Source organism: Cervus canadensis, chromosome 6 (genome assembly GCF_019320065.1).
Source record: "Cervus canadensis isolate Bull #8, Minnesota chromosome 6, ASM1932006v1, whole genome shotgun sequence".
NCBI classification, from domain to species: domain Eukaryota; kingdom Metazoa; phylum Chordata; class Mammalia; order Artiodactyla; family Cervidae; genus Cervus; species Cervus canadensis.
The window spans coordinates 630,403-696,205 of NC_057391.1; the positions used below are offsets into that span (position 1 = coordinate 630,403).

The 65,803-nt window shown below is 39.6% G+C and overlaps 2 protein-coding genes across 10 annotated transcripts in view; one reads left to right on the forward strand and one right to left on the reverse strand.

The window, feature by feature from the left end:
* MCC (MCC regulator of WNT signaling pathway) overlaps positions 1–1,200 on the forward strand; it is a 500,790-nt gene extending 499,590 nt beyond the window's left edge. For all 7 annotated transcript variants that reach the window (XM_043470593.1, XM_043470597.1, XM_043470599.1 and 4 more), the window contains one exon: positions 1–1,200. This exon is cut by the window's left edge and continues 962 nt beyond it. The gene's annotated coding sequence lies outside the window, so the exon portion shown is untranslated.
* A 5,576-nt stretch (positions 1,201–6,776) lies between these two features.
* DCP2 (decapping mRNA 2) lies at positions 6,777–60,531 on the reverse strand. 3 transcript variants are annotated; one of them, XM_043470601.1, is made up of 11 exons: positions 60,283–60,528; positions 47,287–47,438; positions 40,647–40,774; positions 40,137–40,235; positions 24,303–24,455; positions 24,082–24,194; positions 23,880–23,987; positions 20,939–21,077; positions 18,337–18,447; positions 13,922–13,973; positions 6,777–12,295 (listed from the first exon to the last, which is right to left on the reverse strand). In XM_043470601.1, the coding sequence occupies exons 1-11, from the start codon at positions 60,333–60,335 to the stop codon at positions 12,132–12,134; spliced, it is 1,272 nt and encodes a 423-aa protein (XP_043326536.1). In that variant the 5' UTR covers positions 60,336–60,528; the 3' UTR covers positions 6,777–12,131. The 3 variants fall into 3 exon arrangements, with proteins under 3 accessions (XP_043326536.1, XP_043326537.1, XP_043326538.1); XM_043470602.1 differs by lacking the exon at positions 24,303–24,455 and having other exon boundaries at positions 60,283–60,501; XM_043470603.1 differs by lacking the exons at positions 40,647–40,774; positions 47,287–47,438 and having other exon boundaries at positions 60,283–60,531.
* Between the last annotated feature and the right edge of the window lie 5,272 nt (positions 60,532–65,803).

Below are 65,803 nucleotides of genomic sequence, written 5' to 3' on the forward strand. Positions count from 1 at the left end.
CGGGCACCGCAGAATTGCTGTTCTCCGTGTATCAAAGCTCCCTGACTGAACGTGCTGATGGCTCCGGACCTGCCTCTCTCCCGAGGGAAATGTTCTGCAGCTGACCCACCCATCTGAGAGACTGCCACCGTGGCACCAGCTCAGGAGTGCGCCCCTGCTGTTCCCAAGGGCAGAGGGGAGGGAAAGCTGAGGCCTCTTAGCCCCCAGAAACATGGCAGTGGGTGGCAGATGGTGATTCCACGGGTGTCAGTTCTAGCAAAATGGTGACAGGACTGGGCAGGACCAAAGTACCTGAATTCTTTCAGGAAGGTCTTCCATTTGAAAATCAACTCTTCACCCCTTTTCTACTGTAATGTTCCCCGTTGCAGTTTTTCAGTTGTCACCACCCTAGGCTCACATAACATTTTAAAGGACCACTTGCCATTTTTTCTGAAGACCCACCCGAAGTCACTTAGAAGAAAGATGCCCAACGCTACAGTTCAAAGATCTGCTTACGACCAGATCACTGCATTCATGTCTTGGTGTCAGTGAGCTGTTCTCAGAGGCAGGACGCAGATTCCACAGCTTTCAGTCTGACAGGGAAGGACACCCCAGCCACCGTCTGCAAAGACAGAGCACGTCCATCCCCCAAGGACGCTCTGTCCTGTCTCAGGCCAGCAGCGAGGCCGCCCCATCTTCAAACAGTCATCGTCAGCTGGTCTCAGGCCCAGCTCTAGGGTGCTCTGGTCACTGCAAAGGCCCCCACCGGCTTCTGTTTCTGTTATATAAGGTAAACTTCGTCCTTGTGACAGTAAGTCAGTTTTTACTCTTTGGATAGGAAGATGTAATGACCCAAAAGTGTGTTTTTAGAAAAAAAAGTGTAGCAGATGAAACTATTTTTCCCACTTGCCCAGGGGAAACATATTCCCGAAGCAAAGCAGGCTGTGAAGGGCAGGGACCGGGCGTCATGTCACACAGGTGGAGGCTTTCATCCCCACCACCACTGCAAGGGAGAACAGAGCCTGCCTTCTAGACACATGGAGCTCATCCCAGACCTGGGTAGTCTCAGTTCCCACGTGACGAGCCCCTGGCATTACTGATCCTACTTAGCTCATTTTGAATTTATATTTCCACATAATACTGGTTGGGTGAACACTTTCCCTGGCAAAACTGTTACTTTTATAAATGTGTAGAATAAAAACTATTAAATAGTTGATTACCTTTCCTTGTATTCTTCACATACTCCCCAAGACTCTTGTTGAAGGTGAACTGACGGGCACTTGGTTATTATGCTAATTGCAAGGCTAACTAAAATCGCACTGATGAAATAAATGACTGCAGGTGCCTGGATCATTTTCTTTTTTTTTTACAACCTGAATTCTTCTTTCTAAATAGGAACAGGTTTATATTAACATCTCCATCAGAGGTAAACAATGATCCTCATTATCTAACTTGAACAAGGCTAAAAATGTTCAGACTTTCATTTTTAGTTGTTTGAATCCAGTTTCCTCAGTGGTTACCCCTTTTAGGCAGTCACCCTCGCTGTTCAGTTTGATCTCTGGCTCTTAAGAGAAATGGGCGTGAGAAGAAAAAACTCATTTCCCAGTTCCGCTGGAGTGTAACTTCCCACTACTACACTGAGGCAGAATCTCCAGTGAGAGAGCTCTGTCTGGAGCTGTACTGCCATCCACACGTGCGCCAACCAGATGGACCTGATGTTCTGTAAACCCCTCGTGTACCAGCTTCCTAGGCTGCCATGGGCTGGTAGGCAGTAAGACCCCCTTTTGAGATGATACCCAAAGTGACACGATTGTATCTTAAGCGATCAGACGGTTGGGATTTCTCATGCTCGCCCTGCCTCACAGATATATTTTATCATGGCCCATGCAGGTAATTAACTGTTGTGTATTCACTCCCATCTGCTGGCATGCCAGGTTTCTGAGGTTAATACCCATGCTGCCAGAAATTGGAATGTTAGAATAAAAAAAAAAAAACCCAAGTGCCACTTAAAACATGGTTGGCTAATTCTCTTGTGAGGTGATGTGTAACTTGGGAAGTTTTCCTGAGCCTCTGCAGCCAAGCTTTACAGGGACCCCGGAGAACTGGACGCTCTCCTATTCTGGGAGCCAGTGCGCGTTAAGAGGAGACTTTCTTTTTAGGATGAGGACAGCAAAGAGTCTACTGTTCTAAGAAAATCTTGAAATCACCGGTAAGTGGCCTAGTTCCCACCTGCATACAGATTACTATTTTAAGTGAAAAACATGCCTCATAGTTCCCATGGCATGAATTGTTTCCTATGGCCCATAGAAATTATCCTGCAGTTATTTTAAAATTCTATTAAATATCTTAAAGCTCTCATGAGTTGGGGGTGCCATGCTTGTGTTTTGAGTGAAGTAAAGACTATAGAAGTTACCCACTTGTGTTATTAATGACTTCTAATTTAAAGTCGTAAGCTTTTTCCATAAATTATTTGCAAATGTATAGCTGGAAATGTGTCTCATCCATGAAAGTATGAAGTAAAAAGATCATGTTTCCTAAGTTTACAGTCGCACCTATTTCTAAGTACAGCAAACAGCTTTTAATTAGACAGTTTTTAGAGGTCAAAAGGGGAAAGAATTCTGATGACTGCAATTTCTGAACTGAATTTAATTAGGATGCATCCCATAGGGCTGCCAAAGATTTTGTGGGAGGGAAAGAAGCATGAGAAACATTATTTTTTCTGCACCAAGGGGCCGCTTGGTAACACTATAAAAAATTCTGAAAAAAAAATCACATTAACAATTATTTTTCTATTTCTCCAATGGGATGGCCTACTTGACAGCAAAGATACTATTATAACCTTTCACTGAGGCTTGCTGGGCACTACTCTGTAGAGGCATCACTTGTTACAAAACACAAATTATGTCTTCTTAAGTCTACCCAAATCCTATTCTAGTTAACTCAGATCTCATGTTCACACAGGCCAGACTGTAGTTAGCGATTATTGTCACCTTCTAAGTTCCTGTTTCTCTTACCTGAAGTTAAATTTCTGAAGTTTGTATTCACTAGTGAATGAATGCCTTAGGCTGCCATACGGTAATTTTCCACAACTGGCACCAAAATTATCAATTAATGTAATGCTGGCTGTAGCTACCACAGCATCAAGGAGCACTCAGTGGCTGTTAAAATATTAAGGAAGTGGAAAAGGATACAAGTTGAATAGCAGCTGTTCACACATTCTTGTTTTCCTAATTCTTATGTAGAGAAAGATACATTTGCATACAGACAGCTATTTTTGGTGAAGGGTTACACTGCATAAACTCTCACACTGCATCTGAGTGAGATTTTGCACATGACCAAGAAATCCTTCCATCCCAGTAACAGCAACTGCTACTGGATAATCACACCCTTGGCCCAGTAGCATTGATTTTTTTCCAGTCAAGGTTGGTACAAAAATCACTCATCCGCTAATCATCTGAAACATCAGCTCAGCAGTACAGAGCAAGCTAGAGACAAAACCCCTCATATTCATGACCTGCTGATTCATTCTGGCTCTACTGCTCACTTCCGCACCATTCGGCAAATCTAGTCCACGGAGAACATGTTCTCTCTGTGGTCCTCACTCACAGTGCCCATGGACGGCCAGGTGAACGGGAGCCCCAATATTATCCATCTGCTTCTGTTTGAACCCAATGCAAAGAGGATGAGACATGTTCACTTTTCTACTTCTAATCAGTTTTTAGACATTGTCAAGACTGACTGACTTTGCATGTGATTTTAGTTTCCTATTATTTGAAAATGTGCTTTTAAGCCGCTTGAATGTACTGTCAGTTATTGAAGCACATGTGACTAAGTCTGCATTTGTCAGTATTGTTCTACTGTATTAAAATCTCACTTTAAGGTTGACACTTAACACTGTACCATACCTTGTAATTTTTTAGATTCTTCACTTGTATGCTTTAAATGTTTCCAGATGCCTTTAGGTTTAGCTGCTGTAAAGTAGCTTTGTGTTATTTGATATAGAATTGTTTTTTAAATAAAAACTCCATTTATTTATACAGAGACATTTATAATATTTTACAAACATTCTTATATTCTGAATAAATATTTCTAATTCCATAATGTGCTTTTTACCTGTATTCATTGAAGGATATGACTCTCCTTCTGCAATACCAACATTTAATGTCAAACATCACAGGTTCGGTAGTTACATCACGAGCTCTTATCAAAGTGGGAAACTAGACAGACTATTGGTCAAGATGGCCACGAGCCAAAGAAATCATCACCATCTGTCACCGATCTCCATGGGCTACCTTTCCAAATTTGGATTGAATGGGGAGTTAGTTATCTATCGAAGGATCTAGATCTTTTTTCCTTTTTAAAATATGACTGAAAGAAGAAATGTAACTGTGAGCTGGAAGGTCATCCATGACTATAAAGAAGGATGGTGAGCAGCTCTGCATGGTGTCTGTCAGATGTCAGTTCTCATCATCAAAGCAAAGTACCTTTGACAATAAGAGTATGACACAACTTTCCTCTTTTATTTTTTTGGCTGCAGCATGCAGAACGTCCCTGACCAGGGATAGAATCTGCACCCCCTGCACAACAGGGAAGTCCTTTCTTAAAATTTTTTTTAAAAACTGCTATCATATATCTGAGGTCTTCAGCAAAGAAGAATGGTGTTTCTTTGACCCGAGATCCGAGGACTGGAAAGCATTACATTCAGAAAACTCGACTCTAATACAAATTTAAGAAATGCTGGATTTATGTATTTAACTCACAATACAACTTTGCTTTGAAAGTCAACAGCCAAACTGTAAATTGAGATGGAGAATACATACCAGTTACTTTCATTTTTTGCAGAGACATTCTACCTTTTAATATTTCTTCCTATCATATAAACATACCTTTATCTCACATTTGTCATTTTTTTATTGGTCCAAAGAGATGCAGCCAAAATATTAGCAACTTGCAACCTACAAGTATCAGTAGCAAAAGCCAGGTTAAGGTAGTAATTAAAACTGCCCAAGTAGGCAAAATTTATTGATATTGCACTACAAAGGCTCTAAATTTAACATGTTTTTACAGAAAGCCAATATTTGAACAATCAACTGTAAAAATGTTTTAAAATACAAAGAAAGGAAACCTTCCATCATTCAAACTGCATTTTTTAAGATAAAAGGTTTCTCACTTCTCAACTGGTGTTATTTACATCAAAAGCTTTCAAAAGAGCACAAGTGTAAAGACAGAGAACTTAGTTCATTTTCTCAGTGGAGGGTATAGCTGGCATTTCTAGTCGATTCTGAAAGTGCAGTCATCCTGCAAACATTTAAACTTCTGATTCATAAACATGAGTCACTGGAAATCCTTTACTTATGATAGATACACTCAAGGTGAATGAAAATCAGTCCTTATCCTTTCACTGAAACTGAGGGGGGAAAAGGAAAACTACTATTCAGTCAGAAAGTAAAACTACAAGGTGTACCAACAGTGTTTTGGGGTTCCTTTTCCTAAATGTTCAACAATTAATCAAACCAAGCACCAGGAACTTCATTACTACCAATAGAATTACTCCAATGGTTTACCTACACAGCCTATCTAAACAGTAAAATGCCCTAGCAGCTAAAGTAATAAAACACAGTTTTAATTAAGGTAAAAATTAAGCGTTTCATCAATTTTTTCCTACCAAATTTTGTAGCTTTCAATTTAACATAACTTAGCATAAATACCTTCACCTTTTTCAGACTAAAACCGACTCCCAAAGGAACTGTTTGAAGACTCCACATCTTCCATGAACATTACCTAGTCTCCACAGCACCAAAGACACTTCAAACCTTGCTTTGGAACTAGACAGGGAACATGAAGAAATCAATTCTTATCCCCTTTCCCATCCAAGCTAATGCTGATGATCACTTAAGTTAGTTAATACATGAACCACAATTTCATTTGATTCATCATTTTATTCTCAAAGAAGACTCTTAAATTTTCAATGACAACAGATAAAATTAAAACACCAAGTTGTATGAATCAATACTCAGAAAAGACGAATTTTTAAGTATAAGCTAATAAGCAAACTTTAAAAACAATTAGAAAAAATATGTATATTGTGTGTATATATATACACACAAATATATGTATATGCAAAATAGTTCATTCTCCTTCCCTCTTACTGAAGAAAAAATATGACTGACTCAGACAACAGCAGCAAACTCTGGGAGATGGTGAAGGACACGGACGCCTGGGGTGCTGCAGTCCATGGGGTAGCAAAGAGTTAGACACGACTGAGTGACTGAACAACAACGTTTACAAAACGGGAGTCAGGTTAGCAGTCTCCTGTCCTAAATTTGAAATAAAATGAACAAAAAAGTAAAAAGAATCAGTTCTTTGGGATCTTGCATTTGAAATTAAAAGGTAAGATCCAAACTCAAACCTAGAATGGACCAGCAGAGACAGCAGTGCCCTGGGACAGCAGCAGAATGCATAGAGCAACTCTACAGGTGCGTTTCTGTGCTTCTGTATCAGTGCGTGTCGTACGTGTGAGACATGAGGGGTCCAAGTCCACTGCTAATCGTTTGTTGCCAAGGTATCAGAACTAACCCAACTGCTGAGGAGTTACTACCTCTCAATTTCAATCACAACCGATTGTGCTTTCATTTCCTGTCACCCAGTCTATTCCTAAATATCACAAAAAACAAACTAAGCAATCATTGTACAAAGATCCAGCTAATCCCGTCAAGTGTGAGAAATGACTAACAATGAAGATTTGTGCCCCAAATGTTCCATACCATAGCTATAGACTGTTTTAGAACGTCAGATTCAATGAATTGTAAGCACATTGAATGAAAATGTTACATCTTACCTCAAAAAGTCCGCAACTGAAGACTGTTGATTTTTTTTTTTTTTTTAAGACTGTTAACTAAGACCTCTCAGAGACCAGAACACTGCTCAGTGCCCTAGAACAACACAGAAGTTTCCCCTGTTCCCAAACCAATGTAACAGCTATGAAACTAAAATCAACAAGCCCAGGTGGCCACAGCCCCTCCTGACTGCTCATGGCCCAAGGGTCAAAGTTAAGATGCAATTATTACCTGTAAATTCCCACAGTGGTAGACTGACGAGAGAGATGCATCACAAAGAAAAAAAATTGTTACAGAAAGAAAAAAATGACACAAAGGGACAGACTCAATGGCCTCTTTCTGACCAGTCACCCCCAGAAAAGGATTCAGGAACAACAGGTCTTCAAAGAATACTCACCAGATAGAGGCCAATCACAAGAACACCCAAACACCAAATAAGCAGCAAGTGAGTGTTCAGAGCCGCCTTCTTCAACTGGACGAATGGATTAAAGGCTACTAACAACAAGGGTCCACAGGAAACAAAACACACAGGCAACTGCCCTCTGCATCCCATGTCTTTCCCCAGAAGACAATGACCAGCAACTACAGAGCCAACACGAGCACCTTGTTAATAAGGCCAATTCCTCTCAGGCTGTGCTGCCAAGCTGCCACCGTAACTAGACCACCCCCGCTGCTAACCACAGGAGACCCAAGACAAATGAGATTTCTTTGCTGGTGATTTCCTAAGGAACCCAGATTAAAGAGTCAGTTATGAACATTTTCTCAAGATAAAACTTGAATACTTCATCATAGTTTTTTATTTACACTTCTCTGTACTTTTATGGTAAAAGTCTGAGCGACAAAACTGATGGAAGCCAGCCCTTCACGTCCACTCCCAGGCAGGGGAGGTAGCTTTACTCTGGCTCCCTAGCTACAGACCGCCATTTCAGTAATGAACACTGTCATGGGAAACCAGGACCCCTGTCTGGGACAAGTGTACGTTCTGTCCTGCGGGTTACCGTGAGCAGCGACCGTGACACATGGCCAAGGGTGGCTGGGTATGCTCCGGGCTGTGGCAGAAAGCAGCGTGTCAGCACTTCAGTGTGGTTGGAGTCCTAAAGCAGCGTCAGCAAGGGAAGGGCCAGAGTCTCAAACACTGACTATTAAAGGGAGAAAAATCACTTCAGATTTGCTGGACCCCTTGGCAACCATACTGAGAAAATAATTAAACCTGGAGCCAGAAAACGCTTGGTAATGGCCACACATGAGACTCTGCTTGGGTGAGGCAATGGTCACATTTCTGGCCTCATGCATCATACAGCACTTGAGAACTGATTTTATCTTCTAAAATCTCTGCCTTCTGTTTTCCTTGCCCAGTAACTATAGCTATCTTCCTCCTTCGGGGCACTTTTTACCCTATAACAATAAACCTTTCATATTTTTTGAAACTGATATCCAGAATTTGCTTCAAAAGCACGAGACAGAGCCTATACTGTCCATCTGTAATCTGCCTTCTTCATGACAGAGGTGGAGAAACTTCAAAAACAACTCAATTCTAAGAAGAAAAAGATGCTGAGAAAGCCCATCATAATCTCATTTTTACAATTTTCGGCAACTGTACAAACTGATTTTAAAGTCTAGTACATAATGAGGAACTCAAGGCTTCACCAAACTACCAGGAATAAAGTTTAACAAAACTTACTTTACTAACACCCATTTACCTAGAGACAGGTACTTAAAACATAAAGTAGACTGACACCTTCAGACAGAATGAGTTTGTCTTCTTTACCTGTAACATTACAGGAATACACGCGAGTCCCTTCCCCAGGCCAGAAAACACCTAACTCAAAACTGCCAGGTGACACCTAACTTTTCTTCAATCAGAAAACGTTAATGAGTCTGACCTTTTAACTATGATTAACATGCAAAGAAAAGACTGTACTGCCTCAGAGAATACAAAGACACAATGGATGTCAATCAAAACAAAAACCTCCGAGCACACAGCTCAGAGGGCCACTGGTACAAAGATAAAGATAAAAAGCCAAGAGATATTATCAAAGTAAGAAAAATAACTGTAAAAAGTCTAATTTTTTAACTGATTTTGCTCCTTACTGTTCAAGTTAACTGTTGGAAACAAACAAAAAAAAGCAAGGGAAAAGGTAATGAAATGTTTTTAATTTTTTTTAATGCATACATGCACTCAGACCTGAAATTTTCTAAGACTACCACAATGTATTAAGTTTTATAGAAGAATTTAATCCTCCTTATGGAAGGATGCCATTCACTTAGACTTGAGGAGTTATTTTTATATTAACACACAAATCACTAAAGACTTAAAAGACAATACCAACCCAATCTCATAGCATAAAATTAATATTGCTATACATCTTCATTTGTACTTACTAATTGATAATTAATGGAAAAATAATCCAAGTTCAAAGCAGCAAGCAGTGACCACCATTCCTTTACAGCATAGGAAACTCACCTTTTCATAACCATGAAAATCCAACTTCACTTTCAAACATCTTCAACCAAATTTCACCCATGCTACAAAAGCTCTAGTAGGATCTCACATGTCTCCAAATGCTCATGTCTCAGAACACCACTTTGAAATCTTAAAACCATTCATTTGCTAGTTCTGAACAAAAATTTGTGAAAGCATATAAACCATACTCCTATCTTCTAGATTATAATGGTTAAGTACAAAAACAATTCATTGAACATCTTACAAATCATTACAGTTATACATAGAAGCACCTAGGAAATTTAAAAAAATAAAAAGATTCACAGTACACTGAACCTTGGAACTAAGAATACTGAAAAAGTGGATTCAAAAGACCTATTTCTCTCAAAGACATAATCTGTAATTGAAGCCAACACAACTGCTATTCTCATCTAGCTTCTTAAAATGCAGCACACAGAAGTAAAGTATTGCATATTCAGCACACTCCCTTATCTATCACTTGATTTCTTCAAACCATGCTAAAATTTCTCAATCAAGAAATCTAGTTCTGTGCTAAGCATGGCCCTTTTCAAGGTAAGCTGAACACTGAGAATCTAATACACAGGTTCGAGGGAAGAAGTATAGCAGATGTACATAAAATAGGTACATCCAACTTATACATTTTCTGCATAGTTAAGTCACATCACACAAATAAATTTTAACTCATCTTTTAACATTTTTTAAATCTCAAACTGTCAAGAGAGCTAAAAGTCTCAATACCAAAATTACCATCCCAACAACACCCTTATTTTGTCCCACCCACAGTGCATTAAATGAAGCAGCCCAATAGCAATATTTAACCAAACTACCATAATCGAAAAGAAATAATCTGTTGGTTCTTGAAAAGGCTCAACACCATTAGAGGCCATAATTCTGGTAACTAATCTCTTCTGCTTTAGTGTCAAGAGCTGAAACTTTCAACTCAAGGAACCAGAAAGACTGACCAAAGCAATCACTTAAACAGAAAAAAACACATTCAAAATCACAAAAAATTAAATGGTTTCCAGACGGCAGTAAGTGAGTGAAAACGACTCACCTGCCAGACAAACTAAATTTCACTCCATTAAGAACAGAAACCTGGAATGCTGGGACCAACTATAAATATGGCTCAAGGAGACCAAAGCAAAGCTGCTGTATTCTCAGAACAGTTAAGAGCTTCCAAAGCAATCTTAAAATGCATTTTTAAAAGGTCACAGAAGGATTCACCAATTTGTCACATTAAAAGATGCAGGACAGTGGATAACCTAGTTCTAACACACTGCTAAAACTGAATTATCCTGCTTAATTAGCACCAAGATGGTGACACTTTTATTCATAAATAGACTTTCTCCTTTAAAATCAAGCCATTGAAAATCTAAAGCAAAGAAATACCAAGTGAACTCCTTACAACAGCACTTCTTTTGAAAGTCCCACAGGGTTAAATAGAAACCCTATTAAATAGACTATCTATACAGAATCAAGATTTCCACAATAAAATTTACAAGCAGAGATATATTTTGTGGATACCACATGTAAAATAGATTTTTAAAACCCATATGACAGACGCGTATGCACGCATATGCTAATACTCTCCCCCCACCCCCAAAGAAACACCTTCAATGAGGTCAGAAGCAGCCCAAACACTAAAGCCCCCTTAAAGCCCTGGTGATTGTCCATAGCTTTACATAGCTAAACTCCTTCTCTAAATGGGCACTGCCATCCTTATTTGGATTTAAGAATCCTAAAGGAGCACAATACATTCCTAGGAGTGAATCACACATGTTGCTGCCCTGTTCTGCTCCTCCCCTAGTGCGATGCTTTATCAGTATTTGAGTAAACTGCACACCCTTCCCTTTTCACTCCATCGTCCAGAGGCTTCAGTACGCTACCAAGTATGTCAGTCTCTGCTACTATGGCAAATGGGAACCTAGAATAGCATCAGTTTCCAGAGATCAACACTGAGATGCAATGTGGAACCTAGTAATGTCGGTATTCCATACGTATTTACACAGCTGTAACACAGAGTCGAGCTGCACGGGAACAAAGCCACACGGCCCCAAGGGGCTGGCGGTGGGATGCTGAGCTGCGACAGCACAGTCTCGGGGCCCCGGCCCCGTGCTCTCCCCCAGCTGTCCTCTCCCCACAACCTCCGAGCACACTGCGCGATTCAGAACCAGAGCCGCAGCTCTCCACCACCAGCTCAAGCCCCTCTCCAGGCTGAGGACTCTGTCCTTTAACGAAGTGCCATGAGTTCATCTTGAACATGAACATTATATAGCAGATTCTGACTCTAAGTAAAACCTTTCAACAAAACTCCCAGCAAGGAAGGTTAGCGAACCTAAGCTATTAGAAGCATAGAAATGTGCAAAATGCCACCAAAGCAGATGACCAGCAATCTTGACTTCTGTGACATTTCGGGTCTTGTATTCATGTAATAACTGTGTATTTTAAGGTTCTTTTAAAATTTTCAGTATAAGGAAACTAGTATTACAATCGCTGCAGTGGGAAGATGGAGCATTCCCATTAACCCGGCTACTTAATGATGACTCAAACACTATTTTTGTGACCAGAATACAAGATAAAAACCACAATCACAGAAAAAAATGCCCTCATAAAAAGCAACTTAAATTCATTAGCCAAACACTGAAAAGGTACATGTGTATAAAAAGTTATAACCACATTTACAGTGCAAATTCATGTTTCTTTCTACTCTCTCTTCTGCACAGAGAACATCTCTTCAGAAACATCATCGTCTCCCTGCATTTCTTTAAAACACCTGAGAAAGGTAAGGCTCAAAGAGACACCCACTCAAATGCAACAAGTCTCTGATTTGGGGACTTCCATATTTGCTGCTATCAAAGGTCCAAGATTTTCATTATAGCATTATGGTCAAACTTGAAACTCAAAAAAGCTCGGGATGAAAAGGGGAACTTGCAGTGTCCATTACATGCCACAGACTGGCCCTCGGCATGTTCGAGCAACTGGTCTTCACCGGAGTAAGGTGAGTCATACACAGCATCTGCTTAGAAAGCAAAACAAATAAGCTCAGTTAAGAAATCAAATCCTGCCCTTCACCTTTTGTTTTGAAGGAATTCACATGCAGCATATATTCACCTCCCCACACTCTAAATCTAACCTAGGTAGAATCACCAAAGTGTTTTCCTTTCCCTAAACTGATATTCAAAGTGAATTTCCAATCTATTCTTATTCCAATAAACATTCAAGATCTTAATCTGTCTTTAAGATCCTTAATATTCACCTGCTTTCAAAAATGGGCATACCTTGTGCTTCCTTTGTGGCTCAGCTGGTAAAAAAAAAATGGGCATACCTTTATTCACCACCTATATTTATATTTTGTCAACATGGGAGCTTCTTGACAGAGACCAAAATGTAAACATTATAAAGATTATAATTACAATGTAAGATGTGTACAGATTTCAATTCCAGAAAAATAAAGCTGATGGTTACCACATCTTCAGAGAAAAAAATCAACCTAAAGAAAAATCCAGATTTTTCAAACTCACTGTGCAACAAAACTCCAACTTATCAGGGCTTGCCCCCACCCCCACCTAAGTAGAACAGGACCCTGATGAGGAAAGCAAGGTTTGGAATAGACACCAAGAGGCTGAGGTAGAAATAAAGTCTGATGTGAGGTTTCCCAAGACAATAACTCCTTTTATACTTCTTTCTCAAGACAACTCAAAATTTTTGTATCATGCCCAACTGAGCTGGGTATACATTACTAGAGTGTGCCTTCTTTAATGTTCCTAAACATATGGCTTTTTAAAGATTTTGTGAAATAAGTGGTTTCTGAAGTTATATTAATTCAACTATCAGCCTATCACGTCCACACCACCTACGGTGGCCAGAGATTTCCCAAAACAGGGTTAAAGCATCTCTTTTTTAAATAGCTTCCATCTTGCTTAAATCATAAACAGTAATGCAAGGAAGAGAGTATGATTATAATGCTTCTCAATTATTAAGGAGCATTCTAGATGAAAGCCTTAAATCTAGATGGTAAATAAATGCTTATCTAATGCATGGGGAATTTCATACCATACAAAATAGCACCTAAGAAAAACAACAGCCTACTGTACTTCCGAATGACACCTATGAAATCAGAATTTACAAAGAACTTTCTACATTCCTCACCATTACTTTCCGAATCAAATCATACACCTCCTTTTCATAACTGAGCATGGAGAAGAGCCAACCGTCATCTTAGTGAAGACTATCCTTGGTGCCACCTTAACACGTGGGTCATTACCTCCAATGAGCGGGAAACAATTCCCTTCTGAAGTGAGCTCTCTCCTCACTATTACTTGGGTCTACTCACCGTCTAACCATTAAGCAACTATTTGTTTGTTTACAATATTCACACAGAGCATCAACGTCTGACACTCACTAAAGTAACAGGATATTGAAAGGACAAATCATTTCATCTTGATCATTTAAATAAATTTATTTTTATTTTTAGCCAGTTTCCTATTTAGAGAACATGACCGCATATATGAACTTTCTACAGATCGTGTGCAACTCTTTCAGCTTATCTATCACAGTTCATCACACACTACTTAAATCAAGTTTACTTCAAAACCAAGCTGAATCCCAACTGGAGGAAATTAAAAAAAAAAAAATGACTTGCCTGTTTCAAAAGTATCCTGAAGTTTTCGTGGATGAAGTTTTTTTTCACATTTCTATTAAAAAACACAAACATACAACATACCATATCCAGTTATTTCACTTATTATTGATATAAATAAAGAGATACGTTATCAAATTTCTCAGGAAGAAAATTAAACCAGGAATATAATCACCGTCCCCACTCAGCATTGGCATTTTTAAGTAATTTTTTTTAAGCCTAAAACTGTTTTCAGTTCTTGATTATATGTACAATATAGAAACACCAGGGGAAAAAAAGAAAATTATTTATTAAATTTTTCAACTTGGAGATAATTAACATTACAGTACATCTTTCCAGCTTTCTTCCATGAAGATATGTGTGAATATACTTTCATATAATTATGTAACAGAATTATCCATAGTATACGCTATTCTATAACTCACTTTTTAAATGTAATACACTATGAACATATCCCTTTTTCAATAAACACAAATCAAAAAATTAATACAAATCTACACCAACACTTTTAATGACTACATGGTAGTCTATGGCACATATCTATGATATTAGAGTTAATATCTTCTTAGATTTTTAGATGGTTTCCATGTTTTCATAATTTAGAGAATGGGATGAACACTCTATCTTCTAGGGAAACATGGTAAGGAAATCACTTTCAATACAGACAAACTACTCTCTAGAAGGTTGTACCAATTATTAACTTTTGAGCATTCTCAATATATTCAGCAATACATAACTGGATATCTTTTCATCTTTGCCAATCTAATGGGGAAAAGTGGCATCCCATTTTAATTTACTTTCTTGAACTACATATTTATATGTTAATCAATCACTTTTAGCTTTTTCTTTTAAGTTCTTCATATACTTGTCCTCATCATTAACTTTAAGAACTTTTTAAAAACTTATTCAAGTTCTCCCAGACAAACACTAGTCATTTGTGAAGCTCCCCCCAAAAAACCCAAAAGGATTTTGACTGGTACTGAATTAAATCTATATATTAATTTGAGGAGAATTAACATTTATACAATACTATCATTTTTTTTTCATTTATTTTTATTAGTTGGAGACTAATTACTTTACAATATTGTAGTGGTTTTTGCCATACATTGACATGAATCAGCCATGGAGTTACACGTGTTCCCCATCCCAATCCCCCCTCCCACCTCCCTCTCCACCCCATCTCTCTGGGTCTTCCCAGTGCACCAGCCCTGAGCACTTGTCTCATGCATCCAACCTGGGCTGGTGATCTGTTTCACCCTTGATAGTATACTTGTTTCAATGCTGTTCTCTCAGAACATCCCATCCTCGCCTTCTCCCAGAAGTCTAAAAGTCTGTTCTGTACATCTGTGTCTCTTTTTCTGTTTTGCATATAGGGTTATCGTTACCATCTTTTTGAATTCCATATATACGCGTTAGTATACTGGATTGGTCTTTATCTTTCTGGCTTACTTCACTCTGTATAATGGGCTCCAGTTTCATCCATCTCATTAGAACTGATTCAAATGAATTCTTTTTAACGGCTGAGTAATATTCCATGGTGTATATGTACCACAGCTTCCTTATCCATTCATCTGCTGATGGGCATCTAGGTTGCTTCCATGTCCTGGCTATTATAAACAGTGCTGCGATGAACATTGGGGTGCACGTGTCTCTTTCAGATCTGGTTTCCTCGGTGTGTATGCCCAGGAGTGGGATTGCTGGGTCATATGGCAGTTCTATTTCCAGTTTTTTAAGGAATCTCCACACTCTTCTCCATAGTGGCTGTACTAGTTTGCATTCCCACCAACAGTGTAAGAGGGTTCCCTTTTCTCCACACCCTCTCCAGCATTTATTGCTTGTAGACTTTTGGATAGCAGCCATCCTGACTGGCGTGTAATGGTACCTCATTGTGGTTTGATTTGCATTTCTCTGATAATGAGTGATGTTGAGCATCTTTTTATGTATTTGTTAGCCATTTGTATGTCTTCTTCGGAGAAATGTCTGTTTAGATCTTTGGCCCATTTTTTGATTGGGTCATTTATTTTTCTGGAATTGAGCTGCAGCAGTTGCTTGTATATTTTTGAGATTAAGCCTTTGTCTGTTTCTTCATTTGCTATTATTTTCTCCCATTCTGAAGGCTGTCTTTTCACCTTGCTTATAATTTCCTTTGTTGTGCAAAAGCTTTTAAGTTTCATTAGGTTCCATTTGTTTATTTTTGCTTTTATTTCCAATATTCTGGGAGGTGGGTCATAGAGGATCCTGCTGTGATTTATGTCGGAGAGTGTTTTTCCTATGTTCTCCTCTAGGAGTTTTATAGTTTCTGGTCTTACATTTAGATCTTTAATCCATTTTGAGTTTATTTTTGTGTATGGTGTTAGAAAGTGTTCTAGTTTCATTCTTTTGCAAGTGGTTGACCAGTTTTCCCAGCACCACTTGTTAAAGAGGTTGTCTTTTTTCCATTATATATTCTTGCCTCCTTTGTCGAAGACAAGGTGTCCGTAGGTACGTGGATTTATCTCTGGGCTTTCTATTTTGTTCCATTGATCTATATTTCTGTCTTTGTGCCAGTACCATACTGTCTTGATGATGTGGCTTTGTAGTAGAGCCTGAAGTCAGGCAGGTTGATTCCTCCAGTTCCATTCTTCCTTCTCAAGATTGCTTTGGCTATTCGAGGTTTTTTCTATTTCCATACAAATTGCGAAATTATTTGTTCTAGTTCCGTGAAGAATACCGTTGGTAGCTTGATAGGGATTGCATTGAATCTATAGATTGCTTTGGGTAGTATACTCATTTTCACAATATTGATTCTTCCAATCCACGAACACAGTATATTTCTCCATCTATTTGTGTCCTCTTTGATTTCTTTCATCAGTGTTTTATAGCTTTCTATGTATAGGTCTTTTGTTTCTTTAGGTAGATATACTCCTAAGTATTTTATTCTTTTTGTTGCAATGGTGAATGGTATTGTTTCCTTAATTTCTCTTTCTGTTTTCTCATTGTTAGTGTATAGGAATGCAAGGGATTTCTGTGTGTTAATTTTATATCCTGCAAGTTTACTATATTCATTGATTAGCTCTAGTAATTTTCTGGTAGAGTCTTTAGGGTTTTCTATGTAGAGGATCATGTCATCTGCAAACAGCGAGAGTTTCACTTCTTCTTTTCCTATCTGGATTCCTATTCTTTTTCTGCTCTGATTGCTGGGGCCAACACTTCCAAAACTATGTTGACTAGAAGTGGTGAGAGTGGGCACCCTTGTCTTGTTCCTGATTTTAGGGGAAATGCTTTCAATTTTTCACCATTGAGGATAATGTTTGCTGTGGGTTTGTCATATATAGCTTTTATTATATTGAGGCACAATACTATCATTTTAATCTGTTCAGCTTTTGTTAGAGACAGATGCTGAATTAGATTAAAAGCTTTCTGACCATCTATTAAGACTGTCTTCTTTGTACTTGTCACTATTTCTACCAGAGTGGCGTGCAGTAACAGCAAGTAGTCCAGCATTAAACATTTAACTTGTGCTTGCTTGTGGAATCAAAACACTCCAGGTTAAGACAACAGCACCCAGGAATTCAGGGAAAATACTCTTGCTAAGTATCTGAAATTACTATTATTACCCACTGTTAAAGAAGGAAAAACAGGTAAAGCTACAATATTAAAAAATTCAACATAGAAATACCAGGACTTATGGAAAAGTTAAGCAAGGAAGCTTATTAGTTATGAATTACTTTCTGAAACACAGACTAAAAGAATGAAAATAAATGTCTTAAAACGCTCACAGGTTTCTGTCCATCAGCCCAGTCTAATGACTATGGCATTGGCTGTGAGTGTTTTGGTTTTCATTTTCTGAATTCTATCAATTTGAAGAAAAATAAAATACACTGTGAAGCTATTCCAAACTTTTAACTTCATTAAAATAATACAGACACTGTTTAGAAAAATAGAGAGAATACCTAGGACTTATCTGGAAAGCACAGCTGACTAACACTGTTTCCAAAGTATTAAAATAAGTCTAAATACCCACATATGGATAATTAGTAAGAATCTACAGAACAGCACAGGGAACTCTCCTCAGTGCTCTGTTTTTTGACCTATACAAAAAGAGAATCTAGAGTGGATATATGTATAACTGATCCACTTTTTCACCTGAAACTAACACAACTTTGTAAATCAACTATACTCGAATAAAAATTAATGTTAAAAATCATAAATAAACAGATAAACAAATACCCACATAAAAAAGTAAAGATCAGATGCACAACAGAATCAATACAACAAATCTATAATCGAGAGTAGGCAGAGATTTCTTAGTGGGTGAACAGCACACACACAGATTCATAAAAATCCTGTCAATAAAGCAATTCAAAATGCCTTGACAATGCCCTTGCCCCATCCTAAAAAGCATGAACTGCCTTAGCATGAGCATTGTCAACTCTTACCACCAGGGGATTCTGTTGCTTCGCTGGCTGGCTGTGGATCCCATTTGTTCTTTTCTTTTGATTAGGTGAATCTTGATACTGTTTTCTGCCATTTCCCCTTATACTTTGATTCTGTTTTTCCAATAAGAAATAAAATGTAAACGTACAGCACAATGTAACAGGATAAAACAATATACCCCGTGAATATATTTAGCTGGTTCAATCAGAGTTCAGCAAAGCCCCCCAAAATCTTCCTAAAACATCAAAGAACCACTATCAACATCTTTCATTATAGAGAGCTTAACAGAACAAGAATCCTCAAAAGATATGAAATAGCAAATACAATGTTCCCTAGGAACAACTTTGAAAACCTTATCAAAGAAAATCTCTCTGTGAAGGAACACTGAGGCACGCTGACTTCAGTCCTTAGAGCAGGAAACAAATACCAGATGTGATCACTGTTACCCTAAAACCTGCTGTAAACTATTAATTAATAGGAATTTTTAAATTAATAATCTTTTTATATAAAATAATAAATAAGACTGGTTTGGCTCAGATGGTGAAGAATCTGCCTGCAATGTGGGAGACCTGGGTTCAATCTCTGGGTTGGGAAGATTGCCTGGAGAAGGGAACAGCTACCCACTCTGGGATTCTGGCCTGGAGAATCCCCATGGACAGTCCAAGCAGTCACAAACAGTTGGATACAACTGAGAGAATTTCACTTTCACTTTTAATCCCTAAATTTAGACCTAAAATCTAAACATGCAGTAGCTGACATCTTGCTATTATATTGCTTAAACATGAGTTAATTTAATCTTCTTGCAAATAATTCTAAGTTTAACTTAAAACAGTTTTTAAACATTAATTTGGCCTTAAAGATCTTAAAAACAGTTATTTAAGAAAACTAGCTAAAACAGTGAAAAGAATAATTTTATTATTATTTTACAATAAATACATTATGTACATCCTATCTACCTACAGAAAAAATTAAATAGTTCCTAAAATAGCTTGAAAACAATAACTTTAAGAAAGGAAGGGAAATAGCTTTCAGAGGCTCATGTTAGCACATACCTTTAACTCCATTTCACTCCATTCTTTTCCATATTTACTTTTTTACTGTGTACCATATACATAAAACTTACCACCTGAACCACTTTTAAACAGACAGTTCAGTGACAGTTAAGTACAGCTTCAGTGACAGTAAGTACAGTCAAAAAGTTGTACAACCACCACCAGTATCCATCTCCAGAACTTTTCCATCACTGAAGCAGAACTTTGTCTACTAAATATTTCCGTTTTTTCCTGTCTCTCAGCTCTGGTAATCTCAAATTAATTAGTGGAATCATATAGTATTTGTCCTTTTGTGTGTGAGGTTCATCCATGTTGTAGCACATATGTGTAATTTCATTCCTTTTAAAGGCCAAATGATATTCACTGTATGTTTACTTGTTTATCGATTAACCTTTTGACACACATGTAGGTTGCTTCCACCTTCTGGCTATCATGAACAACACTACTGTGAACATTGGTATGTAAGCTCTCTGAGTCCCTGCTTTCAATTCTTTTGAATATGAACCGAGGAGTAGAACCGCTAGGTCACATGGTAATTCTATGTGTACCTTTTTGAGGAACCACCAAGCTGTCCAATGGCAGCTATACCATTTTACATTCCCACCTGCAATACACAAGGGTTCCAACTTTTTTACATTCTTGTCAACTAATTATTTTCCGTTTTTTACTACATTTTTATTACTTCACAACTGAGCATCTTTTCATGTGCTAACTGACCATGTAAATGTCTTCTTTCAATAAATGTCTATTCAAGTTGTTGTGTACTCATTTTTTTCTTAATTGTTTCTTCTTTGCTGTTGTTGAGGTATAGGAAGTATCCATATATCCTGGATATAAACCCATTAGCTATGTGATTTACAAACTCTCCCATTCCATGGGTGTTTTTTCTCTTTTGACAGTGACCATTCAAGCACAGAAGTTTTAAATTCTGATGAACCCAGTATATTTGTAAAAGAAGAAAAGTAAAGAGTGGTACCCAAATAGATGGTTAAAGTAACAGACAGGTAATACCAAAGATCAGTAAGGATATGGAACAAATGGAACTCTCAAATATTTTGCAGAGGATACAAAGTACTTTAGAACATTGTTTGCAGTATATACTTAAGAACATAGGCATATGCACTGCTCCAACAATTCTATCTACTCAAAAGAACTGTGTATGTTCATCAAAATACATGTACAGAAATATTCCTAGCAGTATGATTTGTAGAAGCCCCAAGTGGAAACAACATGTCCACTAAGTAGAATGGATAAATAAACTATGATATAATCAAACACTGAAGAATGACACAGAATGAACCTTTCACTGATAGCGTATTTACCAAAATCAGATGTTACTGGTAATTCATATTCCTTACTACACTGGATTAATACCAAAGCTATAAAGGTTAGGAGTCTCATCCCAGCTTCAAGTAACAACTCAGGAACACAGGCGCCTTGGATGAACAACTCAGAGCTCTACAACTGTTAATATGCAATGCCTCAACTCAGATGCATTTCAAAGTCAAATGATCTTAAGTTAATGAAAATCTTTAAATGCATTACCACTCACCTTTGCCTTTAAAAGATCAGACATTTCAGCGTGATGATTATTATATGGTTTATGCTGCAGTGGCTGCCGGTGCTTTATCCACTGGTCACCAGGAGAACCTTCAGGAAATAACTGCTGACTGTGGCGGAATTTGGTTCGACTATAACAAGATTTAAAAATAAAAATAATATCAGAAAATTTTTACTGATACTTCTTCCCAAACCTTGAGTTTATCTAACAGACTATAAATGTTACTTGATTCACTGTCTCCCCTCACTGGAGTTTAAATTCCACAAGGGCAGAGGATTCTTATAGACTTTGTCTACTGCTTTACTGCCAGAACCCAGAAGAATGCCTACCACTCCACATTTCTTGAATGGGGTGATAATCTGTTATTTTTAGTCCCAAACTTTTCTAAATTGTTGATACCACCTCCTCCTATAAATGACTGTACTTTTAAAAATCTAGCGAATTTGCTGGCAGCCCAGTGGTTAGAACTCTGCATTTCTGCTGCAGGGGACTCAGGTTCAAGCCATGGATGAAGAACTAAGATCCTGCAAGCCTTGCAGCCTGGCCGAACAACAACAAAAAAGAATCTGAAGGGAATAATTCTTTCACAAATTTAACAAATTTAGTAATGAAGCCAATAAATAAAGCTACTCTAAATAAACATGTGTCAGTGGATTTTTATAACAGGACCGACAATTCAATTCCTTACTAGGATGCTTAGGTATGGAATTTGACCCTGCACAGGTCAGTATGGACCCTCCATGATGGAAGATCTGAAAAACTGAGCTATGCTGTTGTTGTTGTTGTTCAGTTGCTAAGTCACGTCCAACTCAATGATGCCATCTAACCATCTCATCCTCTGTCAACCCCTTCTCCTCTTGCTCTCGATCTTTCCCAGCAGCAGGGTCTTTTCCAATGAGTCAGCTCCACACATCAGGTGGCCCAAGTATTGGAGCTTCAGCATCACTCCATCCAACGTATATTCCTGGTTGATTTCCTTTAAGACTGGCTGGATCTCCTTGCAGTCCAAGGGACTCTCAAGAGTCTTCTCCAACACCACAGTTCAAAAGCATCAATTCTTCAGCGCTCAGCCTTCTTTACAGTCCAACTCTTATATCCATACATGACTACTGGAAAAACCATAGCTCTGACTACACAGACCTTTGTCCTCAAAGTGATGTCTCTGCTTTTTAATACTCTGTTTAGATTTGTCACAGCTTTTCTTCCAAGGAAATTAAGGAGTTCAAAATGATAGATAAGCATATTAAATAAAGATGCAATCTCAAATACTTATACCAAAGAAATCAACTGTAATAGTTTGTGGTAAAGGTAAATTGTATTCTATAGTACCACTTACATATATTAATATGGTCCAGAGTCACTGATCCCAAGGTCCATATTATAGTAAGATTGTTTCTGAATATTTCAGAATCTGTCCCCTTTTCCATTTAAAAATTGTGATTAAATTGCAGGCTCTCTTTCTTTAGACAAATTCAAGTAATTCCTCCAACACACCATTAGAGTTAGTCTATATGCTAAAAAGAGACATCATCCTGCCTGAGAAACCTGAAATTTTTTTTTTTTTTTAGAAACCTGAAATTTGTTTGAGAAGTTGTTTCATTATTCCATTCTCTAGGATCACGAACCCTAATACCGGCTGAAAGATGTGGGAATCGTATCATATCACTATGGGTGACAGATTCTTAAACAGTGACACAATTTCTTTTCAAACACTATCACTATTTCATAACTTTATAATAGTGATTGGGTTTTTAAAATCATGACTACATTCCTGTTTTTTCTGCTTCAGTTATATCTAGTAGTAAATACTTTGGTGATTATAGTCACAGATTCTGAAAGGCACAGATGACTTTCAAGACATTTAATCCAATCTCCTGTCCTCATAAAATCCAACTAAAATGGAATATTACCTATGTATTTAAAAAATATTGACTGTAGGTATGATTTACTCCTATTGTTTACTTTTAAAGCTCTAGGATAAAAACAAAGCATCTAAATTAGGGAAAATTTAGAAAGCAACTCTCTCTGAACCTAACAAGGTAAAGGTTTACAAATACATATACTTATTTCAGAAAATTATATTGAAAGGACTGATGCTGACGATGAAACTCCAATACTTTGGCCACCTGACGCAAAGAGCTGACTCATTTGAAAAGACTCTGATGCTGAGAAAGATTGAAGGCGGGAGGAGAAGGGGATGACAGAGGATGAGATGGTTGGATGGCATCACTGACTCAATGGACATGGGTTTGAGTAAACTCCGGGAGTTGGTGGTGTACAGGGAAGCCTGGCATGCTGCAGTCCATGGGCGTCACAAAGAGTCAGATAGGACTGAGTGACTGAACTGAACTTCAGAAAATTACTGAGCCTGCTCTATAATTGTGACTTGGATACAATTAAGTCCCAAACAAGAAAATGCTCTTTGCAGTTCTTATCCATGTAATACTCACTCCTTATAATACACACTCTAGGCTATAGGGAAAGGAAAGGCGCAAGCCCAAGTCTTCACAGCGCTCTCTCTGAACGAGTTATACATCAGCACCCCTCCTCTCCTCCTCACAAAAACAGACGTGCAACCACACACAGAAACACAACTATTTCTAAAGTAAAGATGTGAGAACACAGAACAAGCACTATGAATACATACAGAGAGAGAGAAAATTACTTTCTTTTCCTCATACTCTAACTATACATCTAAAAAGCTGACACTCTCTTGTGTATACTATTTTAAAATATGCCTGAAGCTCCTCTGTAACTTCAATTAACCTCTCATCCAAAAACTACCCCTTTAAAACGTCTATTATCTGTGAGACTAGTAACAAAACAGTACCTATAAAAGGAAGCCAATACCTCTGCAGACTTTGTAAGCAAAATGCTACTAATGTATTAAAAAAGACCAAAAAGTCAGAACCCAACACATCTGTTTCTTTACCTCAATTTTTCCACAGTGGGTTTAGCTGGTGTGCTACCAGCTGAGGAAAATCCATTGTCACTATCTGAGGAATCTCCAAATCTTCGAGAAAGCCAGTCCCTTAGTGGTCTATGGAGACATTAAGAATTCACTTTTAAAACTTGGCTATGTAAAGAAACTATCAGAATTGTGAAGTTTCATATTTTAAAAAATACAAACATACCTGATAAAAGGAATGGCCATAAAAAATTTGTTTGGTGCCAAACCAAGTTTGGATTTTGGGGTCATATCATTTCTATGGCAAGGCAATTTCTCAATGGAGAACCACTCAATATTCTGAAACACAAGAAAATCAGTTATTATCAAGGAATTTCTAAAAGCAATTTCTAGCATCATTTAATTAGACACCATCAAGCAACCTGAAAATTCTTCTCAATTACATACCCGGATTTCTCTTCTGGTTTTTGGGTTAAATTTTGTATCTTTTGGAATTCCTGGAATGATGTACAAACGAGCAAGCTGATCATTGATCCGAAGTTCAATGTAATCATCCTTACAAATATAATCTTTAATATCAAAACCAGTTTCTTCAAAGACCTGGAAATAATAAATCTGGATGATGATTTTCAAGTTTGGCTGTTAGACCTTCAGTCCATTAATATTTGCTTATTTCAAAGTCAAAAATTCAGAAATATCCAGGCAATTAAAGACACAAAAACACTAGGTAAAAAAAAATCACAGTATTTTCAGGGTCTAGCTCTTGCTGTGTCTCTATGGAAAAACCTCCTCACACATCTAAGCCTAAGTCTTTTCAGCTGTTCAATAAAAGGAAACATGATACTGTGATTTACAATATATATTTGGTAACTGTCCCCTCTTCTGGTATAAGAGCTCCTGAAACGGTTGGAATGTCTTAAATGATAAAAGCAAAAGTATCTCTGCTTTTTATCTAGGTCTCCCTCATTGTGTGCAGATTCTTTACCAGCTGAGCCACAAGAGCAGCCCAAAAGTATCTTTACATCCTGTTAATTATGTGACTTCTGGAGTCCACTTCGGGAATTAACTTGGTTGCCCAGTGATCAAGAGCATTGAAACTTTCAATGGGCCCCTCCTCCCCCACCTCCAGGAAATAAACTCAGTCAACCCCATAAAAAGCAAAAAGGGGTGTTTCTGGTTTGAAAAACACATGAAGATTTGGGGATAGTGGTGCCAGAGAAGACAGCAAGAAAGTTCCTTGCTTTTTCTGTACCTTGCACCCTAAGTATTTATGTCTTCCATCTAGTTATTCCTGAGTTATATCCTTTTTTTGTAATAAACTGGAAAACTTAATAAGAAAAATGTTTCTGAATTCTATGAATCACTCTAGCAAAAACTAATCAAACCCAAAGAGGGGGCTCAAAAGCAGAAGTGACAACCTGGACTTTGCAACTGGCATCTGAAGCCAAGAACGGTCCTATGGAACTGAGTCCTTCACCTCTGGAATGTGACGCTACCTCCAGGCAGAAGGTGTCAGAATTGAGCTGAAATGTAAGTCATTCAGTTGATATCCAAAACCTGTTCACTGGTGTGGGGAAAACAATCCCCTGCGCAAGTGTGTACATGCACGCACGCGCGCGCACACACACACTCTATAATTGGGTCCAAAACCCTTAAGACGTTAGAATACATCAGTGGTTCCCACTCCATGGGAATAATATGAACCTCATATGGATTTGATTCACAGTAACCACAAAAGTACGTGTATAATCAAGCTACAGAATGAAAAATGTCTTATACAAAGAAAACTATTCTTCAAACACGAATGTTTAACTGGGATTAATACTAATATTTCAATGGACAGATTCCAAGAAAATAGCTACAACCACCTTTGTGCCCAGGGTGTAGTTAGCTGCAGTCACCATCTGCAGTGATTTTGGAGCCGCAAAAAATAAAGTCTGCCACTGTTTCCACTGTTTCTCCATCTATTTGCCATGAAGTGATGGGACTAGAAGCCATGATCTTTGTTTTTCTGAATGTTGAGCTTTAAGCCAACTTTTTCACTCTCCTCCTTCACTTTCATCAAGTGGCTCTTTAGTTCTTCTTCACTTTCTGCCTTAAGGGTGGTGTCATCTGCATATCGGAGGTTATTCATATTTCTCCCGGCAATCTTGATTCCAGCTTGTGCTTCATCCAGCCCAACATTTCTCATGAGGTACTCTGCATATAAGTTAAATAAGCAGGGTGACAATATACAACCTTTACGTACTCTTTTTCCTATTTGGAACCAGTCTGTTGTTCCATGTCCAGTTCTAACTGTTGCTTCCTGACCTGCATACAGGTTTCTCAAGAGGCAGGTCAGGTGGTCTGGTATTCCCACCTCTTTCAGAATTTTCCACAGTTTATTGTGATCCACACAGTCGAAGGCTTTGGCGTAGTCAATAAAGCAGAAATAGATGTTTCTCTGGAACTCTCTTGCTTTTTCAATGATCCAGCAGATGTTGGCAATTTGATCTCTGGTTCCTCTGCCTTTTCTAACACCAGCTTGAACATCTGGAAGTTCACGGTTCACATATTGCTGAAGACTGGCTTGGAGAATTTTGAGCATTACTTTACTAGCGTGTGAGATGAGTGCAATTGTGCAGTAGTTTGCGCATTCTTTGGTATTGCCTTTCTTAGGGACTGGAATGAAAACTGACTTTTTCAGTCCTGTGGCCACTGCTGAGTCTTCCAAATTTGCTGGCATATTGAGTGCAGCACTTTCACAGCATCATCTTTCAGGATTTGAAATAGCTCAACTGGAATTCTATCACCTCCACTAGCTTTGTTTGTAGTGATGCTTCCTAAGGCCCACTTGACTTCACATTGCAGGATGTCTGGCTCTAGGTGAGTGTGAGTGATCACACCATCGTGATTATCTGGGTCATGAAGATCTTTTTTGTGCAGTTCTTCTGTGTATTCTGGCCACCTCTTCTTAATATCTTCTGCTTCTGTTAGGTCCATACTATTTCTGTCCTTTATTGAGTCCATCTTTGCATGAAATGTTCCCTTGGTATGTCTAGTTTTCTTAAAGAGATCTCTAGTCTTTCCCATTCTATTATTTTCCTCCATTTCTTTGCATTGATCATGGTGGAAGGCTTTCTTATCTCTCCTTGCTATTCTTTGGAATTCTGTGTTCAAATAGGTATATCTTTCCTTTTCTCCTTTGCCCTTCGCTTCTCTTCTTTTCACAGCTATTTGTAAGACCTCCTCAGACAGCCATTTTGCTTTTTTGCATTTCTTTTTCTTGGGGATGGTCTTGATCCCTGTCTCCTGTACAATGTCACAAACCTCCGTCCATAGTTCATCAGGTACTCTGTCTATCAGATCTAGTCCCTTAAATCTATTTCTCACTTCCACTGTATAATCGTTAAGAGATTTGATTTAGGTCATACCTGAATGGTCTAGTGGTTTTCCCCACTTTCTTCAATTTAAGTCTGAATTTGGCAATAAGGAGTTCATGATCTGAGCCACAGTCAGCTCCCAGTCTTCTTTCTGCTGACTATAGAGCTTCACCATCTTTGGCTGCAAAGAATCTAATCAATCTGATTTTGGTGCTGGTCAGCTGGTGATATCCATGTGTAGAGTCTTCTCTTGTGTTACTGGAAGAGGGTGTTTGCTGTGATCAGTGTGTTCTCTTGTCAAAACTCTATTAGCCTTTGTCCTGCTTCATTCTGTACTCCAAGGCCAAATTTACCTGTTACTCCAGGTGTTTCTTGACTTCCTACTTTTGCATTCCAGTCCCGTATAATGAAAAGGACATCTTTTTTGGGTGTTAGTTCTAGAAAGTCTTGTAGGTCTTCACAGAACCATTCAACTTCAGCTTCTCAGCATTACAGTTCGGGGCACAGACTTGGATCTCTGTGATACTGAATGGTTTGCTTTGGAAACTAACAGAGATCATTCTGAACTGCTTAGTGGATCTAAAACTGCCCTTCCTCATAGTGCCTCAAGGATTGCCAAGACAAGGAACCCCAGTTCCTTGGAATAAAGTGTTACAGCTAACCCTCATCTTCTCCTTCAACCAGAGAAGCCATACTTAATCTGATTAAAATCCTGGGCCTTAAAAAACCACTGGGGGCGGGGAGGGGTTCACTGCAAGATTGGATTGACAGACACACTGCTAAACATGGAGCAGGTAACCAGGACCTACCGCAGAGCACAGTGAACTCTACTCAGGACTCTCTGATGGCGCTTACGGGAAAAGAACCTAAAGAGCGGCTAGACACATTTATATAGCAGATTCACTTTGCTGCATACCGGAAAGGCGCAACACTGTAAATCAGTTATACCCCAATACAAAGTAAAAGCATCAGTCTCTTCTAGCCTTGCATGTTCTCCTTCAGATAACACTTATGTTCTCTGGCAAGGTCCTTTCCCAATTCACCCTCAAATGAAAACGGCTATGGTTCCTTACTGACTAGACACCAGTGTGCTACTTTTTACGCTGGAGTTCCTCCTCTTCCCTCTAGTTTCAGCACCTACCCAATCAGTGGCACAGAAGACGATAAAACATGCACCAGGCCTGAACCCCTTACAAGGTAAGGGTGTGGAGGAGTTATGTGTGTCCATTCCTTTTGTCTCTTCCCTCCTTCTCTTGTTGGTTTACGTACATCTTTCTACCTCCTTCGATAAGGGCACATCTATATTTCTCTCAGATATGTGTAGCTGTAAGTCACAATTTAAGCTCCTCCACAACACCTAATTCATTTCTGTATACTGCCAATTATGCTAAATTTTTTCCTAATTTTAAGTACTAGGTGAATATACTCACTTGAAACTGCTCTATGGTATACAGAAAAAAGAGACATTATTTGTATTTCCTACTGCCAGAAATGACAGAGTGGGAATAGACATACCTATGTATTACCAAAAAAGAGCTTTCTTGTCCTAAACCAAAACTATACATCTTTTCCAGAATAAAATCCCGAAGGCTCAGTGATAGATACTTTGTAGTTTCACACTTCCCCAGATCTTAATTTAACATCTATCTACATGTGCTGTGTGCTCACTCAGTGTTGTCCGACTCTTTTATAACCCCATGGACTTTAGCCCTTCAGGCTCCTCTGGCTGTGCAGATTCTCCAGGCTGGAGTGGGTTGCCCTGCCCTCCTCCAGGGGATGTTCCCAACCCAGGGATCAAACCCACGTCTCCCTCATTGCAGACAAATTCTTTACTGCCTGAGCCACCAGGGAAGTCCATTTGTATACATAATATGATATAATTAAACTAACAATCGTGGATTTCAAAACTCATGTATGTTACCTGAATGTTCCCATTAAAGTCCAGATATTAATACTTTGGTTTTCCTTTTCTTTGAAAGTAAGGTCTACCCTACTCTACTGCTGAGACATAACTTAAAAATGGTTTTTATTATAAATCAATCTGGTTGGATATTAGAGTTATAACTTTAGAAATTAGAACTGGTTTACCTAAAAGATTACATATCAGTGACATAAAATTGTTTTTCTTCATCAAAGTCTCCATTAAGAAAGTCAAAAGGGAAGTCATAAACCAGAAGACATTCACAATATACTCAAATCCAGACTACATTAAGAAGTCCTATATATCCACAAGACAAGTAAACCAACCTAAAAAAAAAAAAGGTAACATGTAAGTTGGTACTGTATAATAGAGGACATTCAAATGGCCAATAAGAAAATGACAATGTGGCCAACATCATTAAACTTCAGGGAAATATGAAAAACACAATGATAGACCATTACATCCCCCTAACAATGGCTAAAATTTTTTTAAAATGAGATATAATATATTACATTAGCTTCAGGTACACAACATAATAATGTTCTGCATATATTGAGAAATGACCATAAATTTTCTCCCCAGTTTTACTGAGATATAATTGACATATATCACTGCAAAAGTTTAATGTATACAGCATAATGGTTTGACTTATACATATTGTGAAATGGTTACTCTTAACTTCAGCTGATACAGATCATCTAAGTACAATAAAAAGAATAAGAAAAAAATACATTTTTTTCTTGTAATGAGAACCCTTAAGTCTCTGCACTCTTCACATGCATCACACAGCAGTGCTAACTAGTCATCAAGCTGTACATTACATCCCTAGTGCTTATTTATCTTCTAACTCTTGACCACGTTCCTGTAATTCTTTTACACACACACACACACACAACCTCTGAGAACCACAAATCTGATCTCTCCTTCTGAGTTTTGCTTTTCAGATTCCACATAAAAGGGAGACTACAGAATCTGTCTGTATCTGACTTATTTCACTCTGCATAATGCCCTCAATGCCCATCCACAGTGCGCATGGCAGGATTCTTTTTCTAACAACTGAAATGTTCCCCACTGTGTAGATACAGACCACATCTTCTCTAGCGACTCATCTGTCAATGAACCCTTAGGTGGTTTCCATGCCTTGGCTGTTAAAAACAATGCTATTATGAACATAAGACTGTGTATCTTTTCAAGTTAGCATTTTCATTTCCTCTGGATATATTCTCAGAAGTGGAACTGGTGAATCATATGGTTGTTCTATTTTAATTTTTTTGAGGCCCCTCAATAGAATTTTCCGTAGTGGCTCTATCAGTTTACAATCCTACCAACAGTGAACAAGGGACCCCTTTTCTCCACATTCATCTGTCTTTTTGAAGGCAGCTATTCTAACAGGCATGAGAGATATCTCACTACGGTTTTCATTTGTATTTGCCTAATAATCTAGTGATGCAGAGCATCTTTTCACATACTTATTAGCTATTTCTCTATCTTCTTCAGAAAAATGTATATTCAGGTCTTTTGCCCATTTTTTTTTTCTTTTGCCCATTTTTTAATTGAATTATTTGCTACTGAGTTGTATAAGCTCTTATTACACATGTTTAGACATTAACTGCTTACAACTATATGGTCTGCGAGTACTTTCTCCCCTTCCACAGGCTTTCTACTTTATTGATTCTTTTTCTTGTTTTTGGATCAATGTGGTCTCGCTTATTTTGGTGCTTGTGCTTTTGGTGTCATATTCAAAAAATCATTGCCAAGGGCCACATTAAGGACTTTTTATCCTGTTTTCTTCTAGAAGTTTCATGGTTTCAAGTCTTACATTAAAGTCATGCACCCACTTCAAGCTAACTTCTGTGAGTGGGCTAAGGTAGGGGTCTAGTTTCATTCTTTTACATGGGAATATTCAATTTCCTCAGCACCATTAACTGAAGAGACTCTTTTTCCCACTGAGTTTTCTTGGCTCCTCTTCAAATATCAGTTGACCATATACGTGTGGGTTTGTTTCTGGGATCTGTTTTGTACCACTGCCGTACCATTTGATGACTACAGCTTTACAGTGTAGCATGAAAGCGGGAAGTGTGACACCTTTCACTTTGTTCTTCTTTCTCAGGATCGCTTTGGTTACTCAGAGTCTTGTGTGGTTCTACATACAGTTTAGATTTTTTTTTCTACTTCTGTAAAAATAAGGCCACTGAAATCTTGATGGGGATCACACTGAATCTAGAGATGGTTTTTGGCAGTAATGACATTTTAACAATATTAATTCTCATAATCCATGAACATGGGATAAAGATTTTAAAGTCGGTAATTCTACATGCAGGCAAGGACAACAAGAACTCTCATATGCAGGTGGTAGGAATGCAAATGGGTTCAACCACCTGGAAAACCACTGGTAACTTCCCTACGACTCAGTAATTCCATTCCTAGAGAAATGAAGGTTTACTTTCCTCAAAGGACACGTACCAGCATATTTATACCAGTTTTATCCTTAATAGCCAAAAGCTGGATATAATCCAATACATAAGAGAATGGATAAACAACTGTGGTGTATTTGTACACTGCAATATTACAAAGAGCAATTAAAAAGAACCAGCTGCTAATATACACAATAACACAGATGAAGGGGCAGCAAAGGATCTTCTGAGGTGCTGAAAATATTCTTTGACCTGGATGGTGGTTTCACAGGCATGTACATACGTAAAAATGAATGACCTGCTAAGTTTATTTTATGCTCTTGTCCGCCAACAAAAAAAGCTTAAAAAATAATTTTTACATGGTTCTTAATTCTATTTTTATAGTTATTCTCCTTAACTCTCTTCTTTGAATATCTTATAATCAGAAATCAGAATACCTACCAGTCTGCATAGTTCTTTGTAAGCGGACCCTATTTGTTACAAACAGAATCTAACTGAATACATGCTTAACAAAAAAACACTGAAGGACTAAGAGCCTGTTTCAGATTAAAGACTGAAAAACAACAATTAAAGGCAAACACAGTGCATGAGCCTGGAAAGGATCCTGTATGGAAGGGGTGGAAACTGCAGAAAAGGACCATAATGGATTAACTAGTAAATCTGAATACTGAATTATCCGTTAGATAAAAGAACCTATCAAACCTATTCCTGAATTTGATAATTACACTGTGATTATATAAGAAAACTTTCTAGTTCTTTAAACTTATTGATACATGCAGTAATAGTAGTTAAGGGGCATTATGCCTGCAATTTACTCCTAAATTATTTAGCAATAACAATAAAAACCATACACTGCACACGAGACAAGGTCGTGAGGAGGAGACCTGACAAGCAGGGCAGATCAGGACTTCAGGGATTTCGAAAAGCTGCCCCGGCGCTCACCTTAAAGATGATCTCTGTCTTTCTGATGCTTGCTATATTAGACTACTCCCTAATTTCTGTGACACAGGTAGACAGCCTTCCCTGATCTCTCTCCAAACAGAATCAACTTAGAACTTTAATCAATATGTCCCCCGGACGGTGGTATCCTATAAGATTATCCAGGATGAAAGGAGTGTTTCAGTTTAGACCCCTCTGCTGGCATTCTAGCCCGCTTGGCAAATGCGTACTAATGTATACGACTGCCCACAACACCTCAATCATGAACAGCATAAAGAACCTGATCACACAAAGACCCTAATAGGCACAGAGCCCTTGGGGGGGTGGGGGGGGGTGGTGAGGAAGCCCTATTAGAGAACACAAAAATATTATTCTAAAAGTGGTTAGAATTGTTCATTTTAACCAGGAATGCTAAACAGGGGCTGCATCACGGGAGCTGCAGAGTCTTTGTGTGGTAAACCTTGTAGATAAATTTAGCTGATAACTTCTGCAAAAGGACTGACCTTTGTGTTCATTAAAGAATAGATTACGGAAAACAGCTTTGCATTCACATAGGTCAAAAAATGTCAATAGGCCCCATGGCCAGAAGATAATGTACAAGACTCTCACAAAGAAGTATGCAGAAAACACCCTGGTTTCGTGAAGGATAAGCCGATGTAATATTAAACTATCTTCCCCTTAAAAATGTACTAACTTAGAATATAAAAGCTACGGTAAAAAAAAATAAAAGATTTGCCAGACTCTGCTGCACACCCCCAGTCTGGTCTCTCTCTCTCTCTGTCTCGCCGACGCCGTTCATCCTGAGGGTACCCCTGGATCCTGCCGAGGCTGGACCCCGGCAATACACCTGTATGTATCAAAAGTAATAAAGCAAACATGGCAAAATATTAACAGGTGGATCTATTCTTTATATTATTCTTACTATAACATTAACACAATTTTAAAGAGTAACATATAATTAATGGTAAGTTTTTTAGTATATTCATTCAAATATATCCTGTGTGCTTAGTAAGTGACAGGTACTATCCTATCCTAGGCACTGATTTCAGAAATGAATAAAGCAAGTACTGCTCTTTCAAGAGCTCCATCTTGAAATGATAACTGCAGTACGATATACATGCCGGAAAGTAGGTGGGTGCCATGGGAGTCCAGAATCATGATGCCTACCTCAGCCCTGAGGGGCATCCCAACTGCCCATGCAGGAGACGCCAGTTTCATCCCCAGTCCAGGAAGATTCCCTGCAGAAGGAAATGGCAACCCACTCCAGTACTCTTCCCTGGAAAAATCCTAAGGACAGAGGAGCCGAGTGGGCTTCAGTCCACGGGGCCACAAAAAGCTGGGACACGAGTGAGCGACTAAACAACAACTCAGCCCTGGGCACAGGTGAGGTGTGAGGTGTGAGCTGGGGTGATCCCCTGGAAGGTTGTCACAGGCAGGGTCCTATCCTGTGGATACATCTGGGCTAGGACTTGAAAGATGAGTAGAAGTTTATAAGACCAACAAGAAGAAAAAGATATTCCTGATAGCTGAGAATGGCTAGAGCTGAAGAATTATAATGAGAAGAAGTGGTACAACATGAGGACATTAGTGTAATTAACAAAGGCAGCTTTGAACCCCTGTACAGCCATACTTAGAATAAACATAATACAATGCAAGACTTCTTAATTCTGAAAGTGATAAAGATTGGTTCACCTCTAAAATTAGGTACTCCATTCTCAACAAGCATTTACCAGGAAAAAATTTTAATAGCTCACTTATATGTACAAATAACAAAAGTAAAACCAACAAAGGGTTAATATCCAAAATATATAAACAGCTCATTTATATATAAACAGACATTTCTCCAAAGACATACAGATGGCCAGTAAACACATGAAGAGAGGCTCAATACTGCACATTATTAGAGAAATGCATATCAAAACTATGGGATTACCACCTCACACCAGTCAGAATGCCCATCATCAAAAAAGTCTACCAACAGTAAATGTTGGAGAAGGTGCGGAGAAAAGGGAACCCTCCTGCACTGGTGGGAATGTAAACTGATACAGTCACTGTGGAAAACAGTATGGAGATCGCTTAAAACACTAGGAATAAAATCACCATATGACCCAGCAACCCCACTACTGGGCCACTACTCCCGCCCTGAGAAGACCACAGTGCTAGAATACACAAGCACTGCTGACAACAGCCAGGACACGGAAGCAACCTAGATGTCTGTCAACACATGAATGAACAAAGACGCTGCTGTACACGTCTACAATTGAGTACTGCTCAACCAGAAAGGAATGAACTTGAGTCAACTGTAGTGAGGCAGATGAACCTAGACCCTGTTAGAGTCAAGTAGGTCAGAAAGAGAAAAACAAGTAGCGTATGTCAACGCATATATACAGAGTCTAGAAAAATGGTACTAACATTAGGAAAGAAGGGACTGTGGACACAGTGGGGGAAGGTGAGGGTGGGACAAATTACATACAAATAGTGTAGTGTTAGTCGCTCAGTCCAGAGAAGGCAACGGCACCCCACTCCAGTACTCTTGCCTGGAAAACCCCATGGACGGAGGAGCCTGGTAGGCTGTAGACCATGGGGTCGCGAAGAGTCGGACACGACTGAGGGACTTCACTTTCACTTTTCACTTTCATGCATTGGAGAAGGAAATGGCAACCCACTCCAGTGTTTTTGCCTGGAGAATCCCAGGGACGGGGGAGCCTGGTGGGCTGTTGTCTATGGGGTCACATAGAGTTCGACATGACTGAAGTGACTTAGCAGCAGCAGTCGCTCAGTCATGTCTGACTCTTTGCCACCCTATGGACTGCAGTCCGCGAGGCTCCTCTGTCCATAGGATTCTCCAGGCAAGAACGCTGGAGTGGGTTGCCATTTCCTTCACGAGGGGATCTTTCTGACGCAGGCAAGCATCAAACCTGGGCGTCCTGCACTCTAGGCAGATTTTTTACCGTCTGAGGCACCAGTGAAATCCTATATACACAATATCATACATAAAACAGGTAGTGGGAAGTTGCTAAATAACACAGGAAGCCCCACTTAGGGCTCTGTGATGACCTGGAGGGGTCATCTCATGGGTGGAGCTGGGTGGGGAGGCTCAGGAGAAATATGTATATATATATATATATATATGTGTGTGTGTATATGTATATGTGTAGATATATGTATATATATATATATATACACACACACACATACACAAATACACACACAACTGATTTGCATTACTATACAGCAGAAACCAATTCAAAATTGTAATGCAATTTTCCACCAATTAAAAAAATAAAACTTAAAACCAATTTTTAATACCAAACCTTCTGTGAATCAAGTCCATTCCAGTATGGTAATTCAGAGTTAATGTTCCTGGCACATGGAATAGGATTAATGTCTCAAATGACAGCAGATAAAAGTCTCTACCTAAGAGTAAAAAGATGTGCTACCCAAAGAACACCAGCATAGACAATGCAACCCTCTGCCTAAAATCTATGTCTTACAAGCCTACAAGTGGTAGAATAAGCATTCCTCCGTACAAACTCTATCAAGATTAAATCGCATAAGGGCACATTACAGTAAGTGTCACTGTGATACAACACTGCTCTGCCAAATAAGCAGCAACATGAAATGAAGCCACATGTGAGCTGCCAAGTGTTCCACGTTCTCAGAAACAGGTGTTGTTTCACCACAATTGATAACAAAAATATACAAGATTATCTTAATACAGCTTTTCAATAAAACCTCGAGAACATTTTTCACATCTCTATCCTACATCTACTTCACTATTGAGTAAGTGTTCAGAAATAACCCAATTAACAAAGGTGAACCAAGTGATCAAAGAGAAGATTGGAAACTACTAATCAGGACGGCTGTTAGCTTTCTACTGACGATTATTCACAGCTTCTCCCTGGGCGGCCTGCTTGCCGCTGCTTCTTCAGCCCAGTCCACAAACACAGCCCTTACAGGAGGTATCAGATTCTGCTGCAGCAAAATAAACACTTCTACACACTCATACACGATGAAATAACATTAATTACAATAAACGAAATCAGAAGTTATTAAGCAACGGAAGATAAAACCCATGGTAGAAACCAGAGGAAAAAAAACATGGTAAAAACAAGAGGAAACGTGCTTAACACATCAGCCTAAGCCTAATGATAGCTAAAAATTAAGACAAACTTCTCCATATATATTAAGACAAGTGAAAATGCAAAGTGTAATATTAACATAAACTCCTATAAATGGAATAACAATCTGGTTTTCAACTAAGACACTGACGGTTCTCCCCCTTCCGCGATGCAGCTTCTATTATGCCGCAGCACCACCAAGCGGCGGAAGGATGCACTGCAACCCTAGGCCTGCCGGCCGAATACTTTCAACACTCAGAAATAGCAACTACTACGGACTGAACCTTCCAAAATTCTTAGGAAGGCCTAACTCCCAATACGACTGTCTTTGGAGCCAGGGCCTGTGAGGAGGTGGTGCAGGCCGCAGGCGGTCATGCGGGTGGGTCTCTAACCCAGCAGGACTAGTGCCCTCTAAGCGGAGGGGGAGCACACAGCGCTCTGGGCACGCAGTCCCCCAGGGAGGCCACGTCAGCACACAGAGGAAAGGCCGCCGACTGCAGGCCAGAGAGCGAGCCTGCACCGGAAGTCCATCAGCAGGCTCTTGCTCTTACTGCCCAGCCTCCAGAGAGGAGGAAATACGCGTCCACTGCTCACGCCGCCCAGTCCGCAGTACTTTGTTATGGCAGCCTGAGTGCATTAATACAGCAGTGCTACACCTTAATTCCAAACTCTGTTCTTCATGAGAAAAGCATTCAGTTAAAAGGAACAAAAGGCAAAAGATTTGCCTTTAAAAATTCTAGCCCTTAAAAGGACAGAAACTAAATAAAGTCTTTTCTAAAAAGTTCCTTTATCAGCTAAAAGAAGCTATTATTTAGATCAGAAAAGTTAGAAGTTAGGATTAATTCTTATTATCAAAGGGAACATTTTTTCCCCGAAATTAATCAACTGTGGTTCCTAAGTACACCTGTGCCTTCTTCAGAGCAAGACAAAATCTTTAAAACAGGGGAGGCAGGGGGAGATTCATATTGGTCCAAATAAGAGAGGTAAGTGTTATCAGGAAATAGATATATGTACTTAAAATCAAATTTCTTCTGTTTACGTCTGTTTAGAAATTCTCACCAATTTATGAACACTCCTGACTGCCTGTATGTTAGACAGCAGCCAAGAACATGAACTCCAGACCCCAAATACCAGGGTTTCTGTCTCTCTCTGGTTTGTGCTTACTAAGTGGCTCTGTTTCAGTTACTCACCTGTAAAGAGAGAGAGAGTTCTCTCTCTCCCATAAAGGCTGCATCTTCTCCTACAGGATTCTCCATTCTCCCACTCCCCCAGCCCCAAGAATAAATTTTATTTACTTTCTTACAAGTTATGGTGATCCACTGGAATCGGCACCACACAGACAGGACGTTTTATCCCAGTATCCCAGAGCAGAGAACAAAGAGGAAAAACCAAGGTGAAACTGTCCTGGTTCACAGGTTAACGTTCTCTTTTTATCCCAAACACCCGATTTCTGCATCACCCCTACTCTTTATAATATCGTATATAAAACTCATGAGATGGCGCGTTCCAGCAGTAGATGCAGGCAGACCCCTTGGGTCTAGGGTCCTTCTTCAGTTTTCCAAGATTTGGTATTTGATTCCTCTAAAGAGATCCAATTAAAAAGATAGCCCATACCACCCAATTTAGCCTAAATTTCTGTTATTGCGGTTAATATTTCTTTCTGGACCTGGACAACTATCTCACTACTGTAGGACAAGTCTACTCCATGTATAAGACGTATTGATTAATTCCACTAAGTAGGACAGTATGGCTCCCATTTTGTCCTTCATTATAAGCAAGACGACTACAAAAACTGAAGACATAAAAAGGAAGACTTTTTAAGTACTCCATTTCATCTCCTGCCATCTACAGAAAAGAAAGGAAAAGCTCTTAGAGGATGTGGCATTTTCTCACCTGTTCCCTAAATAGTTTTCAATTTTAAAGGGTGGGCGTAAAACTTCTTTGCTATAAGCTGTTGCAAAATACTTGCTCAGATAAGCGTTCCATACTTAATTTAAAATGCAGCATTTTCAGTCATTTTTAAAATCTCACTCCAAAATAAATAAGCATTGATATTTTTTCTACAGTAAATAACCACTAGCGGTTTTTAAGAATTTTAATTATCCCTCACTATTAAATATACTCGAACCAGGCAGTGAACACTGCTCCAGAAAAACATTGAGCAAAAAAGAAGAGAGATTCAAATAAAATATGCTACAAAATCCATACTGTCATCTCGAAAAAAATCTCAAAATTCAATCACCACCAGCTTAGACTCTATAAAGATATCACTTCTAGTTATAAATACCTTGCTTCTAGAAATGGGAGTCCTTGAGTTGACTCCTAATAATTTTATATTTTGTGTACAGAGATTTGCCCAGTCTCTAGGCTATTGAGCAACATATACTAAAACTATACTGGAACAAAAACCTTTCAACTCCTAGTCCAGTTCTCTTTCCATTTTATCATTATTTCCTCATAGCTCAACTTCTCAAATGTCAAAGACAAGGTATACTTTTGTAAACTGATAAATAAGAATACTGGGAGAAGGAAATGGCAACCCACTCCAGTATTCTTGCCTGGAAAAGTCCATGGACAGAGGAGTCTGGCGGGCTGAAGTCCATGGGATTACATGACTGAGCATGTGTGCACAAGGGTGGAGGGAAATGGGTTGGTAGCAATAAAGTGGTAGAACTAAAAAAAAAAAAAAAAGAATACTGTATACAATGTATCACAATGTATTACTGTGGGCTACAGCCAAGTGGTTACATTTTAAAATAAACAATTTAAATAATAGTGAACATCCTCCTTTTACAAACAAGAAACTATGGCCCAGTACAGACAGCTAGTCTGTGGCAGTCTTTTGGGGGAAAAGTGATCTCCATCTAAAAAGATACCCAGTTAAGATTTGAATGGGCAGAAGAGAGAGGCCTTTCCAGGTAGGAAAATCACATAAGCAAAAGCTTAGTGGATGAACAAATCAATCAAATTCAGAGGACAAAGAATAAATTCTTTTGACTAAGAATAAAGAAAGACAAATTTAGGAATGGCTAAGTTTTGTGTTGGGGATAGGAGAGGGAGTTTCAACTCTTAAAGAATTAAACTTCATCCTACAGGCAGAGGGAAGCTAGAGTGGGTTTTTACCAATAAATGTAAATGTCTCAGAAATTGTGCGTTTGTCTGAAAGCCCAGACTATAAACATAAAACAAAGGTTATAAGAGCCAAAATATTTAACCACTCTATTTATTTAATCCAATTAAACATTTAATCCAATTATAAAAGGAAAAGTGTAAAAGATATTACAAAAAAAGTTAAATAATAGAATAAAAAATGTACAATGAAAGAAAATGAAACAAATGAGAATAATAAATGATAGAGGTGGACAAACAAATTAACAGCTACATAACAAAAGATATTACTTCATGCAAGCAGTCAAGTTCTGGAAAGAGGATTTAAATGATCCAAACAAGTCCAGTCTCCAAAGCTAAAACAACACTCAAAGCACAACCACCAAACATTACTGTTTCAAACTGCAATAACTCACCTCTCTAGCAGCACAATCATGAGGAGCTTCTTCTTTATTTACTTTTCCTTTTGGAAATCCCCAGCCTGATTTTGCTAGGTACCCCTGAACCAGTAGTACCTGCAAAACAATCAAGAGGTAAAAATAAAACTTGCTCTCCTTTCCCATATTCCTTTCTAAAGCCAGGAGTGCTTTTCTCCTTACTTCAGTTAACTGTTACCACCAACAATTTTACTTGGTTAACTATCTTCCAGGAAGCCAGATATACTATTACTTTTCCTATGAAGAAAGGCATTCTGCCAATTTTAAAGTATTTCTTCAGCAATCAAGTTCCTTGACAATAGGCCATACTGCAACAGGCATAAATTATTAAGACCCAGAATGCAGACAAAATATGCAAATTTTGGTCTTGTAGCACTAAAAATCTAAGTATACTTTTAAAACCTCAGTTCAGAACATTATAGATAAAATATTAGGATGAAAACAGCTGATTACCATTTCACTTAAAAATTTTGTATTACTCTCACTCACATTTTCAAGTGTCTCATCAAGAATAATTGCACCATATGTTGGCACTCCCATTTTATATTCCTTCCATTCATCCAAAATTTTTTCCACATCTTCACCTTGAGGCAGCAAAAATGGACAATGATTGAAGAGTATACCATGTGTTAAGGAAGCCACTTACTTTCTCCCTTAATACAGTTTAAGCACATATACACAGAAAGACGTCTTTTCAAATGAATTGTGTATTTTATACAAAATTACTCACATCTTCACCTCACTTAAGTGCATCTTTCTTGTCTTTTCACATTTGTTTTCGCCTGAACAAAACATTTCTAACTTTTTGCATTTAGCCCAGGCACAAATCAAGTAACTTTGAATACACACTCTGGCACCCTAAGTTAACACCAAAAAACTCAGGGCCACGTTAGCACTTCCAATCACTAAGTGTGTCGAATTTATCATATGAAGAGTCAACAGACAGTGAAATGGACAGCAAGAAAGACAAGCACAGCAGACACAGTAAGAGGCAGGAGCCGTCAGAGTAACCAGAAGCGGGAAGCCCCTGGCAGTACAGTGGTTAGGAGGGGGTACAGACTCAACCCCCGGCTGAGGAACTGAGACCCCACAAGCCTCTCAGCCGCCCCGCCCCAGAAAGCAGCGGGGGTAGCTAACCCTAACTCTGGGAAGCAGAACTAGAGATGAATGAAGCATGCCACACTACAGTGCTGAATATTTTTCTTTACCATGCGTATGTATCGCTTTTATAATTTAAAACATTCTAAAGATGAAGATTTATTAAGGATTATAGAGAAATGTAAACATGAGTATTAAGGAAAGTCTGGCCTGTTTCAAAAGAAACTGGGTATGCCTCTCCAAATTTGGGCAGGGTAAAATGATTTTTTCTAAAGTAAATAAAACCTAAACCTGTAAAGTATATGCTCAGGCTTCCAATACTCATATGCTACCAAATGCCTCATTACAACACTGTTAATTATGAAAACTACAGGGCAAATTATAATTTATGACAGTGTTTCTCAAACAGAGGACCCTCTCAAAGGTTTTCAAGTCCTCTGTGAAAACTTACATATTCTGTCTTTTCATTTTTATGTTAATGTAAGAGAGGAAGGTTTGTAACAGATAAGGCAAAGAAAGGTGCAGGGAAAACTTGTAGTACACACACGTCAACATCCTCAAAGAAGTCAGCATTGTATTCACATTAACTACTGAGTTAAACAAAAACATCACATTAAATTCATTTTATGAAAACTAATTTTATGAGCTGTATATTTTTCTGTTTAAAAATATGGTTTTATAGCTGCAGTAAGAAATAAGGTTCTCAAAGAGCTCAAAAAAGGCAACCATCTATAACAACACTGTATTAAATAGGCAAGCACTAGGTTAAAAATATTTTTTGCTTTCATTTAGGGAGTGGGGGAATCATGTGGATATAATATTAACTATTCCGTAAAGCTCTATGGAAGGATTTTGGAAGATTCCAGCTTCCTGTAATTCTGAAAGCTATTTCCCATTAAAAGTCTAGCCTGAGATACTTAGTAAAAATTCCTTATGTGTTTTAGAGTCACCACAGATTTTTTTTTAATCTAATTATATATTTTAAATAAATAGATATTTTTTCCATTAAAAATTTAACCACAGGGGAAAAAATATGAAAATAACCCAGGAATAGAAGTAACTTCCAATAGTGTTAAAGAGGAAGTGTCAAAGAGGAAGACACTTACCTCGTTTTTTTTTCCTTTCTCTTCCTTCTCCCTACAACGTTCCTAATAATTTCACAGTGCATTAGTGTATCTATAACAAAGTTTTATCTCATCTTTCTACCCATTAAACAACTTCTTCAAAAAGAATAACAAACATTAGCAAAAGAAATTAAAATCAACGGACATCATCTTGAAAATTATCTATACTCTTCATTTACCCATTTTTTTTCCTACCCCAAAATCACCATAAAAAGAGTGAGCTGATGAACCAATCAACTGCAGACCAAGATATATTTGGAATTAATGATGAAAAGTACTTGCTCAAGTCCACACAATTAGCAAATAACAGAACCCAATCCAAAATGACATCAATTTCCTCACTGAAGACAACTCTTCAATCCTCCTCCATATTCAATAGTACATATAGTAATTCATTCCAACAATGGAGTGGAAAGTTGTTTTTTTTTTTGGAGTGGAGAGTTTTTAAATACCACTTTTATTTAATGAGACAATGTACTTAACTCAAAAAACCTTGTGATATGCTGAGTAATGATAATTATTTTCTAATTTTTACTAAAATTATTATCTGACTACTGTCTTATTTTCTTAACCATCAAACCAAATTATTTTGCATCTTGAATCTTGGCTTACTGGGTCTTACCAACAGTTCTAAGACAAAGACAGAAGATCACACTGATTACATAAAGAATGGAAGAAGCTTTAAGCACATACGTCTACTTGTATTACACATGTCCCGTCTCTTAACAATTCAGTGACTCTTTAGTAAACTCTTTTTAACATTTCTGCAAAAACATGAAAAATACACTCTAACTGTAGACAATCATTTCACTATAACTGCCATCCAAAATCCTTCTGTTGTCACAGATGACCAATTTCCTCTCGGGTCAAGCTCTGGCCCCAGTTCCCTGTATTCTGTGTCCTCACATCCACGCCCACTTCTGGGACCAACTCCCAGAGCAACAGTCTGCACCTTGCCATCAACAGAACCATCACAGTACTTTGATTAGAATAAAACATCTTGGCCATAATTTTCTACAGCAGTCTTCTAAGTGGTCACAATATATGGTTATTCTACATCTATTTTTGACTGTTCTCCTGTCTCCATATTAGCACCCTCTGGCTTTTATTTTCTTCTCCCCACAATACAGTCCATCACTTCAATCAATGTCTTAGCAATATTCAAAATTCTTTTGCCACAGTTATGCATATAGCTCCCCAGCAAAACCTCAACCCAGGAGCAAGTCCAGGACAGTCACTCTGTAGCACACGCCGGGGTATGTAGTACACACCCAGCAAGTACTACCGGCACATACTCAGTTAAGTGCTATACCTGAGTAGCCCTAAAGAAAAGTCACAGGACTGTGCACAACCAACAAAAGGAAAAGCAGTCACAGAGAAGCCCTGCTCTTTGTCCAAGCTCGCACGACTGGTAAATGGCAACGATGGGATGGTAACGCAAGCAATGTGGCTCCAGAACTCACACTACTAACTTTTACTCTCCAGTCTCACAGGTACCGCAAATCAGTGTCCGTCATGCCCCCACAAAATTTCGCCTTTATTTTTCTACAAATGGAACGGCACACCCATCCACTCAACCACTCAAATCAGAAACCTGGATACCATCCTTGACTCCTTCCTCTACCTCTCCTCAGACGTTCAAGTTAAGACAAAGTTTACCTCCTAAATACCACTGAAATTTAACATCTTCCATTCACTTCTATCAGAAGCTTCCATTTCTCTCATAAATTAATGAAACAGCATCTTAATTAGGTTTCCAATCTGACGTTCCTCCAATTCACTGCCTGCACTATTTGAGGAATGTTTTTCAAAACATCCCTAGAGAGAAATAAAGCAAATGTGGCAAAACGTTAACAATGGGTAAATACATAGAAAGGGTATGATGGCACTGGATTTTAATATTCTTTCCACTTCTCTGTAAGTTAAACTTTTTTCCTGGAAGTCTTTAATCTCCTACATTCTCTTATTACCCTTATGGGTAAAGTCCAGACAAATACAGCCCAGTAGATTCTGCCTCCAAAGAAGATTTTTATCTAATTTCAAATCTGAGTGGGATTACTCGCGTCACTATTTCTAATGAACACTAGGCTACCTTATCAGAACCTATCAGACTTCAGTGCGATCATGTCCTTTCCTGCCGGTCATCCTAAAGACAGCGGCCAAATACACCCTGTTCACTACACAAAGCCTGGCACAGATGAAGCACTCAGTTATTTAACGGAGTCTGGGGACAGGAGAAGGGGACGATAGAGGATGAGATGGCTGGATGGCATCACCGACTCGATGGGCATGGGTTTGGGTAGACTCCAGGAGTTGGTGATGGACAGGGAGGCCTGGTGTGCTGCAGTTCATACAGTCGCAAAGAGTCGGACACGACTGAGCGACTGAACTGAACTGAACCACATTAGAGGAAGCTTTTTCTTCCACATAAGTGAATTAGAAGAAGAAACTTAACTAAAACAGGGGCGCTTTTTTTAAATAATAAGAAAAGTTTTAAAAATTCATATATATAAACACAATTGCAATTGTGTTTCAGGAAAAACTGCAATTCAGGAGACCCTGGGTTAGGAAGATCCCCTGGAGAAGGAAACACCAACCCACTCCAGTATTCTTGCCTGGAGAATTCCATGCACAGAGGAGCCCGGTGGGCCACAGTCCACAGGGTCAGAAGAGTCAGACATAACTTAGTGAGTAAACTACCACATAAGCACAAAATCTTATCCAGAACCCCAAAATATGTACAGTTGCTCTTATAAGACCCCAAGTCTATGCAAAACAGACCAAAACCAAAGAAGACAGCTTTCTTATTATATTCATGTTTCTCCAGTTAGATTACAGCTCTTTAAAAACAAAGTGTTCTATGATTTCCTCATAAAATCTGCTACCAAGACTCTAACAAAGATAGTGCTCCACAGTACTTCTATTCCTCCTTTTTTCATTTACTTCTCCATAGTTGCTGAAAAACTTTCAAAGGTTAACAGCTATACAGATTAACAGTTTATATAGCTATAAACAGTTTCATTCACTTTCTGCAGAACCCTAAGGGGTTCCTTATTTCATGCAGCTTAAGAAAAAGCACAGGGAGCTGAGCGTGAGGCTTAAGGCACCTATTCCTACTCCCTCTAGTGTAGTAGAGTGAACTTACGGGCATAGATCCGTGTCAACACACGGTGTAAATGACCAAGAGAACAAAAACCAAAGCATTTTGGCTCAACATTTAAAAACTCACAAATTCCCCTACATAACTTCCATCCCCATCTCCTCTTGGATCCCTGTAAGAATCTTAGTAAAAACTTACTTTCCAAGGTATTGCTTATCATTTCCAACTCCCCAATTTTGCTCCATCCCTTTTCTTTATCTGCAATGTATTTCCCACTCCAGCCTGCTTACAGGAAATGTATAGAATGAAAATTCTACATTCCCTTTAAAACATAGCCTTGCTTAAACGTGCATAAAACTTTCCACCTTCTGCCAAATTCTAAAAACAGTATCAAGAGCATTAGCAATTTACCAGGTTTTTGGCCTTGTGACATAGCTTCCTTTTATAATCTTAAATATTCGTGTGAATCTAATTATGACAAGTTTCTATCTTATTTGTAAATAGGGAGGAACAAAAGCTTCTCAGAAGGCAAGTAATCTGTCATAAAACCAAAAACTGTTTTGAACTGAGGAAGTATTCAATAATTACTTAAGAATATCTATCCCAGAAAGGTAGTAATCTCAATAAAGATCATTCAGTTAAGTGGTACAGCAAGAGGAATGTAAAAAAAACAAACACAAAAAACCAGATCAGTTCTAAAAACAGGCTAGCTATATCTGAAAGAAAAGAAAATCAAATTTATTTCTAATTATAACTGCACATTTTAGGGGGTCCGCAACATAAATAAGAATACAGTTGTCCCTCCAGTATCCACAGGTGTTACCAAGACCAACCTCACTCTGCTCACTACATGACAGGCCAATGAATCCGAGACACAAAGTTAAGGCAAAGAATATGATTTTATTCAGAGGGCCAACTAACCAAGATGGCCAACTAACGTCTCAAAATAATCATTTTACCAGGGGCTGGATGCCAGGTTCTTTTATAGACAGACATGGGGCGGAGGTGAGGAAACAAAGTAAAAAGACTATTAACCTTGCAAGTTATCTCCTAGAATGGCCAGCCTCAGGCAGGGGGGTGTGTTCATTTCTTCCTTCCTGCCAACTACAGGTGGGGGGTGGGGGGGGTCTAAACAAAGAAACTTTAAAAACAGTCAGGCTTCTCTGAAGCAGGCCATTATGTATGATTATAATAACAAAAGCAATAGAAAGCAAGTTAAAGAAACAATTTGAATATGGAGTCGGAATTGACTTCTCCCTGCAACAATGTGTGACCCACAGATAGCGGCCAACTCTACCAAGCCTTTTGACACCATCAAGGAAACTCGAGCTGGCTTCCCTGGGGGCTCAGTGGTAAAGAACCCTCCTGCCAATGCGGGAGACGAGGGTTTGATCCCTGGGTCGGGTAAATCTCCTGGAGAAGGAAATGGCAACCCACTCCAATATTCTCACATGGGAAATTCAATGGCAAAGGAGGCTGATGGGCTATATAGTCCATGGGGTCACAGAAAATTGGACATGACTTAGTGACTAAACAAGGAACATCTATGAATTCTGGTATCCTGAGGGAAGGGGAGTGGTCCTGGAACCACCCCCATGAATACCAAGGTGCAACCCTACTATCAAACTGTGCCTACCACCATCAGGCACAAACCATATGTATATGCTTTATGTATTTGACAAATTTTAGAAATCATTACGTTTTATTTAAAAGATTATAAATCTCAAAGACAAGCAAAAGAAAATTTGTGCTAAAACATCTTATTAACAAGAATGAAAGACAGTCATTATAGTAATAAAAAGGATATCAGCTTTAGCAAAGTCTCTTATCCCACACTGAGGTAATCCTGGTGTGTTCTGCATGTAGAAATCCAAGTAAAACCAATGGGCAAGTTCAATCTGAAAACACACTCGGATAGCATTGTCTCTTTCCTCGCTGGGAATATGCAAAATAAATCGGCTGTCAAAAACAAAAAACATACAAAAATTACATTTACAAACCATAACAATTTATTTTAACCTTTTTAATTGCTTCATTCCTGACCCACCAACGCGAGAACAGATCAAAAGCAGTACTGATCAAGGAAGCAAAATTGGCAGGAAAGTGAAAATGTTAGTCGCTCAGTCTGTCCAACTCTTTGCGACCCCATGGGCTGTAGCCTCTGTCCATGGAATCCTCCAGGCAAGAATACTGGAGTGGGTTGCCATTCCTTTCTCCAGGGGATCTTCCCGACCCAGGGATCAAACCCAGGTTCCTGCACTGCAGACAGATTCTTTACCATCAGCGCCATCAGGGAACCCAGGGAAGATGAGTTATGAATGAATCTCATTCATAACACAATTTTTTTAAGAGGCCATCTATCCTCTGTTCACAAGTACAGAGATTAAGAACTCACTAACAATAAATTAAAGGTGAGTAACAAAACAAACTTGTGGGACTTCCCTGAGGTCCAGTGGTTAAGACTCCATGCTTCCACTGAAGCAGACACAGATTTCATGCCTGGTAGGGGATGTTAGCACATCCCGCAAGCCATGTGGTGTGGACAAAAAAAAAAAATAGAAAGAAAAAAAAATCACTAGGATTCCCTCCCATGTCTGGTAACATTTTCAGAGAATATATGCAAATAAATTCATACACTCAAACAGGAAAGATGTTAGCTGTTTAATCTTTATATTTAAAGTATTACAAAGAAATGCAAAAGAAATCATTAATAGACCAGACTTCCCAAAGAGCTCATCTGAAGAACCTGAGTTCAAAATAACTTTCAAATACAATCACTTTAAAAAAAAGAAAATCTAAATTGTCTTTTCCAAGTACATTCAGAGGAACAGTTAATACATAGTATAAGTGTACGCTATATTATACATACAAATGTTTATGTATGATTAAGATAATGAACCCCTTTTTTGTGCAACAAACCAATCAAAATTTATGTGATTTACAGGACACATTAAGCAACAACCATTAACCTTCTTCCATGCTTAGCATTTTCTGTAACCTTTTTCTAGTGACTTTTAGAGACAAAATGAAATTACATAAAAGAAATCCACTGGTGTCTAGAGTCATTTTTTAAAATTAAAAATAGCATCACCCAATTTGATCACTTACATGAGCAGTCCCCAACCTCTCTGGCACCAGTTTCATGGAAGACAATTTTTCCATGGACTGGGACAAGGGGAATGGTTTGGGGATGATTTAAGCACGTTACATTTACTGTGCCCTTTATTTCTATCATTATTATGACATCCGATCCACCTCAGATCGCCAGGCATAGATCCCAGCCTTTGGGGCCTCTGACTTACGCTATCCACTAGTTGTGGTGATAAACGTTCTTTGCTGTTCTCAAGTTTCAAGTCAAATCTCAAAACAATGCTGTAAAAATTATAAAAATATATCATTCCAACAGGGAACTGAATAAGTAGCAGTTAAGACAAATATATGTACAATAATCTAGAAAAACAATCTGTATTAAGATTAATCTGTATTAAGAACAAGACAGGTAACACGCAACCCTGACAGCATTGTCTAAGACATAAAAATCTCTTCCACGTGGCATTTAAGATCCAGTGCCTGCTCACCTGCACAGCCTCTATCACTCTGTAAAGTTCTTTATAGCCAGTGACACCTGATTCTTAGAAATGTGCTAAATTGCCATCCACATACTATCTCTCTCCTCTCCTTATAATTCATTCCTCATGACTTACTTATAGGTCATGAGGAACGACTTATGAAGTACCTACTTCATTCATTTCTTATAATTCATTCCTCATGACTTACAAACACTGCATCTCCTACAGTGGTAGGTATATCAGACTCCTCTAAACAGATTTATATACTCTTTCAACTCCTACTCCATTAAAGCAATTATCTGATTTTTACTACTGGGTGCATGCTTAATCGCCAAGTCATGTCCAAGACTTTGTGCACCATGGACTGTAGTCCACCAGGTTCCTCCGTCCGTAGGATTTTTCAGGCAAGAATACTAGAGTGGTTTGCCATTTCCTTCTCCAGGGGGTCTTTCCGACCCAGAGATCAAACCCACATCCCCTACATTGCAGGCCAATTCTTTACCACCATTACTGTCCATAAACTGTTCCAAGTTAGTTCACTGAGATAAAGTGCTGAAATCAGTCTTGAATATTCATTGGAAGGACTGATGCTGAAGCTGAAAACTCCAATCCTTTGGCCATCTGATGTAAAGAGCTGACTCACTAGAAAAGACCCTGATGCTGGGAAAGACTGAAGGTGGGAGGAGAAGGGGACGACAGAGGATGAGATGGTTGGATGGCATCACCAACTCAACAGACATGAGTTTGAGTAAACCCCGGGAGTTGGTGATGGACAGGGAGGCCTGGCATGCTGCAGTCCATGCGGTCGCAGAGTTGGACACAACTGAGCGACTGAACTAACTGATCTTTGCATATTTTTACTCCTATAGTCTAGCAAACTGTCTGACACATACTGGCAGTTACAATTTATCTTTGAAATATAAGACGGGAGTAAGCACACTCCACTCTGTTCCTCCCACAAAATGCAGCTATAAACCCTGAATGAAATACACAGACCAGCTATGTGAGGATGGTGAAAAGTAAACAGCAGCAGGAAGATTGAGGAGGACAAATATCTGAATTTACCATTTTTCCACCCTCCAGTATCCCTAAGGTGGACTGGGGGTTAGAAGTGAGCGCCAGGAGCCCTCAAGTGCTGCCTCAAGGATCAAGACAGGATCTAAAGGAATCCCTCCACAATGGGGGTCTCCCCCTCTCTACTCCCTTCTCTCATGCCACAGTACCAAGCAATGCCATACTGGTTAGAGTTGGCAGCAAGTGACTGTAACAGGGTCCACAGAAGTTAAAACCTTGTCGGACAAGAACGTTCCTCTCCGATCACAAGAACTGTGCAGTCCCAACAGAGCAGGGCCAACATCCATAGCTTATCCTCATCTCCAGGCATGAGGAGAGTCACATCAAACACGTGGTAAAGTGGCTTTCGGTTTCCGCCATTTTTCAATATTCTAATTCTTCAAAAAGGGGAGCCAAGAACTACCAGGCAGACAGCAGAGAAGGAGGAGCTGAGGCCCCACAGAATCATCTATGACTCTGACGCTCAACCCCAAGCTGCACAAACATGGGCAGACTGGGGCTTCCCTGGTGGTCTGGGGGTTAAGAATCTGCCTTCCAATGAGGGAGACACAGGTTCAATCCCTGTCCTGGAACTAGGATCCCCCATGCTGCAGGGAGACTAAGCCCCCGCGCCACAACTATTGAAGCCCATGCGCTGTATCGCATGTGCTCCAGAACAAGAGAGTCCAGAAGCAGCCTGCACGCCGCAGCCAGAGCGAGCCCGTGTGCGGCAACAAAGATCCAGCGCTTAGACCACCAGCAGTACACAGACGTAGTCAACTCAACTACCTACGAGAGACCACTCCTCCAGCCTCAGACTAGCTAGCACACGATACACCAAGACAGAACGCACACAAAAACTAGACTCATTTTATCTGATTTTAATAAACTTACACCAAGTCTCAAAAGGGGCTTCTCTGTGGCTCAGATGGTAAACTAATCTGCCTGCAATGCGGGAGACCCAGGTTTGATCCCTGAGTCAAGAAGATCCCCTGGAGAAGGGAATGGCTACCGACTCCAGTCTTCTTGCCTGGAGAATCCCATGGACAGAGGAGCCTGGCGGGCTACAATCCATGGGGTCGCAAAGAGCTGGATGCAGCTAAGCGACCAACACTTTCAAATCTCAGGGAAAAAAAAAAAAAAAATGAAAGAAAGAAAAGAAAAACCACTTGTCTATTATTTCTTAATGTTCTCAGTTTGGGACATTTTCTACTGAACTCCATTATGGAAGAAGATCAAGAATTAACTCTATTCCTCCTCTCATTCGGCACACCATTGTCCTCTCTCCATCACCCCAACAAATGGTATCTTAGTTTCCTTTTTTAATCTCAGCACTGCTAACATCTGGAGCACGTAACTCTGTGTTGAGAGGAGCTGTGCTGTACACTCGAGGTGTTCAGCAGCATCCACAGCCTTGGCTTATCAGGTACCAACAGCACTCTCCAGCAAGCGGCAACAACCAAAAAGGTCTCCAGTCACTGCCAAACGTCCCTCGAGAGGAGCAAAACTCAGTCCCAGTCTATAACCACAGCATCAGATCAGCATTCAAGTCCTCCCACTACGGTTCTTTAAACACAACTCACAGCTAAGCCATATAATCCACGGTTTTTTCCCATTTAAAAAATTACTTAATTTAGCTGCGCGGGGTCTCAGTTGCGGCACATGGGATCTTTTAGCTGTAGCATGCGAACTCTCAGCTGCGGCATGCAGGATTCTAGTTCCCTGACCAGAGCCCGAACCTGGGCCCCCTGCGTTGGCAGCAGAGTCTTAGCCGCTAGACCATCAGGGAAGTCCTCGTTTTCCCTCTTAAGCACAATCAAAAGTTCTCCCACTGATTAATGTCTTGTCATTGCTTTACTTTCTCTATACCTGTCACTAACTCAATCTTTCACTAGTTTTCTAAATTCTTTTCTCGAGGTGTTCATTCAGACACCAGTTTCATCTTGAAGACTATCCCTGAACCTTCTGATCTGTTCCAATTTGGAGTGACTGCCACTGCATATAATATACATCTGTCATCCTATGCTGTCCTTTCACTAGCATCCTATGGTTCCCACGTTTCCACCCTATACTAGACCTCATGTTCTTACATCCCGTCTTCCTCCTGATTAATGTACTTCCTTATTTTCACTTAGTACCACCTTCCATGCCTTCTGGAGAAAGAATGCAGGAGAGATAAATATTAAGACATAGTGAATTTGAAAATATCTTTATCCTCACACTTGACAACTTGGCTAAGTAAAGAATTCCAGGTTGGAAATCATTTTCTTTCAGAAGCCTGAAGACAGTGCTCTTTCCTGCCAGCCTACAATTTTGATGTGTAGACTGAAGCCACCCCAATTCCTTCATCCAACCTTTTTTCTCACTGGAAGCTTCCAGCTTCTTCCTTCTGTCGTTCATGTTCTAAAATTCCCTAGCTGTCTCTTTTCCATCCACTGCATCACTTGTTCAATGGAATTCATCCACTTAGAAACTCACCTCCTTCAGTATTGAAAGACCTCATGGAACGATCCTATGATTCTCCAATTTTCTCTGTTATGTCCTACGTCTAACTTCTAAAACCCTTACTTTCTGGGAAACAGTCTCTTACAAGCCACCTACTGGGCTTTTTGTTTCTACTCTCATATTTTAAATTCCAAACGCTATTTTTAATTGCTTAAATTATGCTTTCATAGATTATTTTGCTATTACATGACTGTAAAAACCTCTCTCTCTAAGGAGTAGTTCTGGGGTTCTTTTTCTTCTTCTACCTGCATAGTTTGATCTTTTCAGTCATTTTTCATTGTCATTGCTAATTTTAAGGTCTACATTCTGCATTGAGGCCTATTTCAGATATTCATACTTTCAAGACTACAAGGCTTTTTTAGGAGGCTTGTCAAACATGAGGGACCATTAAAGGGGATTAGGCTGAGCCATTCGATCAAGGAACTTCCAATGTCAGTATCTTCAGGTATTTCCTCATGGGCTAGTCAGAGCACCTAGACAAAAACCTTCCAATCCATCAGGAGGTAAAGGCCAGGCTTCCACTTTCCGGGAACTGAGCAGAGGAAGAGGGATGGTTTTCAGCATGTACACGGTATTCACCACCTCATCTCTGTCACTTTTCAATATCCTCTAATTCTGAAGCAGAGTGACTACTACAATATTCACTCTTTCACAAGCCTGTCAGGTCTGCTAAACCACATGCCACTTTCACTTCTCCTGTATAGTTTCCAAATTTTGTGGCTCATCTCTTCATCCATTCTCCCCTTTCTTGTGGGGTTATACATTTGAAATTTTTTAACTTTTAGTGGAGCAGATGCTTGTGCACAATCCACTATCTTTAACTAGAAATTCACATGACAACAGATTTCTAGAGGATGCCAACCACAATCTAAAATGGGGTACAAAACACCTAAGACAGAGAAATTCAACCCTATTCCCATCCCAATCGGCAAAGTCCTGAATAAGAAAACTTTTTAAAAGGCTAACATAACAGCCAAGTCTGTTAATAGGAGAACATCCACACTTCTTTCACTCCTCTGACAGTCAGGAGTTTCTCCTACAAAAGGCAGGGGAGGGAGGAACAGCACCCAAGACTCTCTTCTAACTTCAGCAAATGGGTGTGAGTGCTGGCACACCAAAACGAAACGCCTGCACGCTGGTACTCAAGGGCTCCCCAGCGTTTAAGAGCCAGCTCCCGTCTGTTCTCATCAAGCAGCCAGCCACACAAGCCCCTCTACAGCCCCACTGAAACTCGGGACAGCAACCAAAAAGTCACCCAACGTTTAAGGAAAACCTAACTCATGACAAAGAAAAAATTAAACTCATTTAAAAAACTGGCTCTGAAGAAAAGCGCTCTCAAGGGTATCTCCTGGAACCTTGGTGCTGCAAGTGCGGGCCCTGGGCCACCTGGAAACATAACTGTGAGAAGAGAAACAGACACTTCAGTCCCACACAGGCTCAGAAAGCTGGCTCCCTGATGATCCTCTCAAAGAGGCAACTTTAGAATGAACACCAGCAAAACAAGAATGAAAATAAAGAAAGCACAAAACAGAGCGTTCAAGAGAGAAGAGACACAACCTGGGAGAGCAGGGAAAAGGGAATTCTAGTACAGTGCAGACTGGACTAGACAGTGAAGATCTCTAAGACAGCATTCTCCAGGAAAAAAGGATTCAGTAGAAGAGCAGACGGTACAACTGAGTGAGACCAAGGATATCTAAGGAGCAGATGAGGGTGTGACGGTGGAAGGCAGCTAGAACCTACAGGCATTTTGAAGGAGAAGGGTAAATGTACAAGAGAGTCACAGTCCAAACATGAAACAAAAAAGTTAGAACAAAAGGGGGGAAAAATATTAAAGAATAGCTAGAAGGAATCAGGGGATAATGAACAAAGCATATGCTTCTTTATCCAAAAGAAAAAACTAAAAGATATCACTTAGAGCAACTTGTAGAATGTAAGAAAGAAGAATGTATTTGGACATTCTCTCTCAAGATTCTTAAAAAAGGATCTTGACTATGTTCAGAATCTTGTAGACTTGCCTCTACTGTGAAAAGTATTTACGCAGTCATGATGTATAACAAATGCCATTATTATTATTCACCCCCTGCAATCAACCAGTAGCAGAAAGTTTAAGATTTCATAATGTTACAAAATGTAATATAAATACTATCAATCTTAATTTTTAAGTCACCTGGATAGAAGCTGAGGGAGTAGGTAAGAAAAGAAATAGAAGAAATGATGGAGCACTAACTGCCTCACCCTACCAAATACAGACTCGAGAGACACTGACGTTCATAAAACAGAAATAAAACTTATAAGCATAGTAAAGTCACAAAGATAACCAATGGAACAATTTAAAGTAGTAATATAACTGCACTGGAAGTAGGACAAGGGCAACAGTAAGTGTAAACTAAATTCCCACCTAATAATCTACCAAGATATACTAAATCCTCAATCTAATATCTGAAGTTGATAGAAACTGGTATAAGTAAACTTTCAAATATTGAAATATCCATTAGAAGACTTCACAAAACAGGTGAGGTCTGCAGAGCAGAACTAGGATGAAAGGGGTAGGGAAAGAGATTGTTGCTTTTCATTTCACAAATTCATCTGTACTGATTTAAAAAAAAAAAAAAAACCTTACAGATTAGTACATTTTAAAAGTTAAAGGCAAATTTTTTAGAAACTTTTAAGAAAAAAAATTTTACACAGGAAAATTAAATTTCAATGCTTTCATTCTGTGAATGTTTGTGATCTGTTTTATATATTTAAAAGTGTGTGTACATACATACATGTGTATATTTTAAAAGCTAAAGTAAAATGCTTTTCACAATATTTTGTTATGGGAAAAATTTCTCCACTTCACAAAAAGTCATCTTTTCAATGTTTCCACAGATAGAAAAAGCGTTACCACAAGGACTGAAATTAACACAAAAATGTTTCAGGTGAAATGAACACTTAAATGGTTATTTCATTAACCTATGAGATCACCAAAATAGCAATATTAGTTGCCAGACTATACCTTTCTCCTTTTAACACAGGAGTGTTTAATTCTTAAAGGGACTTATAAATAACTTCAAACTCTTCTTTAGGAGGAACAACTTACCAAACTGCAGCTTTCAGTTTTTACTTTAAAATCATGCTTTCCAAATCTTTAATAAGATTATTTAAACAGTACCGAAAAATATTTTTAACTTTTAACATTAGAAATCATGGTGCACCAAAGACGAGTATCACCCACCATACAATGGTGCTGATTTACTTTTACATTCGCAAACATACTGTATTATAGAGCAGATTTGGTTCACCAAAGCATTTTAGACAAGTCTTCCTTGCTGTCCTCCAACTCCACTTCACCCAGAAGTTACCAGTTTTATCAGTTTGGTATATACACTTTCAGAATTCTGTGCATGCACACAAACATGTATTCACAAAACATTTAAAAATTTAACACAGAGCACCAAATGACTAGTTATTACTCTCAGTAGTATATTGTGTACATTTTCAAGACACAAATACTCTCCTTCGGTTTACTGTTTGCTAATTGCCTTAGGAATTTCTAATGGCTGCACAGTATTCCTGTAAATGAAATACCCCATATTCAACTGCCTGAAAAATAATATTCCATGTCTTAGGTAAGCTGTCTAATGGTCAAAGTCATATCTTGAAAATTGAAGTCTCCTGCTCTAATTTCTCACATAAAAATCACTCTCAAATTTTACATTTCCCCAAAACATATTAATATATGGTCAATAACTAAACTAGACATGATTAGCAGGACTATGTTTATCAAAGATCAAAATAATAAAAGAAAAAAACTTTAAAGATATGGATAAAGAAGAACTAAAACTGGAGAAAATACAAAGGGACTGAAAACGAGAGTCAAGACCAAACTTATAAATCAAGAGGCACTTTAAAAAGTACTAAACAATAGGAAAAAAAGATGTTAAAAGAGTACAGAAAAACTAAACTTTTTCAATTTAAGCTTTATTTTCATAGAAAGTAAGTGTGAAAGTTTCTGAAAGAGCTCATAAGCAAAAGTCAAAATTGTTAATATTAAAAATCTTTGTATTAATCAAAGATATTGTAAACATTAACTTGAAAATGGTATTACTTTTAAAACCTGAAGTTTTAAGAAATGGTTATTTGGTTCTGAAATGGAGCAGGAGTCATCACAGACAAAGACATCCCCACCCTCTCTCTCTCACCTCTTGTTTAAAGGAAAGTTTTAGCCTCCTAAGCTAAATTTGATTCAGAGAAGCAAAATGCAGAAAACTAAGGAAAGCAGTCAAGCAAGACAAGATAATACTGGCTTAACCATAAAGCAAAGTCAAGGACCTTTAGTTCCTGCCCGAGGCCTGCAGATAGTATCCTGAGCCGTATCCTGCAGTTGTTTTGTAAAAACTAAAACCCTCACCAGGTGGAAGAACCCAACTGCATGCTAACCACCAACAAGCAGACCTTAGACCCTTAAAACCAGGCTGATAATTTGAATTCTAAAATGCCACCCTGTTACCTCACCACCACCTAATCAGGAAGAGATCCATGAGCTGCTGACTCACCACGACCCTGTCCCTCATCTTCCCTGTAAAAACCCTTCTTTGACCATCCCTGGGGAGTCTGTCTTTTAAGCATGAACTGCCATTCTTCCTTGCAAGGCCCATCAGTGAATGCAGCATACTTCCCTTTACCACAGTTCTATATCACTATAGGCTTTGCTGCATGTCAGGCAAGTAGACCCAACTTTGGTTGGATAACCGTTTCCTATTAGTTTATCAAGTAGCTAGCCCTAATTTTTAAACACATCAACCGTGCGGCTCCAAAAAACAGTAACTACAAAAAATTTCCTTAAAGGAAAAAATGAAAGTTTTCTCTATTCCAAAAGATCTGCATAAAATAGTTTAAATACACTTAACTAGAAAACCAAGTAAGAATCTTTACTTAACACTTAACAGATGTTTAACATGAAGTCTACAAAACACCATTATTTTTAAGTAGGATTCAGTTCAGTTCAGTTGCTCAGTCGTGTCCGACTCTTTGCGACCCCATGAATCGCAGCACGCCAGGCCTCCCTGTCTATCACCAACTCCCGGAGGTTACTCAAACTCATGTCCATCGAGTCGGTGATGCCATCCAACCATCTCATCCTGTGTCGTCCTCCTCCTGCCCCCAATTCCTCCCAGCATCAGGGTCTTTTCCAATGAGTCAACTCTTCGCATGAGGCGGCCAAAGTATTGGAGTTTCAGCTTCAGCATCAGTCCTTCCAATGAACACCCAGGACTGATCTCCTTTAGGATGGACTGGTTGGATCTCCTTGCAGTCCAAGGGACTCTCAACAGTCTTCTCCAACACCACAGTTCAAAAGCATCAATTTTTTGGCACTCAGCTTTCTTCACAGTCCAACTCTCACATCCAAACATGACCACTGGAAAAACCATAGCCTTGACTAGACGGACCTTTGTTGGCAAAATAATGTCTCTGCTTTCTAATACGCTATCTAGGTTGGTCATAACTTTCCTTCCAAGGAGTTAAGCGTCTTTTAATTTCATGGCTGCAATCACCATCTGCAGTGATTTTGGAGCCCAAAAAAATAAAGTCTGACACTGCTTCCGCTGTTTCCCCATCTATTTGCCATGAAGTGATGGGACCAGATGCCATGATCTTAGATTTCTGAATGTTGAGCTTTAATCCAACTTTTTCACTCTCCTCTTTCACGTTCAAGAGGCTCTTTAGTTCCTCTTCACTTTCTGCCATAAGGGTGGTGTCATCTGCATATCTGAGGTTCTTGATATTTCTCCCGGCAATCCTGATTCCAGCTTGCGCTTCTTCCAGCCCAGCATTTCTCATGATGTACTCTGCATATAAGTTAAATAAGCAGGGTGACAATATACAGCCTTGACGTACTCCTTTTCCTATTTGGAACTAGTCTGTTGGTCCACGTTCAGTTCTAACTGTTGCTTCCTGACCTGCATACAGGTTTCTAAGTAGGATTACACACATCAAACCACCTTCATAACGGTTGATATGACTTCTTTAAATGATGCAGTCTTCTGTAATATACAACATAAACCCAATACTAATGGGACAATTAGTTTAGATGCCTGTTAAAACTATAAATTACCTATCTTTTCTAAACCACCTGTATCGCTATTAATTCATACGTAACTATTGCTCATCTTTCCTAATACTACTCATATTTAATTTTTCTAACTATAAAATGTACATCCTCTAAAAAAATTTGGAAAGATGAATCAGAAAAACTGTAATTCCACTTTTGACATGTTCTCCCAGTCATTTATCTAACAAACATCAAACCTCTTTTTTTCTTAAGTTATAACCATATCATCACTAAAGAAGTACAGAGATGTTAATTCTTAGTGGTTGCAAAATTAGTCTCTTTACTTATCTACATGTACTTTTGTGAAGTAATAACATTAGAGAGGACTTTCTATTTCATCCACCAGTGTTAAGAAAAAAAGGTACAGGCATTAGAAAGAAAAAGGGCTAATTTCAAACATTGATTTTCTAAATTAAGATGAAAATGACCTTGTATAAATTACAATGTGAGTCTGTCTGAGAGATGAAAATGGAAAAAACTGGATCTACCAAATAGGGTTATTTTGAGGATTAAATGATACATGTGAAGAGAGCATCCAGTGTCTGCTTGGCACTCAGTAGTAACTTCACTAGTATCAGTTCTTCCTTTCCCCCTAAAGTCGTGAATGCAACACAACTACTAAAAGTCAGACTTTTAGATATAAATTTAGACATAAATAGTGAAAAGTGGTCGTCTTATCAGAGCCTGTATTCATTTGTAATCTAAATTATTTCACATCCCACTTACACCAGCGACAACTCAGGTTATTACTACACCAGAAACATTTCCTTTTCCTGAAATAAAATTTTAAGTCTATTTTACACATGCTTGAAAGTGAAAGTACACTTGCCTATCTAAAATTATAGCCAACAAGAGAGAAGAATGCAGAAAATTATCTTGTAAAAGTATAGCATCAGTTAAAACCCAGCAGCTGAGAATACGTTCAAGGATAATTAAGAGATGGAGGAAAAAAAGCAACTCTAGACTTTTTCTCTTCCCCTCACTCCCAAGGATAAGTTTGGGGATGAACAAGAGAGTAATTTTTCGCAGCAATTTACAGAGAACGCCACGGACAAATAAGAATACTCCGGGGGAGTGGGGGGGGGGGGGGGGTAAATTTGAAAATTGTTCTCTACGCAGGTCCGAAAAGCTGGGACTCCAAGACTTAAAAACCTTGGGATCTTTCAACAGAACTGGGGAATGAGATGGAGGGAAGAGAGGGTAAGACTGTCGACAGAAGTCAGAGTCAGAAAAAGCAACGGGAGGGGGAGGGGCAGCCCCCAAAATGCCAAAGACCCGGCTGCTTCGCTCGCGGGAAAGCAAAATAGTTGAGCAACTAAGAAAATGAGGAAATCCCAGCGCTGCGAGAGAAGGAGTGGAGGAGGGTGCGTGAGAAACTGGGAGGCTACAGCGGAAAAAGAGGGGTGGTGTCGGAGATAAGAGTCGACCGGGAAAAGGAGCAGAGGCGGGACGGGAAAGCCGGGACAAGGATGTGGACCGGGAGAGGAGACGCGGAGGTCTCCGGGGTCGCCGAAAGTGAGAGGAGGGAAAAAGAAAAGCAGGAGACGACAGGGGGCCGAAGCAGCGAGGGGCGCCACGGTACCTGCAGAGATCGTCCAGGACGCTGCCGGGAATCTCCACCCGTTTGGTCTCCATGATGAGGACCCACAGCAGGAGCAGTGCATCCCGGCTCCGCGCGGCCGGGGACCGAGGGTACTGCAGGAAGACTCCGGCTCGCCGGAGAACACGCAGGAGCTGCGGCAGCAGCGGCGGTGGCTCCTACGGAAACGAGAGGGGAAAAGGGGCGGGACCGCTTACTTCCTTCCGGCTCCCTCAGCCCGGGACCCCGAGGCTGGGCCGAGGCGGGGGGCGGAGTCCCGAGAGCCACGCCCCTGCTCTGCTTGAAAGACCCAATGGGAAGGTGGAGAACTGGGACCCTGAGCAAGCTAAGCCAATGGGAAGGTGGCGAACTGGGGCCCTGAGCAAGCTAAGCCAATGAGGTGTTTGTTTATTGGTCCGTCGGCTCCAATCGTCTTCAAGCTGCCCAGTTACTACTCAGTAAACCAACTTCCCGCCGCTGGTCCTGGGCCTTGGGGTGGATAGGCGCATGCGCATCATCACTCTTTAACTCTACTAGGAAGTCTGCAGGGTGCCGGTTTTCCCTCTAGGTGGTCTTCCGCACCCTCTCTCGGTGACTGAGTAGGCGCTCTGACCTTTGCAGTGCTGAGCCTGTGGGCGCATTCAGCACGAGTGTGCACGGATGATTTCTGTCACCAGAGACCCCGCACACACTCTCACCGTCACCCCCGCCACTTCCAGGTTGTGTATCCTTTCACTACCACCCCCCGCAGAGAGTTGTCGTTTTTGTGGTGGCTCACCTCTTTTGCTCTGCAGGCACCCAGCCCTAACTGTGAAGACAGGGCGTTTTTATCCCTGTATTTGACACCATGTGAAATATGAATTGATTGAACCTGAACTCGGGAAACTTCATTCCACCTGCTGCGAGCTCACATCACTCCAACTGGCTAGTCATCATTCATTCCACAGTCTTGCTTAATGGAGTCTTAATGGATCCTTGCAGAAACTCTGGATCCATCCATTTTTCAACTTGCTCTTTTTATATCAGACTCATAGGCCCACACACACCTGCTCAGCCGTGAGTTTAGTTCTTTCTACCACTTAATCTCCCATCTTTTCTCTTAATGAAATACCCACTGCCTTTATGTCAAGTTCACATTAATTCTCCACACTACTCCAAGAGCTGCCTAACCAGTACAGCCTCTGCCTCCATTCTTAGCCTGTACAACTGCCCAAGTTTTGTTTTGTCCAGATATGAACAGATGACTATCTTTGCAGCTTTTCAGATGCATGTTTAAGCCCAATTTTTACATAGGAGCCATCTTATCATCTGTTTTACTCTGTTTTCCATCTTTATATTTTTGCTTTTTATTGGAAGACTCCTCAAGTTTGTTTTCCAGCCATCTGTAGTTTTTACTTTTCTAGAATTTTCTTTCATTGTCCAGATGTCTCTTAGTCATGGTGTCATAGCCGTGCTTCTTAAATCTCATACTCCTATGAGGATATTAATACATTTAAAAGCTTTCTTCTTCCTGAATAGTCTTTTATTCCTCTCAGTTGCTTTTTTCTATTAGTTTGGTCACCACCTATCATATCAGAAGTTTTCTGGTGATGCTTAACTATTCACTCATACTTAAGATTATGAAACTAAAAGACTGGAGTCAAGTGCTATAAAAGCTAATTGGAGTGGAGTTCGGGGGAGGGGAGTTCTGGGGAGAATGGATACATTTATATGTATGGCCGAGTCCCTTGGCTGTTCACATGGAACTGTCACAACATTGAATCATTTGTATGTGTGTGTGTGTGTGTGTGTAAAGTTGCTCAGTCGTGTCCAACTCTTTGCAACTCCATGGACTGTAGCCCCCCAGATCCCTCTGTCCATGGGATTTCCCAGGCAAGAATACTGGAGTGGGTAGCCATTTCCTTTACCGGGAGATCTTCCCAACCCAGGGATCAAACCCGAGTCTCTTGTGTCTCCTGTTTTGGCAGGCCGCTATTTACCGCTGTGGTCACCTGGGAAGCTATGCCCCAGTACAAAATTAAAAGTTAACAAAGAGCTGACTGGAAGCTCCCAGGGTGTGGATGGGACTTGAGAGCTTCACAGTAGGATGATCTGACTGGGCTGTTGGCTGGGAAAACATGGCATTGGAATCTGTAGGTCATTCTTTCTAGCTGGTCAGATTTCCTACAGAGAAAATCCTTTCAGGTCAAACTGGAAGTATTCTGGGAGTCAAGTAGGGAAGCACAGGCTAGAATATTCTGTTTGTTCTCTTCAGTCCTCCCTGCCACAGTACTAGTCTATTTTGGGTTTACTAAGAAATAGGCCCTGAGGCAAGGATTTGAGTGCAAGTAGTTTATTCAGAAGATGATCCTGGGAAAGAATTGTGGCAGAGAAGGGAGGTGAGTCAAGAAAGGGAAGAAAGCCAATGAAAGGATTTTTATCAACATAGTACTGTGGGTTGACTGGAGCTAATCCCACTGGAGAACCTTGAAGGCCTCAAGCACACTTCAAGGGTCATCCTACTCAAGGGGTGAGAAAGATGATACTGATACTAACTTCCACCAGATATTTGTTCAGGACTGCCCTGGGGGTCATCACCCCAGCTTGCCACAGGGGCAACAAGGAAGGCTCTGGTGACCAGAAAAAGCCCTCATCAGGTGGAAAAAGTTAATTACATGATGACCAGATGCTAGTCTTGTAGTTGCTCAGCCTCAAGACCAAAAGACAACCCTGGAGACAGCAACAGAAGCATCAGTGGTGTATTGAACAGGAGGATCTTACACACGTGACCCTGAAGTGACCTTACCATGTGCAGCAGATGGTAGGCAGGACATGACAGGAGGCAAAGGAGGCTATCATTTTTAGGTGGAATTGACGTCAGGTGGGCTCAGTGACTAATTAAGGTCTATATTTAAGAGGATTGGACTGTCGTGTGAGTGAAACAGAAACTGGACAAGCATGAGATGTACAGGAAGCAAGAGAAGAGTCGTCTTAAACAGCCTGACTATGGAGACGTGCAAGTAGCTTGGGCAATGGATTGATAAGGATGTTGGAGGGACCCTTCAGCAGTTCCGTCTCGATGGATGTGCATTCTCTCTATCCTACTGTCACAAGAACGGCCCCATGAGGCCTTCCTGAGATAGACGCCACTCCCCATGTCCTCTACTTGCCTCTTTCTGTAGAAAAACTTTAGCCAAAGACTAAACTTAATCAGAGAAGTAAGAAAATGTGAAAGCAAAGGAAAACAATCAAACAGACAAAATAATAATTTAGCCATTGAACAAAGTTAAAGACTTTTAGTTCCTCTTCAAGGGCTACCGATAATATTATGAGCTTTATCCTTTGAGCTGTTTGTAGATACTGAAACTCTCATCAGGTGGAAAAAGCTAACTACACAATGACCAGACTAGTAATGACATAAACTTCTCCATCTTACACAATTCTGAGAAATGACTTCAAAGAGATGGGAACAATCAACCCTGGAACTGAAGATTAGCTGTACTTAAAACAATCAAGATGACACATATCAGACCACTGCATGACCAATTTCAAGGTGACTGTCAGAGTTGACTATGCTGTTCTGCACGTGGCCCCCTCTCTCCACCTGTACACCCCTAAACTCCCCTTTGAAAGCTCAGCAGTTAGTAATTGGCTTTTAGACACATATCTGCCTTCTCCCCAGATTTCTGGCCTCCTAAATAAAGTTGTCTTTCCTTTCCTACCAACACTTGTCTCTCAATTACTGGCTTTCAAGTAGCGAGCAGATAAACCTGAGTTCAGTAACACTAACTGAACTTCTTTTCTCTGTCTGGGGAGCACCTTGGTGGCTATTTTTCCTAGTTGTCCACTTGTAATTCAAGTCTGGCTTTTAGAGTACTCTAAATGACAAATGACGTCCGTCAAACCATGGTGGAAGGCAAAGAGGTGTTTATCCCCAAGTGGCCAATGGTAGGAAAGCATTCAGGTTCCCAGCCCCACTGAGGAATCAGTCGAGAGGAACTCTTCCTGCTCTCCTATTTCTTTACAGTCTCCCAACTCAGAGGCAGCTACACAATTCCTTTTTTGACTTTTAGGGGCCAAGAAGTCCCCAAACTCTCACAGTGCTAAGTCGACCTTCCCCACAAAGAATTCCAACAATGTCTGAAGGCACACATCTTCCAAGTTATTTTCCTGTCCATTCTCCATCTCACCCCTGCTTCCTCTCCACACACTTCTAGGAGCTGGGCTCCTGCACAGCGCAGCAGCCCTCTGAGCTGTGACTTCCAAAGAACCCAAGGCCTCATTCAAACCCAACTGTCCACAGCAATCTGTGGCCTGAGAGCGGAAAATAAACTGGAGTTTGCAGCTAAGGGAAAGGAAGATGCTAGCTTATAATACTGATGTGAGAACTTCCCTGGTGGTCTCAGTTGTTAAGACTCTGCGTTCCCAATGCAGGAGGGCCTGGTTTCAATCCCTGGTCAGGGAACTAGATCCCACATGCTGCAACTAAGAGTTCACATGCCACAAGTAAAAGATCCAAGTACCACAACTAAAAAAAGATCTCACATGCTGCAAAGAAGATCAAAGATCCCACATATTGCAACTAAGACCTGGTACAGCCAAATAAAAAATTAAAATATTTTTTTAAAATACTGATATGATGTTTAAATAGTTGGCTTGATCAAATCTTTATGGTTTATCTTACTTAGTCTTTATAATGACATGGGGTAGGCAGATAGCAATTAACGAGGCTTATAAAGATTAAGTGACTTATAAAGATTAAGTATGTAATGGAGGAAGGGCTAGAATTCAGGTGTTCAGAACTAATTAGCAGGAATTCTGCTTCAAGGAGAATGACATGATAATAATTACTGATGTCTGTACAGCATACTATAATAGAAAATTATTTCCAGGTACAATAATCCTCACAACAAAAAAAGTTTGTTTGTGGAATTCTAAAAATAATACTGAACAAGCTTACTGGCCTCTCTCAAGTCAGCTGAGCTCCTGACAGCGCTGTAGGTCTTCCAGCTCTGCCCCATTCCACTTGTTAACTCAGGACATTCGTGAGTTGGCCCTGGTAGTCCCAGACATCATATCCTGATCTGATGACACTCAATAAAAAGAGGAGAGAGTGAGAGCTGCCAGGTGTCAAAGTAGCCAATTAAACCAGCAAGCAAAAAACGACAAGAGTTAAGCAGAGGTTAAAACCAGACCTTTCCAATTTCCCATGGAACAGAGCAATGGTCAAGGTCAGGTGGATTAGCTCAGATTCATCTATGCTGGAGGTGGATTCACTGAACAGAAAGCTCCAACTGTTCTACAGACCCTGGGGAAGGAAGACTAGGAGGAAAGAGTTAGGAGTGAAAAAGTACTCCACCTTCCTGGATAAGGAAGTGTCAGCAGAGGTGGCTTAAAGATGTCTACATCAGTCTTAAAGAGACCTCGCAAGGAAGGCCTTGGAGCTAGGAATGCACAGAGAGAGGCTCAGGAGTCTGAGGCCAGAGGCCTTGACAGCAGCCCCCTCTCCCAGAGCGCAGGGCACTGGCTATGCGCCACGGCTGTG

Bases quoted from the DNA above. Each gene is read 5' to 3' on its own strand.
- DCP2 (XM_043470601.1), bottom strand. From the start codon at position 60,335: ATGGAGACCAAACGGGTGGAGATTCCCGGCAGCGTCCTGGACGATCTC. The intron at 47,439-60,282 runs GTACCGTGGCGC...TGTTTTTGACAG, and splicing joins GTCCTGGACGATCTCTGCAG to CCGATTTATTTTGCATATTC. The intron at 40,236-40,646 runs GTGAGTGAGAGT...ATTGTTTTGCAG, and splicing joins TTGATGAGACACTTGAAAAT to GTACTACTGGTTCAGGGGTA.